At 42.3% G+C, this 72,089-nt stretch overlaps 1 protein-coding gene across 1 annotated transcript; it reads left to right on the forward strand.

Annotated features, from left to right (window-relative positions):
* The first annotated feature begins 20,667 nt into the window (after nt 1–20,667).
* Nucleotides 20,668–48,511, forward strand: FSCN1 (fascin actin-bundling protein 1). The gene is made up of 5 exons (XM_075179963.1): nt 20,668–21,591; nt 28,319–28,475; nt 40,764–40,885; nt 45,421–45,588; nt 46,597–48,511. Exons 1-5 carry the CDS (start codon nt 20,790–20,792, stop codon nt 46,797–46,799), a joined length of 1,452 nt encoding a protein of 483 aa, XP_075036064.1. The 5' UTR covers nt 20,668–20,789; the 3' UTR covers nt 46,800–48,511.
* The last annotated feature ends 23,578 nt before the right edge of the window (nt 48,512–72,089 follow it).

A 72,089-nucleotide genomic window follows, 5' to 3' on the forward strand; every position in this document is an offset into this window, starting at 1 on the left:
ACCCAAATCAGATGCTATGTCCCTATATATCAAGGAGAATTTGAACAGGGGTTTTATCCGGAAATCCTCGTCACCAGCAGGAGCCGGTTTATTTTTTTGTAAAAAAAAAAGGACGGCGGACTGCGTCCTTGTATAGACTATCGTGGTCTCAATGCCATGACTAAGAAGAACAGGTACCCCTTGCCATTGATCTCTGAACTCTTTGATAGGGTCAAGGGAGCTTCTATATTTTCTAAACTTGATTTGAAAGGGGCCTACAACCTAATCCGTATCAAAAAGGTGGATGAATGGAAAACAGCGTTCAATACGCACGATGGGCATTTCGAGTACCTAGTTAAACCATTTGGACTTTGCAACGCCCTGCTGTTTTCCAAAATTTCATTAATGAGATTTTTCAAGACTTCCTTTATCGATTTGTGGTGATTTATCTGGATGATATCCTGATTTTTTCTCCCGATATGGTTACTCATCGCCATCATGTCTCCTTAGTTCTTCAACGCCTTCGCTCACATCATCTATATTGTAATTTGGACAAGTGTGTCTTTGGAAAAACGCATCTTCCTTTTCTTGGTCATGTGGTTTCTGGCTCCGGATTACGTATGGACCTCGAGAAGTTAAAGGCAATTTCTGATTGGCCCCAACCGGTAGATCTCAAAGCAATCCAGCGTTTCGTTGGATTTTCTAATTATTACCGCCACTTTATCAAAGGGTTTTCTTCCGTGATTCATCACCTCCTTGAGCAAGAAGTCCGCCAATGCTAAAACTTGGCCACCGGAGGCCGTGGAAGCCTTCAAGTACCTTAAAGAAGCCTTCATCTCGGCTCCTATTCTTCAGCAACCAGATCCTTCCTTCCCTTTTTTCCTTGAGGTAGATGCATCCTCTACTGGAGTGGGAGCTATCTTGTCTCAGAAAAATTCTACTGGAAAATTTTCTCCCTGTGGCTTCTTTTCTCGCAAATTTTCGGCTACCGAAAAAAACTATGGCATTGGAGATAGAAAACTCCTCGCTATCAAATTGGCCTTGGAAGCTTGGAGACACCATTTGGAAGGAGACAGATTTTCTGTTACTATTTTTACAGATCACAAGAACTTGCTGTATTTACAAACTGCATCTTGCCTCAATCGTCAGGCCAGATGGTCCCTATTTTTCTCCCGCTTCGATATGATCATTACCTTCAGACCAGGGTCCAAGAACAAGAAGGCTGACGCACTCTCTCGTTCCTTCGATTCCATGGATACAGAAGAAGAGGGTTCTAGACCCATCCTAGATCCAGAATGTATTTTGGCTACTACTCCCACTCACTTTATTATTCCTCACGGGAAGACTTTGGTTCCTCCACATCTCCAATAAAAACTCCTTAAATGGGCTCATACCTCCCGTTTATCTGGTCATGCCGGTATAAAGAAAACCTTGGAATTTATCTCCCGTGGTTATTGGTGGCCGTCTATCCACTCAGACGTTCGACAGTTTGTGACGGCATGTTCCACTTGTGCTCAGAACAAGGTCCCTCGTCAAGCTCCATACAGTCTGCTGCAACCTCTACCAATTCCAGATCGACCTTGGAGTCATCTTTCCATGGATTTTATCACAGATTTACCCTCCTCCACAGGTTTCTCAGTAGTATGGGTGGTCACTGATCGCCTTTCCTGGGCCGCTCATTTTGTGGCATTAAAAGGTCTCCCTTCTGCTCCTGTTCTGGCTCAACTCTTCATCAAAGAGATTTTCCGCCTACATGGCTGTCCAGATGTTATCGTTTCTGATCGGGGAACTCAGTTCGTGGCAAGATTTTGGAGGGCTTTTTCTCGTCTCTGTGGAATTAAGTTGAATTTCTCTTCTGCATATCATCCTCAAAGTAATGGTCTCACTGAAAGGACGAATCAAGAATTGGAGAAATTTCTCAGATGTTTCATTTCAGCTAAACATGATGATTGGGTCGATTTATTACCTTGGGCAGAATTCGCTCACAATAATAATTCGCATGATTCTACCTCTTCTCCTTTTTGCTCTTTAGGGATTTCATCCTAAAGTTCCACCCTTCAAGGATCAACCCGCTTCTGGAGTTCCTGCAGTTGATTCCCTTCTATCGGACTTCTCGGCTAGGTGGGATCTTATTAAACGCAAATTGCTTCACACCTCTGCCATCAGTAAAAAAGCATTTGACAAAAGAAGAAGACCATCTCCATTACTTGCTCCTGGTGACAAAGTATGGTTGTCTACGAAGAATCTTTGCTTGCTGGTTCCCTCTAGGAAATTCCCTTCCACGATTTATTGGCCCCTTCAAGATCATAGAGGTCGTTAATCCGGTGGCCTTTAGATTAAAGTTACCTCTTACCTTGAGGATTCCCAATGTGTTCCACATTTCCCTTCTCAAGCCACTTGTTATTAACAAATTTTTCTGTTCAAAAAAACCTCCTGCTGCTATTTCTGCGCTAGATCAAGAATTTGAGGTTAAGGAGATTCTAGATTCTCGGATTTCCAGAGGTTCCTTGCAGTTCCTGGTTGATTGGAAAGGCTACGGTCCTGAAGAGCGTTCTTGGATTCCTGCACGAGATCTTCATGCTCCAAGTTTGTTGAAGAGTTTCCATACCAGGTTCCCTCTAAAGCCTTATAGGTTGTCCGGAGGCCGCCCCTGAAGGGGGGGGGGTACTGTTATGAACTTACCTTGTCCCGGCTCCGCTGCGCTGTCAGCGTTGTCTGGCAGCTGTATCCGCTCTGCTGTTCAGCGCTTCTCCCGATGGCGCCCCCGCACTTCCGGGTTCTCCCTGCATCTAGTCATGTGACTCCTGGGCGGGGAATTCAAATCTCTATATCTACTCTGCTCTGACACGCTGCCTGTGTCAGAGCAATGTGTTTCCTGTTACTGGCTACCTGTTCCTGTGTACCTGACTCCTGTGACCCTGCTCCCTGTGTACTCCCATATTCCTTTTACTCCTGTGTACCAACCTGGCTGTGACCTGACTATTCTTTGGCTTAATCCCTGGCCCCGCGTATTGGACTGACCATCACGTGTACCGACCCGGCTGTGTTATCGACTACTCTCTGGATTTCCCTCTGGCACCGTATACCTGATACCTCCTGTGTACCGACCCGGCTGTGTTTCTACTCCTCTGGACCCATCTCCTGCTATGCACTCAACCGACTCCGTTCATCTAACCGGTTAGTGCTCCAGACCTTCAAACCCTGGAATTCACGGTAAGTGCCTGTATTTGCATCACTTTGTCATATTGCCTGTTTGACTAGCCATCACTTAGAGCCTTCTCGTCAGAAGGCTAACCTGGGGGCCGCGACCTGCGGTTCTTCGGCAGCAAAGTCCACCCTACCTTGCGGTGGTTCTTGGTGAAGACCGGAAGGCCGTTAGACTCCGCGCCCTAGGTAAGCCTGTGCAAATACTGACTAAGGCATCAGAACCGTAACAAAAGGAGATAATAGCATTCAACGTGGTAGGGAGTTCATGAGGTGCTAATGCATCTTTAATGCGGTCTGATAGCCCCTGCCAGAAAGCAGCTACCAACGCTTCTTCATTCCATAAAAGTTCTGAAGATAATATGCGAAAGTCAATTACATATTGAGCCACTGTATGAGTCCCTTGACGAAGACGAAGTATGGCCATTGAGGCAGAGGTGAGATGGCCAGGTTCGTCAAAGATCCGACGAAACATCAAAAGAAAGGCTGCATAATCAGAAAGAAGTGGGTCATTCCTTTCCCAAAGTGGAGACACCCAGGCTAGGGCTTGGCCATTCAACAGAGAAACCACATATGCCACTTTGGACCTATCAGTGGGAAAATTCTGTGATTGAAGTTCAAACTGAATCTAACACTGATTAAGGAAACCACGACACATTTTGGGATTCCCATCAAATTTGGCTGGAGCAGGTAACCTGAGTGTAGATGAAGTCACAGGGGAGGCCTGGTGTTCCGAGACTTGATCCAGGGAAGAAGCTGACACTTCTGGTGGATTAGTTGGCAATAAGTCCAAACGACCAGCAAGTGCCTGGAGACATTGCAATAATTGAAGCTGTGTATTATCCTGTCGTTCCACACGACCAATCAGATGTTGAAGCATATCCCTTGCGGAGGGCTCCACCAGGGGATCAGACATTATGGCCTGATCTTACTGTCACGGCTAGGAATATTTGTGGATCCCCAACCTCTACTTAGATGGTAAAGCAGATGGTGGTGGAGGTGGAACACGCTGGGATAAGTTCAGATGGAGAATCACAATGAAGAAATACACAGACGATTTAGTATATTGTTCAATGGTGCAACAGCAGTAATAAAAGGCATGTACAACTCAGCTGTGCTGAGCAAATGGTAGTTGGAAAATAAAACAATCACATCAGTACTTCAAGTGGTAACCATGAGCAACAGCATGAAAAACAAGCAATAAAGTTCAACGCTGAGATGATGATCCAGAACACTTGTAACCTTGTAACACAGACAGCAATAAAGGTGAATCACTGACACAGCTTGCAAGTCCGATAAGGATAGTAAATAGACTTGGCTGATCCAGATGGAATGTGATTTACTTTAGCGGATGGTGATATATAATGTAACGGTTCTTGTCAGCGGAACAACAGATGTATATATATAGTCCAAGAGCTTGGTGAACTAGAGACATGCAATAGAATGTTGCTAGAAGTACAGCATGACAATAGAAGTCCAACACACAGAGAAACGTAAGTTCATCCCTTTGACAGAAAGCAGCTGATATCGCACAGAACTTAATTAAAGGAACTGGCTCCTAGCTCGGCAATGATTCTTAGAAATAGTCCAGCAATTCACAAACAGCAGAATGATAATAATAGCCATGCCAGACCTAGAATCACAGATTACCAGAACTTGATTGTAGTTCAAAAGAATAATGAACAGCCGAGCAGAGCGGTAATGAATCTAATCAATATGAGCACAGTTTATAACAAGCAACTCACGACAGTTCTATGTGCAGATGAAAGTTCAATGAATAGTTGCAGCTTAGAGATGAGCCATGAAATGATATTCAGCAGGGCCAAATAGAGATCAGCGATGACAGGCAATCTCGGCAACCGAATAACATCCAGGAGACACTCAGGGAGTTAGGTATGCAGCCAGAACCCACGGTAGTGTGAGTAACACGAAGATCAGGCAATGAATCCCTGATCACAAGAGGTTGATATAGTCTTCAGTAACCAATAAGCTTCAGAAGGAGGTTTTCAATTAGTATAACAGAAAACATCTATGAAAAGGTAGAGACTCTGAAACAGGAGACAAGCACCAACATAGTTCCTTAAAGGGCAAGTCACACAGCAGCACCTAGTTATGAGAGCGGTGTGTTTCTACTCTGCGCTGCGGTTATTCCCATAAGCTTCTAGTACCTTAGAGTTAAGTCCTGGGGGCATCCGAGTACCTCTGAACGCATTTAGTTCTACGTAAAAGGTGGCTGCTAAAGGTGAAGACCTCTTTTAGCTGAATTCTAAAAGCTCATCAAATAGCTGCAATCCTAGCAAACGTTGGAGATATTTATGGTCATTTGCAGGTGGTCAAAATGTCCTGTTGCCTCCATGATGTGCTCAAAAAGGAGTGGGTAAACTATTTGGTTCCCACGCTAGAAGGCCGTGCAGTGGAAGTCTATCTCGGAATGGCCCCATAGGACTGTGCAGACTATGATGTGGTAAAAAGGCCTCTCCTTAAGCACTATGTTATTACCCCGGGAACCTACCGGCAGAAGTTTCAGGACTTCACATCAGCAATGAGGAATTTGCCAACCAGTTGCAGCAGTTGGCAATAATATGGATTAATGGATGTGACGCCAATTCCTGGGAAGAATTAGTGGACTTAATTTGTAGAGAGAAGTTTCATAGCCGATGTGCACTGGAGGTGAAGGAGTGGAAATTGGACCGTAGCCCAGCAACCATGGAAAAAGTGGCTCATTTGGCGGATCAGTATGCTGCGTTTCAGTCACATTGGTAGAAGCGCCAGTCTAGCAGCCAGCCTCAAAAGACTGTATGAACAGGGGAACACCCCTCTTCTGTTCATCACCCCTGCAAGCAAGTACCCACAAAGCCAGGTAATTCTAGCCAGCACCCGCTCTGCCCTTTCCCTGGAAGTTATCAGAGACCAGTGGAGCCATGGCTGGAGAGAAAGTGTTATGGCTGCAGAAAAATCGGCCACCTGAGGATGGCCTATCCCACAATCCTCAATAAACTGTAGTGAGCCCCCTTCCTTTGATCCTGCAGCAGTATTGCAGGATCACATTGCCAAAGTAACTGTGGCAGATGGACTGGAAAAGCAAGTGTCTGTTGCAAGTGTGTATCTGGACTGCGGAGATGACCAGGAGTTGTGAGATTGTGTCGTTATGGATGGCCTCCCAACAGATGTGATCTTGGGTAACGATGTTGGGTGTGAAATTATGACCGCATTTCTCAACTCTATTACCTGGAGCCAAGCTGCCAGACTACAAACTTCAAGATCTACAACTGCACAAGCCAACCCAGAGGAAGAGACCACAGCTGCAAGACAACAGCCATCCCCAGCGACAACAGCATCAGCCAGCCTACAGGGAAAGACTCCAGTTGCCAGACCTCCAGGAACCAACTTGCTCTTTGCTTCTGTAAAGACTACGTTCCCTAGTAATGCAGAGGATATTGTCTGTGGACAATCTGATCTTGTGGGGAAGCCCAGTGATGCTCCTGCGGCTAACAGAATTGCAGCTCCAGTGGTGAGTATAGCTGACTACAAAACCCTCCGTTTGACTGACCCCACTAACCAGAAAGTAGACCCCATGGAGAGTGACCTAACATAGACAATAGTGAGGGCTGCAGGAAATAATTCAGGGTAGCTCAGCTGTCTGATATCTCGCTGGAAAGCATGAGGTACCAAGCTGGCTGTCACACACCGGTCCCGTGGACGAGTACCGGCGTTGCTACCTCTGTCTCATAAACGGTGACCACGGTATCTTGGATCCAGTGTTTTAGTCTTCATCTGGCTCCATTCTGTGCATGTGTCAATCATTGTCCTCTCTATAACCTCCCACGCGCTCCTTTTGGTCCTGGTGCTTTTGGAGTGCTATTTAAACCTCCCAGTTCCTGCTCTCTGTATCCTGTTCTTCAAGTTACTTACTCTTATCAGGATTGGGCTCTTCTTGTGTGACTTACCCGTGGTTGCTGTGCATCATTGCTTCAAGATCTGCTGGTGCTTCATTGGAACTCTCGCCTTATCAGGTCTCCACTGCTGCATTCAGTGTCTCATCTACAGCTTCAGTCATTGGACTTCTCCGTTTTACTATTGCAACTCCTAACTTCACTAGGAACCTCCTTCATCTGCTGCATTGAACTACCAGCTAAACATATCAGCTAAGTCTTCATTATTGCTGTTTCTACTGTACTGTGTTGTATTAGTATATCAACTACTGTTACCTGAGTCACTCTTTAAACAGATTAGCTAAGTCTTCATTATTGTGTCTATTGAACTGTCGCTGTATCGGTAATTCATCTGCTGTTGCTCTGAGTTACCATCTAAACAGATCAGCTTGTTCATCACATTTGTTTCTATTGAACTATCGCTGTATCAGTAATTCATCTGCCGTTGCTCTGATTTACCATCTAAACGGATCAGCTTGTTCTTCATCACATCTGTTTCTATTGAACTGTCGCTGTATCAGTGGTTCTGCTGTTGTTGCTCTGAGTTACGGATCTACTGCTTCTTCATCGATACCGTTTCCATTGGATTGCTCTTCTCAACGTATCAACTAACTTCCTCATCGTTATTGTCTTCAGTGAACTTTACCTCTTATTGTCATATTGCTTTCATATCTGGCTCCACCTACATTCCTGCATCACTCGTTCTGGGAACCGCGACCTGCAGTAATAGGTGTGTCTAAGCCCATGCCCTCTCCTAGGGTCATGGTGAAAAACACCTACTGTTAGACTCCGCGCCCCAGTTCGAGCATCCGTCATCTGCAGGTATACAGGACTCACTAAATTCTCCAGAATTCGTGACACTGGCTGTGGCCTTCCAAGGATGAAGTTGGGGAGTGTTACCTGGCGCAAAGGGTTGCTGTAGCTAAATACAATTATGGGAAACTAGCTTGGCAGGACCCCCTGCCCTTTAACCAATCTGGACTTAATCATGAAGACTGCACGTGAATCAGCCCAGAGGGGTTACCACCTTTTTGTATTAAAGCTACTGCCAGGGACAGGGGGGCTCATCCCACTCTGCTTCCTGGTGCCAGACTGTCTGTCACCAGGAAGCAGATAAATCTCCCGCCTAAAACCAGTACCAGGGACCCTGCACAATGGTCTGGCTCTCCCCCCTGGCCGAAAACAGTACCTAGTGGAAAGCAGCCTAGATCCTGGGGAAGCAGTCCCTGCCCTGCTGCTACCTGAAGCTCTTTGAGCTCTAGTATGCAGTTTAGCCTCCTGGAACCCCCAGGAGGCGCAGCACCTTCTGGATCTATTTGATTCCAGGGGGTAAATTTGTCAATCTGCGAATTTGAAAAAGTGTAGGTGTTGCCCACAGCAACCAATCAGATTCAAGTTATCATTTAATTAGTACATTCCACAAAATGACAGCTAGAATATGATTGGTTGCTATAGGCAACACCTCCACTTTTTCCAACCTGCAGCTTGATAAATTTACCCCCCAGGAGGCTATTTTGTAAGTCCCTCCGGTAGCCAATATAAGCTGACTGCTGGGGTGTGAAGGATCCAGGGATGCACCTGCAGCCCCTACTGGACCACTAGGCTCAGGTAAATGAATTTTTATTTCTACAAATAGTTCATACACACATTTTACATATAAACATTTATACATTACACATAATTAACTACCAGCACTGCAGTGCCTAGCCATTAGACATTTCATTCATTCATTTACTTAACTACGTGTTTTTACAGGACATCCACTGCTGCGCGCTGGTTAATTACAGATGCAGCAGTGCACACAAACAGTCAAAATACATTTATTACTTTATACACTAAAACTCTATACATTTGTACGTGGCGCTGGGATTTAACCCTTCATTTGCTGCGGTGCCGGATAATGCTCTCCCGGCACTGCAGCGCACACTTAAAAATACATTTTATTTTGATGAACAATACACTTAAATATTCGCTTATGCACATTGGTGCCTACCACTGGTGCTTTAACCCCTCCGATGCCGGGTATTAACCCTCCCAGCTCCAGAATGCATTAAAAGATGGCCGCCGCACATGTGTGGCAGTTGAACGATGCAGAACCCAGCAACAGAGTGTAGAGGAGGACCAGGCTGGGGATCAGATGGAAATTTCGTGTGCATCTGATGTCAGTTGCCCACGAAATCCCTATCGCTGAAGATCGGGGGGGGGGACAGAACACTGAAGCACCTGACACAGACCTTTTCCTGGCCTGGAATGTTGGATGACGTCTGGGCCTACTCTATGTCCTATGATGTGCGTCAGCAGCCTGGGCACCACAGTACTCGTGCACCCCTCAGGTCCTTGCCAATAGTTGGGGAACCTTTCCAGCGAGTGGCTGTTGATATTGTAGGTTCCTTGCCTGTGCCCACTAGATCAGGGAAGAGATACATTCTCACTGTGGTGGATTACGCCACAAGGTACACTGAGGCTGTAGCTCTGTCCTCCATAACTGCAGGAAAAGGTACTGGACGCGCTGCTAGCAATATTTATCAGAGTAGGGTTCCCTAGTGAGATTCTAACTGATCAAGGGACACAGCCAGTGGTGGGATTCAGCCGGTTTACACCGGTTCGCCAAAACCAATATCTAATTTGAGTCTCGGTTTGGCGAACTGGTGACTAGAGGCTGAGTCCACCATTGCGTTGGTGTGGGGAGCAGGCAGACTCCTTGGAAAAAAAACAACTCACCTCTCCGCGGCGTAGGCACCCCCCTCCTCTCTGCTCCGTCCGCACTGGATGTCGGGCGTGATGCGATGATGTCATTCCGTGAGGAGCGGCGCAGAGAGGATTTGACGGCAGCGGCTAGCAAGCAAGAAGAAGAAGACGACAGAAGACAAAACAAGAAGAGAAGAGAAGAAAAGAAAAGAGAAGAAAGAAGGAAGCCGGTAGATAAGGTAAGTGAAGGAACAGAGCAAGGGGGAGCAAAGGAAGGCAGCATGATAGAATGTGATAGTATTCTTGAGAATGCAGCCACAATCCTAATATGATCTGGGGGCATTTTACTCTGGCCTAATATAATCTGGGGGCATTTTACTGTGGCCTAGTAAATTCTGGGAGCATTTTACTCTGGCCTAATATGATCTGGGGGCATTTTACTCTGGCCTAATATGATCTGGGGGCATTTTACTCTGGCCTAATATGATCTGGGGGCATTTTACTCTGGCCTAATATGATCTGGGGGCATTTTACCATGGTCTAATAGGATCTGGGGGCATTTTACTCTGACCTAATATAATCTGGGGGCATTTTACCGTGGCCTAATAGAATCTGGGGGCATTTTACCGTTGCCTAATATGATCTGGGGGCATTTACATTTACATTCTACAGTGAAAAGATGGTTAAGGATAAATCACACAGCCGATGATGCTCGGATAAAAGTGAAGAAAATTGCAAGTGAGGATGCCAATCAAGAAGCAATATGGAAATATCTTAAATAGCAGATTTTTGTCAGGTAAGGCATTCTTTAATATTTTTTCTTTAATATTTTAAAAGTCTTTCTTATAACAATGTAGTTGTGGGTATTTCTTTTATTGTTCCTATTTGAATATTAAATGCATGAAATATTAGAATACCTTTCGGTATATATTTTTGTATACTTTAAACGGTCATTAGGGCAGAGAACTGGTTGTTAATTTATTTGAATCCCACCACTGGACACAGCTCATAAGTGAACTAGTCCAGTGTCTCTGGGCAAAGTGCGGAGAAAACAGAAGGTACTTGGTCTAATGCTCACGGGTCAGAATAAGCTCCAGGCTGCCTGGGCTGGATGATGCTTGGCTTAAAAAAGCCTGAGTGATATCACCTACGTGGTGTCATTTGATTGCGATGGTAGGCAGTAGCGGACCTACCACGTGAATATGTTGAAGGCATACCACAAGCATTTGGAGTTGGTAGCAGTGGTTTGCTGCTTACTGACTGAGGAACCAGGAAGTGATCCACTACCTGACCTCCTTGCAGATGCCAGAGGTGAAGGTGGTGTAGAGAATGTAGGCTGGTATGAGCAGTTGAGTGTCCGCAAGAAGGAGCAGCTTGAGGCAGTGTTGCAGCCCTTTGCGACTTGGTTTAGTAGGAAGCCCAACCGGACTTCCTTGGTGATGCACCATGTGGACACTGGTAAGCATAGACAATTAGGCAACCTGCTTATCGAGTCTCACCTGAAACCAAAGAGTCTGTGACAGGATAGACCTCCTATGCCACCCTATTTGTTGTTGCTGTGGACCGGCTGGGCTTGCCATGCCAACGTCTCCTTTCTCCTAAATGTGCCCTCTAACCGCCAAACAGAGGCTTATGCTGCTGCCACCACTAGGCTCCTTAGAACCGCGTCCTTCTGGGCAACTGTCGCTGCTAGTGTACCACCTTGCTGGTACACGTGGCCTCTTTCCTTCAGATCAGGGTTGCTGTGGATGGCTCCCCCAGCCTAATACACTGGCCAGAGCTGCAGGGTAGCGGGCAGAGTGTTGGTACTAGATGCTGGGTTTCAACCTCAGAACAGCCAAATAACGGATTAGATTGGGTGTAATCTGTAGGTCACAGGAATTACAGCAGGTAATTAGGTGTCAAAGCAGGTTCCTTAAGCAGTGATGTTTATCAGCTCAAGAAGTCCTAAAAAGGACAGTAACACACTCACTAGTTTGAGGTATTAGTGATATCCAGAAATTACAGATGGAATAACATATTTCAGTGTAAAACAGGGTTCTTTAAATACAATTATGGGACACTAGCTTGGCAGGACCTTCTGCCCTTTAACCAATCTGGACGTAATCATGCAGCCTGCACATTTTTATCTCTCCCTTGGTACTCCTCTGCTCTCCGTCTATTGGCCTTTCTTGTCTCTTTGTTCCCCGTTCACGCCTCTCTGTCTCATTTAACACGGCTTGCCTTGCCTAGCCTCTTTGCCACACCTCTCCCCACCGTCATTGTCATTGTTGGCTATTACTTTATTTAACTCACTTATCTCATTTCCTCTTGTCTACCTTCTGACTCCCCCTGTCCATTGTCATTGTTGGCTATTACTTTATTTAACTCACTTATCTCAATTCCTCTTGTCTACCTTCTGACTCCCCCTGTCCTCCTCTCCCGCCCCTCTGCTTCAGACGATTCTTCAGTCCCCCCTACTTCTTCCACTCCTCCCCCACCCCTCCCTCACCTCACCATGCCTCCCTGTTCACTTGCCATACCCATACTCTCACCTCGCCCAACTTCATGCTCCTGTCCCCGCACTCCCCCGCGCACTGCTAACCTTGCCAACCTTATCCCCATCTCCCCTCTCCCCTCCCTCCCTTTCTCCTGTGCCCTCTGGAATGCTAGATCCGTCCGCAACAAACTCACCTCTATCCATGACCTCTTCTTATCTAACTCTCTTAGCCTTCTTGCCATTACCGAAACCTGGCTCACCGATTCCAACACTGCCTCCCCTGCCGCTCTCTCCTATGGCGGCCTCTCCTTCACCCACTCCGCCAGACCTGGAGACCGCCCAGGCGGTGGAATGGGCATTCTCCTATCCTCCACCTGTACTTTCAGACTCATTCCTCCTGAACCCTCCCTCTCCTTCTCCTCTTTTGAAGTCCACTCTATCCGTCTCTTCTACCCCATCCATCTCTGCATCTCTGTCATATACCGTCCCCCTGGGCCCTTCTCCCTTTTCCTTGACAACTTTGCTGCCTGGCTCCCACACCACCTCTCCTCTGACATCCCCTCCATTATCCTTGGCGACTTCAATATCCCTATTGACAACCCCACGACCCTGCTTCCGTCAAACTCCTTGCCCTTTCTTCCTCCCTTGGCCTCTCCCAATGGACCTCCTCTTCCACCCAATGCCTTGGTCACTCCCTTGACCTTATCTTCTACCACCGTTGCAGTCTGTCCGACTTCTCTATCTCCCCCTTTCCACTCTCGGACCACCATCTCCTCTCATTCTCTCTCTCCTCTACTCCTGCACCCCTCCCCCCACCCAAATCTACCCGGTCCAGGCGCGATCTCGACACCCTTGATCCTGCTATTCTATCCTCTTCTCTCGAAACTCTCCTCTCTCCCCTTTCCACCCTGTCCTGCCCTAATCAGACGGCCTCCCTCTATAACCAAACCCTCTCCTCCGCCCTTGATGCGGTTGCCCCTGCCCAGCCCATCCACCTTCGCTGCTCCAATCCCCAACCCTGGCACTCCAAACTTACCCGTTTCCTCCAAAAATGCTCTCGTACTGCCGAACGCCACTGGAGAAAATCTCGCTCCCTGGCTGATTTCCTCCACTTCAAGTTTATCCTCTCCTCCTACAGCTCTGCCCTCTCGCTCGCTAAGCAATCCTTCTTTAAATCCCTCATCTCCTCCCAGTCCTACAACCCCCGCCCCCTCTTCGCTACCTTTAACACTCTCCTGTCTCCCCCACCTCCCCCCCTCCCTTTCTCCTTATCTGCCACTGACTTCACCTCCTTTTTCTCCTCTAAAATCGCGGCCATCAGACTTGAAATCTCCTCCTCCACCCACTCTTCCGCCACCCCCCTCTCGCCCTTCCTCCCCCCTCCACTCTCCCCCCCTCTCCCCCAGCCACCAACTCCTTCTCTCCTTCCGCCCCACCTCGGGTGAGGAAGTCCACTCTCTCATTTCTTCTTCCCCCCCTTCTACCTGCCCCCAGGACCCCATCCCTTCTCACCTTCTTCGCTCCCTTTCCGCCTCCACCTGCTCCCACATCGCTCACCTCTTTAATCTGTCCCTCTCCACCGGCATCTTCCCCTCCGCCTTTAAACATGCTCTCGTCTCACCCATTCTCAAGAAACCCAATCTTGACCCCACCTCACTCTCTAATTACCGCCCCATTTCCCTTCTCCCATTTGCCTCCAAAATACTCGAGAGACTTGTCTGCAACCGTCTCTCCACCTACCTCTCTGAACACTCCCTCCTTGACCCTCTCCAATCAGGCTTCCGCCCCCTCCATTCCACTGAAACTGCCCTGGCTCAAGTTACGAACGATCTCCTCTCGGCTAAAGTCATGGGCCACTACTCCCTCCTGATTCTCCTCGACCTCTCAGCGGCCATTGACACCGTTGACCACCCCCTCCTGCTTCACACCCTTCAGTCCATTGGCCTCTCCGGTACCGTCCTCTCCTGGTTCACCTCTTACCTTGCCGACCGTTCCTTCTCTGTTTCCACCTCTGATTCTCTCTCCCCTTCTTCCTCCCTTCCAGTCGGGGTCCCTCAGGGCTCTGTCCTTGGACCATTACTATTCTCACTATACACCTCTTCTCTGGGTGCACTCATCAGCTCCTTCGGCCTCAAGTACCACCTTTATGCTGATGACACTCAACTCTACCTTTCCTCTCCTGATCTCTCTCCCTCCCTTCTTTCCAGGGTATCCGCATGCCTCTCTGCCATCTCCTCCTGGATGTCCTCTAGATTTCTTAAACTCAATCTTGCTAAAACTGAACTCATTGTCTTTCCTCCCTCTCGTACCTCCTTCCCCGCTGACCTCTCCATCACTGTTGACAACTCATCTATCTCCCCTGTTCCCCAACTCCGCTGCCTAGGTGTCATCCTCGACTCCTCTCTCTCCTTTGCCCCTCACATTCACTCTCTCGCCAAATCCTGCCATTTCCAGCTTCGCAACATTGCCCGCATTCGGCCCTTCCTCTCCCAGGATGCCACCAAATCTCTCGTCCACTCTCTGATTATCTCCCGCTTTGACTACTGCAACCTTCTCCTTATCGGCCTCACCCTCTCTCATCTCGCTCCACTTAGATCTGTACTTAACGCCGCTGCTAGGCTTATTTTCCTCTCTCGCCGTTCCACCTCTGTATCCCCACTCTACCAAGCGCTTCACTGGCCCCCTTCCCCTACAGAATCCTTTTCAAGCACCTCACTCTGACTTACAAGGCCCTCGCCAACTCCACTGCTCCCTACATCTCTGTCACGATCTGCCTACAGCTTATGCATTACATGCTGCTTTGCATGGCAGCTCCTGCCTTTTTGTCCTTATTATTATTATATTTGTATTGGCAGTACCTCCATTCACCAGAGGTGCTGCTATTGTGCCTTATTGTGTGCATTAGGGGTTAACCTTCATGTTCACCAATTATCCCATGCACCTGGGTGTGGTTTTCCCTTTATATACCTGTCACTCCCAGCACACATGGCTGGTTATTGTTGTCCTATTCTCATGTCATATCCTGTGTTACCTGAGGATTCTTCATCCTGCCTTGCTCCTCTGGTTCATGCTGCCTGGAGTCTGTTCACACCAGTGCTTTCCTGCATTAGCTGTATACCTGCCTGTTTCTGGACATTTATATTGTTTCCTGCATCAGCCTGCACCTGGTAATTACCACTACTCCTGACTACCTGTTGTTATACTTGTCTGCAAATAAACACAGAGTGTTTTCACCATACTCCTAGCTGTACTTCTGTTTGTAACCGTGACAATCTCTAACCTTATCTCTATTCACACTCCCTCCCGCTCACTGCAATCGTCCAACGATCGTCGCCTCTCTTCCCCTTTGATTACCTCCTCTCACGCACGTATCCAAGACTTCTCCCGCGCCGCTCCCCTCCATTGGAACAAGCTCCCCCGCTCCATCAGAACTTCCCCTAATCTGTCCTCTTTCAAACGAACATTAAAAACCCACCTTTTCCTTAATGCCTTCCAGTCTCATGCCTAAACTCCCACCGGTCGGCTACCTCTCTTTCTCATCCCTTCTTCCCTTCTCCCCCTTCCTCGACTCCGTCTCCGTTTCTCCCGTCTCTCCATCTCATCCATGTGTCTGTCTGTCTTCCCCTCCCTTTAGATTGTCCGCTCCTTTGAGCAGCGCTCTCCTACCTTCTGTTTCCATCACTTTTAACTGCGCTCTCCAGCTACTCAGCTCACCTCCTCTCAGTCCCTCTGCCCTCTGTCTCCTCTCCCCTCCCCTCAGTGACTCTCAACCTGTCATCCGTGCCCACCCTCTTGGGCCATAGTTACCTGCCTATACTCACTTTTCCCCTCCCTCCCTCTCTTTCATGCTGTGCCTGAGCCCCCAGCGTTATAGTGCTTACTGTTACTTGTACTGTGCTGTTTCACCTTGTACTGTACCATTGTTTGTCCTTGTACGGTGCTACGGATACTTTGTGGCGCCCTATAAATAAAAAATAATAATAATAATAATAAATGAAACAGCCCAGAGGGGTTACCACCTTTTTACGTTAAAGCTACTCCCAGGGCCAGGGGGGCTCAGCCCACTCTGCTTCCTGGTGCCAGACTGTCTGAGGCGGGAGATTTATCTTTTAAATCTCCTGCCTAAAACCAGTACCAGGGACCTTGCACAATGGTCTGGCTCTCCCCCCTGGCCATAAACAGTACCTAGTGGAAAGCAGCCAGGTCCTGGGGAAGCAGTCCCTGCCCTGCTGCTACCTGAAGCTCTTTGAGCTCTATTATGCAGTTTAGCCTCCTGGAAGCTCCAGGAGGTGCAGCACCTTTTGGATCTATTTGATTCCAGGGGTAAATTTATCAAGCTGCGGATTTGAAAAAGTTTAGGTGTTGCCCATAGCAACCAATCAGATTCAAGTTATCATTTAATTAGTACATTCTACAAAATGACAGCTAGAATATGATTGGTTGCTATAGGCAACACCTCCACTTTTTCAAACCTGCAGCTTGATACATTTACCCACAGGAGGCAAGTTTGTAAGTCCCTCTGGCAGCCACTGAAAGCTGACTGCTGGAGTGTGAAGGATCCAGGGATGCCCCTGCAGCCCCTACTGGACCACTAGGGTCAGGTAAGTGAATTTTTATTTCTACAAATAGGTCATACACACATTTTACATATAAACATTTATACATTACACATTACACTGCAGCGCCTAGCCATTACACATTTCATTCATTCATTCATTTACTTAACTACGTGTTTTTACAGGACATCCACTGCTGCGCGCCGGTTTATTACAGACGCAGCAGTGCACACAAACAGTCAAATTACATTTATTACTTTATACATTAAAACTCTATACATTTGTACACGGCGCTGGGGTTTAACCCTCCATTTGCTGCGGTGCCGGGTATTGCACTTAAATATTCGCTTATGCACATTGGTGCCTACCACTGGTGCTTTAACTCCAGTGCCAGGTATTAACCCTACCGGCACCAGAGTGCATTTAAAGATGTCCGCCACACATGTGCGACAGTCAAACGATGCAGGACCCAGCAACAGAGTGTAGAAGAGGGGCAGGAAATGCTCGAGCTATGTGTGATCAAGCCATCACGCCGGTCCCAAGAAAGACAAGAGAACATCGTTTTGTGTGGACTACCGCCGGTTGAACTAGGTGACTGTGTCTGATACCTATCCCCTGCCCCGCATTGACGCTTTGTTAGACGAGTTAGCTGGAGCAAAGTATATTTCAACATTTGACTTGAGGAAGGGGTATTGGCAGATAACGCTGACCCCAGAGGCTCAAGAATGGTCGGCGTTCATCACACCATTTGGCCTGTTCGAGTTTAAGTCCATGCCATTTGGGGTGAAGAACGCACTAGCCACCTTCCAGCATGTGGTTGGTTACCTGCTGGAAGGGTGTAAAGGCTTTGCTCAGGCTTACTTGGATGACATTGCCATTTTTACTAAGTCCTGGGAGGACCATCATGAAACATGTAGAGCAGGTGTTGGAGAAGATTAAGTGGGCAAGTCTGATCATCAAGGCAGACAAGTTTAAAAGGAAATGTCAAAGGTACAGTATCTGGGGCATTATGTGGGGGGTGGTAGGGTTAAACCAGAACCAGCTAAGGTAGAGATTATCCGTGACTGGCCCCGGCCCACAACGCAATGACAAGTACTAGTCTTCTTGGGGACGCAAGGTACTACAGACACTTTGTCCCAAACTTTAGAACTGCAGTGAAGCCCCTGACAGATCTTACCAAGAAGAAACTCCCCAAAGTAGTTTACTGGACACCCACTTGTGAGCTGGCATTTTAGTTGTTAAAGGAAGCCCTGGTGCAAACTGCAGTACTGTTTTCGCCCAATTATGACAAGGACTTTATTGTTCAAACTGACGCGTCACAGTATGGGTTGGGAGCAATGCCACAATTGAAAAGGAATGTTTTTCAATTGTGCGGGCAGTGAAGAAACTTATTTGTACGACATTTTACCGTGGTGACTGACCATAATCCTTTAAAGTGGCTACAACATCCTCAGGTGAGAGTGGCAGACTTTTGCGGTGGAGCTTGGCACTTCAAGTTTATAACTTTCATATCATTCACAAGCAAGGAAAGGCCCACAGCAATGCGGCAGGTCTGTCTCGATAGGAAGAGCCAGATACCTCCAGTAACCTCAAGAGACTGCGGGATCAGAGGCCAAGTTGTGGGAACATGACTCGCTGGTTGCCCGCATGGAGAAGGGGTGGGAGGAGTGTGAGTGGATCATGTAGAAATAAGTTATTGTACACATTTATTTACATTAGGAACACAGTGCGCCGATTTATATAATTGCAAATGTACTGATTTTTGATACTGTGTTATATTTCTAATGTACAGATTCCTGATGCAATAGGCATGTGTGTGAAGGAATGTATTTGACAAGGACCCCATGTTAATCTCATGTCATTAGACCTTTTCACCTCAGTAGCCAATAGCTCTTTTCAGCCTGAAAGCACAGGAAGGGGGTAGTTACCTGTATCCTGTCTTGTTAAAAAGATAGCATTATTCATACAGTTTGTCTAACAGCAAGTTTTGGGAAATCACAGATTTATATGAATTTTGTAAGTTAACTTGTATTAACTCCATGTCTAGAGAAATATCACATCCTGATGTTAAATCATCTGATGTAATATCAGACGTTTCAGTGCCTGGTCGGGTCAGGGGACTGGCCTACGCCCTGACAACACGTGTATCAGAAACTTTATATAAGGAGCATATATAATGTACCATTTCCATCTGTAACTTCTGCATGATCACCAGTACCTCAAACTGGTGTGGAAAAGTACTTGTTGGGACTTTTGAGCAATAAACCATCACTGCTTGATGATTCTGCCTGAGACTCTTACCTGTTGTATCCTGTGACCAACAGATAAGAGCTTACATTTTAATTTGTTCCCCAGTTGTCCTGTGTTGAACCAAACGTCTCTGTGTCAACGCTCTGCCCACTACCCAGCAGTACTGATCCATAGTAAGCGGTCCGGATGTACCAGCCAGCGAATAGCAAAGAGGCATTGCAGCAGCTATACCACATTTGCCAACTTTTCAAACTTCTCCTCTGGTTGCCTCTGGGAGATCCCGGAGGAGAGGTCATAGAGGTCGTGTGACTGAGGGTAGGAGGGGGCGTGGTGACGCCATGCATCACCATAGCCCTTCATCGCAGTCCAGGAGGGTGCCTACTCTTCCGGGACTCCCGGAGTACCCATTCAAAATTTGGGAGGCTCCTGGAAGAGTAATCAAATGTGGCCTATACCAGCTACACCAGAAGCAAGTGGTTCTGGTGCAGCAAAGGAGCACAGTGGTGGCAGACGAATTCTACTACAACTATTGTGCAGTTCACATTCGTATTCGGCGAGTGTCTGGTGACACCAGTAGGAGCGGTCAGTAACAGTCAGTTAATGATGGTGGGAAGGAAACCAAGATAAACTGTGCAGGAAGAACATCCCTCCATTTCTCCTCCCACCCTACAGACCGGGTGGCGAAGTAAGCCCATACAGTCACAATGGCCATCCCAGAATTTATGAAGGGTTTGTGGCAGGATAAATCAAAGTCTTCTCCAACCACAACACACTTAACGTTTCTTTATGCAGTCCTCAGATTAATATGGGGAGTACGAAGTTCTGCAATTCATTAAGCTTTGAAAGTTCTGCTTTGCGCAGCATATAACGCCATCTCGGGATGGCGTTAGCTGTGTTTTTCCATGGGATCCAGCTGAAGCCTCTCTGGCTTTGCTGGATCCCTCACTCCTGAAAGTGATATACTGTACATTGCTTGGCTGCCAGTAAATAGTAAAAAGAGTTTGTGCTAGAGGGGGACTTTGCTAGGGCTCCCAGAATAGCCCCATCATGGTGAATTACAGTGGTGCTTCATTATACATCACTGCGCCTTGTAACAATGCATAATGATTATCATCACAGTTTTAATACTTATGGCTAGATTTACTAAACTGCAGGTTTGAAAAAGTGAAAATGTTGCCTATAGCAGCCAATTAGATTCTAGTTATCATTTCTTTAGTACATTCTACAAAATGACAGCTAGAATCTGATTGGTTGCTATAGGCAACATCTCCACTTTTTCAAACCTGCAGTTTAGTAAATATACCCCATATACCCTCTAGTGTGGTCTATCTAAAAATCTACGTAGTGAAATAATAAAAAAAAAAAAGTGAATGGGAGAATAAAGGGGATTAAAAAATGTTTAGGTATAATTAGAAAGAACAGTAGTGGTTTGATCTTCTCTTTCTATGCCAATGACAGTATTCATTGAGAAAACTTAAATCTCTGCAGACTTCTCCCTGTTCATTCCCATTGTATTGTAGTCTCCTCCCCTCCGCATTTGTCTCTGTCTTCTCCACCCCATGCCGTCCTTCCCCCAGATTTTAGGTTTCCGCCTCTGCTAGTGAGGTAATCGAGTCGTTAAATGCACCAAAAGCTCGTTGTGCAACAGTAGAAAGGCTTCATCATCATCAGTATTTTCTAACGGTTCATCTCTTTAGCATCATGAGTGGCTCCGGACCCCTGCAACTTGGTCTTATCAACTGCAACAATAAGTATCTGACTGCAGAGGCATTTGGATTCAAGATAAATGCATCAGCTTCTAGCTTGAAGAAGAAACAAGTGTGGTCACTGGAACCAGTGGAAGAAGAGGCAGTGCTGCTACGGAGCCACTTAGGCCGTTACCTTTCTGCGGATAAAGATGGACGCGTATTCGGGGAAATAGAGGTCCCTGACTCAGAGTGCCGTTTTTTGGTTAGTGCACAGGGGGACGGACGCTGGGTGCTACAGTCCGAGGCATATGGACGGTACCTTGGAGGCTCTGAAGACCGAATCAGTTGTTTCTCGCCATCTGTGTCTCCTGCTGAGAAATGGGGTGTTCATTTGGCCATGCACCCCCAAGTTACCATATACAGTGTTACCAGAAAAAGATATGCTCGCCTGGGTGTCAGTGGGGATGAGTTGTCAGTGGAGCGTGATGTGCCATGGGGTCTTGATTCTCTCATCACTCTCCTCTTCCAGGAGAATCGTTATAGCATCCAGACCCCTGACCATCGCCTTTTAGCAATGGACGGAAGTCTGCGAAGCGAGCCAGGACCGGACACCAAATTCACACTGGACATTTCCGCCGGCAAAGTTGCCTTCAGGGCAAGTGATGGTCGCTACCTAACCCCCTCCGGCCCAAGTGGGACTCTGAAAGCCGGTAAGAACAGCAAGGTCGGCAGGGATGAGCTGTTTGTATTGGAAAGAAGCTGCCCACAGGTCGTGCTTACTGCTGGAAATGGACGTAATGTTTCTACACGGCAAGGTGAGTCGATTGCTAATATATTTATTTAGTCCAATGCAAATGCTATTTACATGCAGTGTGTGGTGCTACCTAGAGGAGACAAAAATATGTATAACGTTTTTCTTTTAATCAATTTGATCTGTGTTTAATACCACATTATTACAACTTTAAATTATAATTAGTGGTACCTGCTGCGCTGTAATTGGTATTGTAGATGGAGAAGACAGTTCCCATTACTTCTATGCATGGTATTTTTCAGTCATATGGGGGAAGGGGGTAACGTACGCCCCCACCCCACTCTCTTTATGATTGCAGATAGTTAGTTTCCACATGGACAAATGTCTTGTGGATTTCTCTTTCAGAATGGATAAATGTGAGTTCAGGAATTGATTACACCCTATGTGTATTTGTGTATTTTTGTTTTATTCTAACGCATTTTAATACAACTGTTTATGTGGCTTTCTGCTAAGGAACAGCCCATTATGTGGATTTTAGTCTACAGAATTTGATCTAATTTATAGTACGTAATTTGATAACAACATTGTTTTGATTTGCTAAATTTTGTCCAAACACATGCTCATTTTACAGATTCTGTAAATTAATTATTGTCCTTCATTTCAAATAAAGGTACCACACTATTTTGATTGTAGTGATTAGTGCATTATATTTTTCAGTAATATATTCATCTATTGAGAAAACTATGCGTAATATGTATGCCAAAATCAACTTAATGCCATACTTTCATCAAAATACTGGCATCTTAATATGCTCTATATGGAGAATGGAGTCTTTGTCTGCTCCTGTCCACACCCATACTGAGCCTATGAAAAGAGCTGGCCAAAACCCTGCCTCCTAAGCAGATGTTAATGAGCGAAAGCATTTTTGTGGGTTCAGTAACATAGCTAGAATAGTGACTATATAGCCCATGAAGAAATGCTTAGTATGCACAATTAAATACCAAAAATATCAGTTTGTGACAGATTGTATTTTGTTATTATTTGTTGTAAATTGTGATGGTACCTAAAGTTCACACTGCTTTGTGTGCACATATGGAAAAATAATTAGAATAAAATAAAAGTACGTTATTAATGTAGTAATGTTAGAGTTGTGTGTAAGTCTACAAGACTGGTATGCAGCAATTAAAACTTACCTGGTGATATATTTTGCTTAATAGACACACTCTGAGCAATACACAACTTTTATTTTAGTTTTCAGCACTGTAAAAGAAATAAGATACCAATTACACTTGCAGCATGGTCTTACATTATAATAACAGCAAAAATATGTAAAAATTTGTACTTGTATAATTTGTAGTGTTCCTTTAAGTACTCCTGCACATGTGGTTTTAGATTGTAAATCACACACTCTGTGAAGAGACTATGCCTCTTCTGTTAGAAATCAATAATTCTAACATCCTGCTGAGTCACCACCATCTGCTCGCATGCATGGAGTATTTCCTTTATATGGGCCCATTGCTTAGCTTCCTGACAAATATTATAGTTTTATTCTATTATGCTTTGTTCATCACAATAGGATATCCTATTGTCTTGATGTTCCCCTAATGCCTGTAAACAAGTAATGCTTCTTACTGAATGTCAGGAATAGCTAGCTTGATTTATTGTTTATATTTTCCCATGTTGGTACAATCTGATCTGCAAATGAGGCTCCATTGATTGTTATAAATAAAAGATAATGATAATATAATTATTAATAAGGTGCCACAATTGACCAGCCTGTCTATCAGTCCCAGGCTGTACTGGGGGTTCTGGGCAACTGGAGAACCCCTCCCTACTGCGCTCTTGACAACATGAACGTAGATTAAAAAATAAAATAGTGGACATTGCTTCTTATGTGAAATTGATTAGCAAGCATTACACACTGATATTGTATCAAACAGACCATTAATGTTGCACAATCTATTTTTGGCCAATATAAATGGGAGAAGAAAGAGGTAGCACATTAGATTTGCTTATTAAGAGGAGATTTTAAAAAGTCAACTTTAGGGTTTAGTGGTTCTTTTACCAAGGATAAACACCTTTATCATTCAACTCAGGTTACTGCAATGGGGAATTTGGAAGTAGTATTTTTTTTTTTTTTGTGCTCGGTTAAATAGGTCATATTGGTGTATCGGCACAATATCCAGGATGATTAATTAAAAATTAAAAAAAAAATGTCAATTAGGTTTCATGGTTGTTGTTTTCAGTCTTGTGCCTATGTATTTCCTTGTGTAAGAAGGATTAAAGTAAAACTATAACTTTATTAGAACATGTTTTTCCTCCTAGTTTGATCTGCTATGTTTAACAGAGACAGGATGGGGTATTCTACAAGGCACTGTATCATTAGACGAGTATTGAAGAAAACAATGAGGCTTCATTGTGTAAAACAGCTGAGGTTTTTGACAAATAGTTTTGTGTTTTTATTAACGGAAATCTGATGAAAGTGCCTTTGCACTGAAACACTTTAATAAATTCAAACCGACTGTGCACTGTCCAATACTTATATCTGGAAAGTAAACAGGTTGATAACCTGTTTTTGTTTTGTTTTTTTGTTTGTAAAGTCATTATTTTAGCAACTTGTTTTAATGTTATGTTTTTATTGTAATAGTCGAACTAGATCTGGAGGTTTAGTGCACAACTCAACCGCAGGTTGAACTGAGCATATTGCAGGTGCAAAACCAGCTCCTTTTGTGTATTTCTCAGTAAACCTAAAACGTGTTACCTTTATAATATATTGGAGCTGTACTGGAGGATGGCATACCAGCCCTGTTTTAATTGTGTCTTTTTTTTTTTTTTTTGGTGCATTCAGTTTAGCATGTCACAAGAGAAACTGCTCTATAAGCAAACTGTGCAAGTGGATGGCTACAGTGTCCTTCAGTAATATTATTTATTGGAAGTGGGCTGGGCATATGAAATAATCTGCCCACAACTGCATCACACATTGCTGGCTGTGATATCTGGCAAAGGATTAAAATATAGTATATAAACAAAAGCATTATAAGTTATTTATAGCAGGCAATAAAGGTTTTTCGTTTTTTTGTTGTTGTTTTTTTTAAGAAAATACACATGCCCACTGTGATATAACAACATGCTTCTGTTGCCAGCTGGCAGGCATTTGTTTTCCTGAGTTCCAGAACATCTGCACACTTCCTACTTGGGAGGATTCTTTTGTCTGCAAAGCTTGTGTATCCTGATTGAATGTGGAAGCCATGTAATTTCCTGTTTTTCACATCTAAGTGAACTCCCTTCTTGACAGTATTGTAAAGCCATAGTCCGCTTTAAAAATGAGTTGTTCTAATATAAATCACTCCTTACTTGTATGATTGTTTTTGTTCATTTGAATTGTAAGTCATTCTGCCGTAAATTATTTACAATTTGCTCAATGTCATGTGGCTGGATCACGTAGAAATAACTTATTGTAGAAATTTATTTCAATTAGTAGTGCAGGTGCCAATTTATATAGATTTCTACGATAAGTTATTTAGAAGGGATCCAGCCACAAACGTGTTTCACCATTATATAACCTAAGCTACCACTATTTTTTATTAATCCTTTATTTGTGTATACCTGTAACTACAGGGATCTTTTAGCATGTGTGTGTAAAGATAGAAATAATGTGGTATCTGTCTTTCCTCTCTGTGACCATGTGTCTATATGTTGAATTAGGAAGTATGAGTGAGCACAAGAATGTGTTGGACAAGAGAGAAGGTGAGAGAACGGTTTCAATATGCAGCTAAAGTTTTAACTCCAACTCTTGCATTGGAAGCACCTGCAATAGTTGCATAGAATGTCCAGATAGCAGGACAGATGATGGGTAGCAGCAGCTAGCACACTGAGATGGCAGAAGGCAGGATCTGGTGTTCTCGGCTAGTGGAGAATAGCTTTGTGTCTCACAGCTTGGGATACCATCCCGTGCGGCTCTCTAAACTGACGTTGGATATGGCGAGCTGATGGCTGGATCCCTGCCCACACTTTCTCCAAGTTGCACCCTCTCAGAAAGTTTGCATCCTAGCTTTATACTCCTATTGTAGCAGTCTTTGCCATAGTGAACTATATAGTGCCTTCGTGTCTGGGCTGGCCTGGTCCTATGTTTAACATTACACCATAAAGCACTGAGAAATCACTTACCACTGTCCACATATGAGTTCATGGAAATATGTAGTAAAAATTGAACATTTTCTGAAAACCAAACTAAAACATAATAATAATATAATGCTGAACTATGCACATTTATAAATCTCTAGATATTAAAACAAATACAGCTTTTATATCATTAATAAGTCCAGATCAGTATACTGATTTATATAATTATTGTTTCTTATTGGGTTATTTTCATTGTACTTTTTCAAAAGCAGCCACCTGGTTGAGTAGCCTAATGAACACATTAACCTGGGATTTTATAATTGGTGAAAATTCAGTGTTGTCGTCAATTACAGGCATGCTACACTTGTTCCAGTATATCAGGGAAGATATAGTTAAACTGATTCAGGGTTGTTAAATAAGACAAACATTCCAAATATTTATTTAACATATCTCTTCAGACAACAGGCATCACTGTGAACATAATCAAACCCCACACAATCTGAAAAGTTCATTAAGTCCCAGTGATTAAGCAATGAACCAATATTACCTTCGGCACCCACCTGGCTAAAGTTTAAGGAACCCTTATATACAATTTATGCAACCATAAACATTGATTTAAACAGCTTTCAACTGGATAATTAACTTTTAGAAATATACCACATATCATATACAATGGTGCCATATAACAATATGTATATAATCCTGGGACCCTATATATTAAATCTGCACAAAGTTGTTATGCTATTGCACAATGCACCTATATTTTGTGGTTATACGGAGGATAAAGGGGATGTTTGTAAATGTCCAAGTCACCTTGCTTTCTTTACACAAGAATTGGTGTTATTGTTGTAGGAGTAATTTTTGTAGACATTGTAGGGTTGCGACCGAATGGGTTTACTTCGCCACTCGGTTTGTTGGGGGGAAGAAAGATCAAGGGACGTTCTTCCTGCACAGTTTATCTAAGTTTCTTTCTCACCGTCGGTAGCCGAGTGTTACTGATTACTCCTGGTGTCGAGCAGTTGTTCTATAACTATCTTTCTGCCACTACTACGCTCCTTTACTGCACCTAGAACTTCTTGCTTCAGGGGTAGGTGGTATGGCAGCTACGGTGCCTCTTTGCTGAGGGTTTGGCTGGTTCCTCCTGACCACTTACTTTGGATCAGGGCTGCTGGGTAGCGGGCACAGTGGTGATACAGAGACACTGGGTTCAACACAGGACAGCCGGGGAACGGATTAGAGTGTAAGCTCTTATCTGTTAGTCACAGGTTACCTAACCCCCTGCTCAAGGTGTCAGGCAGAATCTTCAAGCAGTGATGTCTGTTTGCTCAAGAGGGCCTTACAATTGCTCACTAGTTGGAGGTACTGTGATCATCCAGAAGTACAGATGGGATAATACATTACTTGGTCAGAGTTCTTTATATATTTCTGACACACATGTTGACAGGGGATAAACCAGCTCCCTTTCCTACCTGACACCACAAAGTCTGAGATATTACATTCAAAATTTAGCATCCGGGTGGAATGTTCTCTAAACTTGGATTAAGTGCAATTTAAACTTCACAACATCAATATCTATTTCCTAAATTACTTGCTGTTAGGTTTCTATAAGACACAGGATGAAAGTCTACCGACAAATGAAAAGGTCTAATTAGTATGGGATTTTGTTTCTTCCTTTATTACAAAAGCACATAACTCCAACATATGCCTACTGCGTCATAAATCAATACATTTCTAATACAAAAATCAGTACATTTGCAATGATTTACATCGGCACACTGCGCCACTAATTGAAATACTTTTATACAATAAGTTATTTAGGTTAAAACAGTATATTTCAGAATATGGCATAGGTAGACATGTGCTAGAGTTGTCCTGGAAGTCTGAAAGTGTTCTCTTTTGTGCAGGGGCAGAGAGATAAAATGGGCTTATATAGTCCAGGAGCCATTTTACCAGTCTGCCCTGAAACAAGGTGGGAGTGTTGACATTTACCACTCCCCCACAACTGCACGACTTTGGCGGAAGTACCCCAAGATATGAACTGGCTTCCAGTCAGTTCATACCCTGCCCTGTGCATGCACCAATCTGGCAAAGGTCATAGGTAGCACTTCTATTGTCTCAAGTAAGGATTTTCTCTAGTGCAGCTTTTATGTATACCCAGTCTCTTAGTTCAGTGGAGTGGCATGCTGGTCTGGCTACTTAGACTTCACGTAGCCTTCCAATACTTCAAAATCGGTTTAACAATCAATTGCAGATCAAAAGCAGACAGCGATGCAGGGGTTAATAATGGCAGTTTCTTAGGTCTGCACATAAGTATGCATTGTTGCCTTACTTTAGTTTTCCTATTTTGTGTTGATGAAGGCAATAGGTAAGGTATTGCGTCATTTTTGTTCAATTTCAGCACATAATTTGGCTTTTTGTTCACGAGAATCCATTTTTACCTTTCCACTCTACCTGAACCTTGTGGGTAGTATGTACAATAACCTTTTACATTAGAGCTTTGCATACCCCCTTAGTTACCTGTTCTGTGTGGGTGTGCTTGCGTGCCTCTGTCAGAATGTATAAATAAAGGAATATTAATCCTGGGGATACACTATTTCAATTTCTTAAATACAGATGTAAAATATACTTTTCTGGATAGATACAAAAATAACAAATATATTAATTTTTAGGAATGGACCTCTCTGCCAATCAGGATGAGGAGAGTGATCAAGAGACATTCCAGCTGGAAATCAACAAGGACACTAAAAAGTGTGCATTTCGTACTCATACTGGCAAGTACTGGACCCTCTCTAGCAATGGTGGAATACAAGCAACTGCTTCAACACTGTGAGTATACATTTTGATTAAAGCCTTTCTAAATTTTATTTATGGTGGAATGCTTTTAAGAGCTAATTATATTCGATACAATGTTTGACTGGAAACTTGTCATATAGGTGAAATATGCAAAGGCCAATTTTAAAGGTTTTCATCTGCATTAGTTTTGCTAGGAATTATTTTTTACCATTCTTCCCAAGAGAACTTTTTTTTTTTTCTCTAAAATTTAGTTTTTTTATTTGGTAGGAAATAAAGGGGACTCGCATTATATACTATCTGGGGGTGTCCCTTTTCCTTCTGTATTTGGAAATTCCTCCTCCGTTGCATAGGAATACTTAAAGTAACCCTGAATAACGCAACACCATCAAACCTCTCCCCTTCATTTTATCCCGGGAACACTCAAACTGAAAAAGTACATGGTGTTCTAGTCCACATTTTGATCAGGTGCAGACTGGTTAAGGTGAAATCAACACCTTGTTTTGTCACAGAACTCTGTTCCTAAAGTAAATGCGTCTGTAGCCAGTTTATCAGCCAAAACTACTATTCCACTGTAAGATAGTAGTCCATTGAGGGATCTAATGATTTGCAAGATTGAGAAATGTTTCAGAAAACTCAAATTCTTCAGGGACTGAAATCAAGTGGGCAATAGCTATGGCATCAGTCTAAAGAGCACTCGTTATATGTATAGATAACTTGTGCAAAGATACACAGAAGAAAACCAGTAGAGTTTACTTGCATAGATTTATGGATATGATGAATAAAAGGATTACATTTATTTTCAATACATCTTTAGATTCGTTCACATTTCCTCCAGGAGCGTGACTTCAGCTGTAGTGGTGAGAAGAGCCGTCTGATTGTTATTATTAATAATATTATTATCCTTTTATTTATAAGGCGCCACAAGATTTCTGCAGCGGTGTACACAATACAAATGGAAGACCATACAGCGAAAACAGTACAGAACAATAAACGAGTACTACCAAAACTCCAGCAGCTCCAGACATGGCAATTATAGTGAAGTTGTAGCAGAAGAATATTTATAGAGACAGGAGGGAAGAGAGTGCTGCTCGTAAGAGCTTACATCCTAAAAGGAGGGAAAACAGCTGGCACAAAGAGGAGTCAGTAGAGGGGATCAAGCACAGTATAAGAGAGTAAAGGGGCCGGAAAGTGGGAGGTGATGACAACGAGCATGGAGAGTGGGTTAGGTGAATGGCTGGTAGGCTTTGAGGAAGAGGTGAGTTTTAAATGCCCGTTTGTCCCCTAATTTGTGCTCTTTCAATCGGATGGAGTGTGGGAGGTCATTCCAGTGGAGGCGGGGGCAGCTCAAGAGAAGTCTTGGATTCTGGAATGGGATGAGGTGTTCAGAGTGGAGGAGTGGTAGCTGTCATTGGCCACAGGTAACAGAAGTAAGTGTGTCCCTTCTGTTATGTCCTTACAGGCTAGGAAATGTCTGACCATACTTATTTTTGAAGGCTCTTTTCTGTTTTGGAGATCATTTACCACATGATCCTAAAAGAAGTTCTTCCTAGTCAATATCTTGTCAACACTTTAAGGAAGTCAGGCAGTATCGCCCTGTTAAGCAGTATTCTAAACAGTTTGTAGTATTGCTTCCAAACAACCTTTGCAGCTTTTTTTTTGTAAAGTCCCAAGAATCCATCCTTCAAAACGCAGTTTGCAAATGTTGATGGAAAAAGAGTGTGATTTCTTTAGTCCTCATCAATGATTTAGGCTGCCATTTGCAATTTGTCTGCCCTTCAGTCTGTCTGCATATCCAAGTACATTTCCCACGGTACTGATAGTCCTTGGGGAGCTGTAGTCTGGCTGTTCTTGAGCAGTTAAGGTCTGGCCCTACCTGGATGATATTCTGGTGATAGGGAAGAGAAAGTGTATTGCACAGCCAAGAATAACCAAGGTGATTATTTTTATTTTTTTCTGCAAGGGCATAGGGAGATTGTAAATATGAGTATAATTACACCTTCACAAGACCTATAACTACACACTGATATAGCAAGAGACAAAGTGTCAATGTCAAAGTAAAGACTGTGCAAGATACAACATTTCACATATCGGATTCAGACACTGTGGCAACCTGCACTATGGGACTGTCTCAGATTCCTGGGGATGTTCTTTTTCATGGTAGACATCCTGTCACAGGTAAGATGGCACATGAGGGAAATTCAATTGGATTTGCTCAGTCAGTGAGGTCACAATCATGAGTAGATTGAGGTATGTCAGGGGAGACCAGTAGAGGAGATAGCAGTTCTCCCTTGTGGTCTATGGGAACATGGTTTGCAGTAGCGTGGGGGGATGCTTCTAGAGCAACTCTTACCTCTACCACTCCTGATTATACCTCCTACATCGGGGACTAGTTGTTTGTCTGAATCGCGGTAACCTCTCTTTGATCAGGTGGAGATTGAGTGGGTTGTTGCTCAAGTGTAAAGGAGTGTGTGTAAAATAATTAGCAGAAAATGTCCTCCTTTGGTGCAAGCAAATGTTGTTTTTAGCCAGTCTCCAGGTACTGGGATTTTATTTTTTTTGTCGCGTCCCTTTCGAACCTCTAAAGGATATTCCCCTTAAGTGACTATTCTGTCCACCAGGAGAGTAGAGCTACATACTTTACTTGTAGTAGTTTTTTTCAAGGAACCATTCTTAAACATTTATTTTGATATAGTATTTGTGATCGGATGGGCTTACGTCGCCACCTGGTCTGTTGGGGGAAGAAGGATGAAGGCATGTTTTAACTGTACAGTTTATCGAGGTCTTTCTCACAATCAGTAACCGACTGTTACTAACCACTCCTACTGGTGTCCCCTTGCAACCAGACATTTGCCGACTGCAAATGCCAACTGCACAATAGTGTTTGAAGGAGCCTTGTGTTGGCAACCGAATTCTCCAAAGGCGCCTAGAACCGCTTCTTGGTAGCTGGTATAGCTGCTGCAGCATCTCTTTAATGTAGCTTGACTGGTACCTCCTGACTGCTTACTATGGATCAGAACTGCTGCGTAGCAGGCAGAGCATTGACACAAACGTTGGGTTCAACACGGGGAAGGGATTATAGTATAAGCTCTTATCTGTTGTTCGCATTATACAACAAGCAATAGGCATCGGGCAGAATCTTCAAGCAATGATGTTTATTTGCTCAAGGGGTCTTTACAAGGACCAGTACACACTAGTTGGAGGTACTAGTGATCATCCAGAAGTACATATGGTATAATACAGTTAAAATACTGTTATTTTAACTGTATTGTTTCTGACACGTATGTTGACAGGGTGTAACCCAGAGCCCCCTGGGGGGTGGAGCGGGGGGCGTCCAGGAAGGTCAAGCTCCATCTAAATATACATTTGCAAGGTAGATCGCAAATTCATTACACAGGCTAATAAGGGTAATGGACGAGAGGTGCTTGAGATCCTGAGGGCGCATTTAGCTAGGGTAAGGCAACCTCTTGGACTTGTAGAGTGCAGGCTTCAGTGAATAGGATCTGTATGGTAGCAGGGTGGTTATCACTGTGGTATTGCTTGGGTATATCTAATTCTTTAGTTCTACCAGGGAGTCCGAGGAGGAACTATACAAATTGTATTTACTGTTAATTTTGTTCCCTCAAAGGACTCTGTGGCAGCCCCAATATTACCCACTCGTGTTGTCTGTTTATATTTTTCAAGGACATCTTGAAAAGTTTGACACCTAGTAAGAGGAGGAATCTGTATACTCTCTGGAGGTTTTTTCTTTTCCTGTCTCTGCTTAGCTGATCAAGGAGTTAAAGCATTTTTTAGGGTTATCATGCAGCTATTTGAAGAAACAAAATTAACAGTAAATGTATTTTGCCTATATCCATTAGTGTAAACTACAAAAAACATACAACAAATGTACTTTTCTGTAAATTTTCAAATGGGTACTTTTTACACATGCTTGCATGTTCTGGAATTTCTGACACTCCTATATTGGCACGAGACCTACTGGACTACAGGGAGAAAAGACCATTCTTTTGGAAAAGCACTTAAAAGCACTTGCCTGCCTGCATGGACGCAGAGACATGACGCTGAATCGATACATCAAGCTTCACCAAACTCTGTGAATACTTATTGTTCAAGGACATGACGCAATTCATATCATGCTTTACCTTGTCCACTTGATGCAGAATAGTATCATCAAGTCATGCCCACCTCCCATATGTGAGGTGTGAAAAGTAGGCAAGCTTGCTTTTACATAATCTAGGGAATCTCTGAAAATGTTTGTCTAGATCTCCCAAGGATTGGGACACTGTGGTGGTTTTTTGTTTTGTTTTTTAAGCAAAGTCTTGGTACTTTTTACTACGACTGTCTGATTTAGCTGCCCAAAGCGTAAATTCGGGTCTCCCAACCTGGATGAAATCCTTAGTGACGTCACTGGGATATCAAGTGACAATGTTTGCATTATGTTACATGGTGCTATGGATATAGCTGCACTTTAGATGAACCCTGTGTCTGACTGCTTAATAGTCACCTCACAAACAGAAAACGATTAAAAAAAATACAAATATTTGAAAAAATTGTGAAGCCAGTTGGAAATTAAAAGGTGGTGCTGTGGCATCGCACAAGTATGGGAATCAAGTGTCCTGGCGCTGTTTCCAGCTGAAAAATGCTGAACACAACTATTCTGTACCGACAGATAACCACTGGAGTGCCTATGCAGCACAAAATTGAAATGCTTCTCCATAAGCAGGAGTGGAAGGCAGTTCAGTTAAGACAACTGTAAAGGACAGTCGGGCAGTTGTCAACAGCTGAGTGTCTTGAGATTTCTACAATAATTCGTTTGGAGATATAAAAAATCAATAAACACAAGCGGAAAATCTTTCGGCGCTATTAAAGACTATAGTTATGAGGTGCCAATGCTGGGAGTCTGCAATCCCAAAGAAAAGGAATAAATAACCAAAAAATGCAGTCTCACTCAGGAATACTAGTGCATTGCAGAGGGTTAAAAAGAATGCATATTTATTTAAAATATAGTAATCACATACACAAAAAGATACTATGCTCAGGTGGTAAAAGAACCACTAATTTAGATAAACCACGATTAAATGTTCAGTAGGTGCACCTACATATTAAACTATCAATGCGCATATAGATTCCAACAACTGGCAAAGATTCAAAAGATCATGTTGAAAATTATTCTGATATATACAGATGGTATTGTAATATGGTCAAACCGCATAAATTTCTGTAGTGAAAAAATATATGTATCATAGGGAGTCTTGGATCAGTCTGATATATGAACCGGGAGAGACAACATAAAAGTACATGAAGAGATCGCTGGTTCGTGTGTAGAAAAACGGTAACAATTTCTTACCAGATTACTGGAAAAACATTGTAGTCTCTGAAATGTACCTCCATGGAGATTCTTCAGCGCTCCGATCCAAAAGTGCAACCGCAAATACGATCCCCAGAAACAGATAGATATATTTATCTCTTGTAAGTTGCAACAAAGTTGTTTATTTTAAGATATACGAACTATTAAATTATATGATATCAATGATCCTTATATTATAGGAGATTTGAATTATTTTGAATATACATTTGTTATTCTTGTGGAATAAATATTTATTGTATACCAATTAGGGTTTGATCTACTTGTGCACTGCCGATATAGGGTTAATTTATTAACATGTGCTAAGTGTTTTTAATTAAGTTGAACCATATATAAGATAGCCAAGATCTATGTGCATCAGATCTCTGATGAAGTTGCCTGGAGGTGATGAAACGCGTTCGATTGGATTTTTAAACCACTATTTGATACTTATACCACTTTATTTCAACCACTTACTGCTGTCTATACATTCCTGTCACTTTTGGTCAATACTGGATCATTCATGCGCAGCTGCATCAGCCCACTGATACCCGATACTGTGCTATAGGAACATTGACATACTGTTGTGCGCACTTAGCGGGTGAGAACCTGGGAATTAAGATTACCAATACCTGTTTCTTGGGATCATATTTGCGGTTGCACTTTTGGATCGGAGTGCTGAAGAATCTCCGTGGAGGTACATTTCAGAAACTGTGATGGTTTTTCCAGTAATCTGGTAAGAAATTGTTACCGTTTTTCTACACACAAACCAGCGATCTCCTCATGTACTTTCATGTTGTCTCTCTCGGTTCATATATCAGACTGATCCAAGACTCCCTGTGATACATATATTTTTTCACTATACAGAAATTTATGCGGTTTGACCATATTACAATACCATCTGTATATATCAGAATCATTTTCAACATGATCTTTTGAATCTTTGCCAGTTGTTGGAATCTATATGCGCATTGATAGTTTAATATGTAGGTGCACCTACTGAACATTACCATCTATATATATTAAGGATGAGCGGGTTCGGATTCCGCTAATCCGAGCCCACCCGAACAGTGCGGATCCGACGGGATCCGAGCACTGTTCGGGTACTTCCGGCCGCCAAATCAATCCAAAACGAGGCTATGACATCCAAGTCTCGCGTCGGATCTCGCAAGATTCTGATGTCATAAATACTCACCTTGCGGCCGCCATCTTCATTTCGCCTGACATCAGGGAAGAGGGAGGGTGTATAGTGTAGTGGTGCTCTTTTCTTGTGTCCAGTGCTCTGTCCTTGCTGAGTCCAGTGGTGCATCAGTCCAGTGCTCTGGCCTTGCTGAGTCCAGTGGTGCATCAGTCCAGTGCTCTGTCCTTGCTGAGTCCAGTGGTGCATCAGTCCAGTGCTCTGTCCTTGCTGAGTCCAGTGGTGCATCAGTCCAGTGCTCTGTCCTTGCTGAGTCCAGTGGTGCATCAGTCCAGTGCTTAGTTCTGCTAAGTGCATAGTTATTTTAAAACTATTAAAAAATCTTAGAAAAAAAAAATTTATACAAAAATCATTTTAAAAAATATAAAAAAAAATTAAAAAAAGTAAAATAAAATATTCTTGCAGTCCAGAAACATTAATATACTGCAATCTATTAAAATTTGTTCACTGTTCCAGCAGTATTTAAAAAATAGTACTGTAATACAACGTATGCTGCATATAATGGAGTATCAAAATTTGGAGGATAAAGTAGGGAAAGATCAAGACCCACTTCCTTCTAATGCTGAACCTGCTGCCACTATTCATAACATAGATGATGAAATGCCATTAACGTCGTCTGACAAGGCCGATGCCCAATCTCCTAGTAGAGGGCATGTAAAATCCAAAAAGCCAAAGTTCACTACAATTAGTAAAAAAAGAAAATTCAAATCATCAGAGGAGAAACGTAAACTTGCCAATATGCCATTTACGACATGGAGTGGCAAGGAACGGCTTAGGCCCTGACCCGTGTTCATGACTAGTGGTTCAGCTTCACCCAAGGATCTAAGCCCTCCTCCTCCCCACCCCTCTAAAAAAATTTGAGACTTAAGCTGTCATCAACAACACAGCAAACAACTCTGCCTTCTAAAGAGATGGCATCACAAATCCCCAAGGCGAGACCAAGGGTGTTGGTGGTTGCGAAGCCTGACCTTCCCATCACTGTACGGGAAGAGGTGGCTCCTTCCACCATTTGCAGCACGTCCTCTGCATATGCGATCACCCACAGTCCAGTTACAGATTTGGCTAATGAAGTTGTGAATGTTGTACAGCGGGAGGAGGATATTGATGTAGCTGGCGCTGAGGAGGAACTTGACGAGGAGGATGCTGATGTGGTTATCATAAATGAGCCACCAGGGGGGGAAACAGTTGTTGTCCATGGGATGAAAAAGCCCATCGTCATGACTGGTCAGAAGACCAAAAAATACACCTCTTCTGTCTGGAGTTATTTTTATCCCAATCCGGACAACAAATGTATGGCCATATGTAGCTTATGTAAAGCTCAAATAAGCAGGGGTAAGGATCTTGGCCACCTAGGGACATCCTCCCTTATACGTCACCTGAAGAACCTTCATAATTCAGTGTTTAGTTCAGGACCTGTGGCTAGGACCGTCAGCAGTCCAGGGACACCTAAATCCCTTGGTCCTGTTGGATACACACCACCAACACCCTCTTCATCAACTTCCTTCACAATCTCCATCAGATTCAGTCCTGCAGGCCATGTCACCAGCCAGACTGAGTCCTCTTCAATACAGGATTCATCTGAGGAATCCTACAGCGGTACGCCTACTGCTGCTGCTGGTAGTCGGTCATCTTCCCAGAGGGGAAGTCGCAAGAACGCTACATCTTTCACCAAACAGTTGACCGTCCAACAGTTGTTTGCCATGACCACAAAGTATGACAGTAGTCGCCCTATTGCAAAGCAGATAACTGCGGCTGTAACAGCTATGTTGGTGTTAGACGTGCGTCCGGTGTCCACCATCAGTGGAGTGGGATTTAGAGGGTTGATGGAGGTATTGTGTCCCCGGTACCAAATCCCGTAGAGATTCCACTTCACTAGGCAGGCGATACCCGGGATGTACAGAGAAGTACGAAAAAGTGTCCTCAGTGCTCTGAAAAATGCGGTTGTACCCACTGTCCACCTAACCACCGACATGTGGACAAGTGGTTCAGGGCAAACGAAGGACTACATGACTGTGACAGCCCACTGGGTAGATGCATCCCCTTCCGCAACAGCAGCTGCATCAGTAGCAGCATCTCCACAACGGCTGTTTGTTCCAAGGCAGGCAACGTTGTGTATCACCGGTTTTAATAAGAGGCACAACGCTGACAACCTCTTAGAGAAACTGAGGGAAATAATCTCTCAGTGGCTTACCCCACTTAGACTCTCCTGGGGATTTGTGGTGTCAGACAACGCCAGTAACATTGTGCGGGCATTACATATGGGCAATTTCCAGCACGTCCCATGTTTTGCCCACATCGTTAATTTGGTGGTGCAGCATTACCTGAAAAGTGACGGGTGTGCAGGAGATGCTTGCGGTGGCCCGCAAAATTGCTGGACACTTTCGGCATTCTGCCAGTGCCTACCGCAGACTCGAGCAACATCAAAAAAGGCTGAACCTGCCCTGCCATCACCTCAAACAAGAGGTTGTAATGCGCTGGAACTCCACCCTCTATATGCTGCAGAGGATGGAGGAGCAGCAAAAGGCCATTCAAGCCTACACAGCCACCTACGACATAGGAAAAGGAGTGGGGATGCGCCTTAGTCAAGCGCATTGGAGACTGATTTCCGTGTTGTGCAAGGTTCTCCAGCCGTTTGAACTTGCCACACGAGAAGTCAGTTCCGACACTGCCAGCTTGAGTCAGGTCATTCCCCTGATCAGGCTGTTGCAGAAGCAGCTGGAGAAAGTGAGGGAGGAGCTGTTAAAGCATTGCAATTCCACCAAGCATGTAGCTCTTGTGGATGAAGCCCTTCGTACGCTTTGCCAGGATCCGAGGGTGGTCACTCTTTTAAAGTCAGAGGAATACATTCTGGCCACCGTGCTGGATCCTCGGTTCAAAGTGTATGTTGTGTCTCTGTTTCCGGCGGACACAAGTCTACAGAGGTGCAAAGACCTGCTGGTCAGGAGATTGTCCTCTGAAGAGGACCGTGACATGCCAACAGCTCCTCCATTTACTTCAACACCTGTGGCTGCGAGGAAAAAGCTCAGTTTTCCTAAAAGACCCACTGGCGGGGATGCTGAGAACACCTGGTCCGGACTAAAGGACCTGCCAACCATTGCAGACATGTCTACTGTCGCTACATTGGATGCTGTCACAATTGAAAAAATGGTGGTGGATTACTTTGCTGACACCATCCAAGTAGACATGTCACAGTCCATATTCTTACTGGCAGGAAAAAAAGCCAGTTTGGAAGCCCCTGTACAAATTGGCTCTATTTTACCTGAGTTGTCCCCCCTCCAGTGTGTACTCGGAAAGAGTTTTTAGTGCAGCGGGGAACCTGGTCAGTGAGCGGCGAAGGAGGTTGCTTCCGCAAAACGTTGAAAAAATGATGTTCATAAAAATGAATAATCAATTCCTCAATCAAGAACAGCACTGCCCTCCAGAGACTACAGAGGGACCTGTGGTTGTGGAGTCCAGCGGGGACGAATTGATAATGTGTGAGGATGAGGAAGTACACACTGTAGGGGGCGAGGAATCAGAGGATGAGGACGACATCTTGCCTCAGTAGAGCCAGTTTAGTTTGTACAGGGATAGATGAACAGCTTTTTTGGTGTGGGGGCCCAAACAAACCATTCATTTCAACCACAGTTTTGTAGGCCCTGTCGCTGAAATGATTGGTTTGTTAAAGTGCGCATGTCCTATTTCAACAACATCAGGGTGGGTGGGAGGGCCCAGGACAATTACAGCTTGCACCTGTTTTTTGGCCATTATGTGCTCTTTGGGGCCTAGTTTTTCAAACTGCCATCCTGTCTGCCACTGCAGTCCCACTCCTAGATGGGCCACATGTTTGTGCCGCCCACTTGTGTCGCTTAGCTTAGACATCCAGCTACCTCGGTGCAACCTTTTGGACTAAAAACAATATTGTGAGGTGTTCAGAATAGACTGGAAATTAGTGTAAATGAATGTTATTGAGGTTAATAATAGTGTAGGAGTGAAAAAAAACAAAATAATTGATTTTAGCACTCTTTATGCTTTTTTTTTAAAAAAAAATCAGAACTCAAAACCCGAAATCGGAACCAAAAACTTTCGTGGGGTGTTTTGGCAAAACAAATCAGAACCCAAAACCTCAAGCTAATCAGAACCCAAAACACCAAAAGTGGCCGGTGCACACCCTTAATATATATCGGGATTATTTTCAACATGAACTTTTAAATCTTTGCCAGCTGTTGGAATCTATATGCGCATTGTTAGTTTAATATGTAGGTGCACCTGCTGAACATTTTAATTGTGGTTTATCTAAATTAGTGGTTCTTTAACCACCTGAGCATAGTATCTTTTTGTGTATGTGATTATTATATTTTAAATATGCATTCTTTTTAATCCTCTGCAGTGCACTAGTATTTCTGAGTGAGTGGGGTGACCACTGCATTTTTTGGTTAATAATTAGTTTGTGTTTCATATCTCCACCCTCTACTGTCTCTTCTCATTTCACCCATACCACATCACCTATAGCTACGTAGAAAAGAAAGCCACCAATATTGTTTTAATATGGATGGCTGGAAGTTGTCACACTTTCCTTGCCACTAGCTACAATTATTGTTCTGCTACCTTATGTATCAGTTGCTCCCCACATCAACTTGTAAGCTTTTTATAGGGCCATGCTTACCCTTTGTTTCAGGTCATTCATTGTTGTTTACTTGTATCACGATCCCCTTCATAAAACTCTTGTGTGGTTTTTTTTTTGTGGTTTAAAATCTTTAGGTCTTTACTGCTGAAGAATGAAGTGACTTCCATGACTGGAAAATGCAGAAAGTTAGGGGAAACAAGTGTGCCATAGCAGTAATGGCAATGCAATCGTCTATTCATTCTGCTGAATTCACATCTTCCTGTACTAGGTACAGGGGATGCAATTTTAAACTTTACACATACTTCCCTACTTTTTCAATTTGTGTTCGGGAGGTCCAGGGGCGGTGGGGGTGGGGCTCGGGGGAATTGTCACTAAGCCCCACCCCCTAAGTGGGCACCACCATTTTGTCCTATACCAGCAGGGGGTGGGGCCATGACACGTAAATCTCGTCACTAAGCCCCACCCCCTACATTTAATTTACCAAACCGTCTCGGATCCGGGAGTGCTGTAGGATTCCCAGAGATTTGGGAGTCTCCTGGACATTCTGGGACAGTAGGCAACTATGATTTTACGTAATGCCTAGAGTCTCTTCTTTTACTACCAATAATAAAGAAAAACAGTAGATAATATGTTTGAGCCTTTTTGAGCACATATTCTACCTTGCTATACATTTATATAATTGTATCTCCTTGCTTTGCCATGTCACCCAATCTTCCCAATTTCAGCGGGGCAGTCCCAAATTGGCACGGAGGCAGGAACTTCTTCAATGTCTAGATTATTTGTTAACAATTTTGTGACTTGAGATTTCGACAATTTTAAATATTTCATTAATTGGTGATGACTGTCATATATGTCAAGTCTCTAGTCCTCTTTCCCTGCTACTTTCCTGATCGTAATTATTGATTTGGCCAATGTCCAATAGGGAAGCACAGCAAATAAAAGCTAGTTGAAAAATCATCGCAATATAGGTGTGTATATATAAAAATATATATATATATATATATATATATATATTTATATATAATTTTTTTTGTTAAATGTTATCTTATACTACTCAACCATTGAGGGTATAGGTGCCTGGTCGCTCAGACCCCCCGCCCCCCTTGCTACCTCATTTACACATATTGGTTCATTATATTTGGGCTTTTGTTGATAAATCCAATCTTGCTGTAACAGGAATGACCGTTGTTACTTTGATATTGATTGGTGTGACCGACGGATAACCCTAAAGGCAGCAAATGGAAAGTTTGTGACGGCCAAGAAGAATGGACAACTGGCAGCATCTGTGGATTCTCCTGGTGAGTCTAATTGTTTTAAACGGAAATAATGCACTTGTTTCTAGCATATTGTGGCAAATAAACTCATTAAAATAGTATAGTTGACCTACGGCACTGGCAGTGTGATAGAGGTGTGAGTGCGTGCCTGTGTGTGTGTGTGTATGTATATATCTATCTCTATCCCTCAACAGAGTCCTATTATAATTATAGATGAGCAGGCTCGGATTTCGCTAATCCGAGCCCACCCGAACAGTGCGGATCCGACGGGATCCGAGCACTGTTCGGGTATTTCCGGCAGCTAAATTAATCCAAAACGAGGCTATGACATCCAAGTCTCGCGTCGGATCTCGCAAGACTCGGATGTCATAAATTCCCCGCTTGCGGCCGCCATCTTCATTCTGGCTGAGATCAGGGAAGAGGGAGGTTGTAGTGTAGAGGTGCTCCTTTGTCCTGCTTAATCCAGTGGTTAGTTAGTTTCTCCTGTGCTCTGTCCTGTTGATCAGTCCAGTGGTGCTTTTGTCCTGTGCTCTGTGCTGCTGAGTCCATAGTTATTTTAAAATTATTAAAAAATCATAAATATTTTTTAAAAAAATAAAATAAAAATATAGAAAACCAATTAATTTTTTTAAAAAATGAATAAAAACAAATATAAAAAAATTATTTAAAAAGTATAAAATAAATTCTAGTGCAATATATTCTTGCAGTCCAGAAATATTAATACCAGAGATTTAACTATAATGGAGTACAAAATTTGGAGGATAAAGTAGGGAAAGATCAAGACCCTAATGCTGAAGCTGCTGCCACTAGTCATGACATAGACGATGAAATGCCATCAACGTCGTCTGCCAAGGCCGATGCCCAATCTCCTAGTAGAGGGCATGTAAAATCCAAAAACCCAAAGTTCACTACAATTAGCAAAAAAAGGAAAATAAAAACATCTAAGGAGAAACTAAACTTGCCAATATGCCATTTACGACACGGAGTGGCAAGGAATGGCTTAGGCCCTGGCCCGTGTTCATGACTAGTGGTTCAGCTTCACCCAAGGATCTAAGCCCTCCCCCCCCCCCCCCCCCCTCCAAAAAAATTAAGAGAGTTAAGCTGTCATCAACAACACAGCAAACAACTCTGCCTTCTAAACAGATGACATCACAAATCCCCAAGGCGAGACCAAGGGTGTTGGTGGTTGCGAAGCCTGACCTTCCCATCACTGTACGGGAAGAGGTGGCTCCTTCCACCATTTGCAGCACGTCCTCTGCATATGCGATCACCCACAGTCCAGTTACAGATTTGGCTAATGAAGTTGTGAATGTTGTACAGCGGGAGGAGGATATTGATGTAGCTGGCGCTGAGGAGGAACTTGACGAGGAGGATGCTGATGTGGTTATCATAAATGAGCCACCAGGGGGGGAAACGGTTGTTGTCCATGGGATGAAAAAGCCCATCGTCATGCCTGGGCAGAAGACCAAAATGCATGTCACGGGCACTAGGAGTCTTTGGTAAGAACATCATCTGGTGATATCCTGGGCAGAGTAATATAGCTGGTACTATGGTCCTCTGGTAGCAGGGTGACAACGGAACAGGAGAATCAGCAGATGGTGAGAGAATGCTCAAGAAAAATCTATGACTAGCAGCAACTGGTAATGACTTAGATGTATGTACACGAGGAACCAGATGGACAAGTAAACGTGAGGAGAGTCCGTGGTCTGCGTATAGCAAGTTGTATCACTGTCTATAGTGAAGGAATGATTCCAGGTGCAAGTAGGTAACGGGGAAGTCAGTGGTCTGCGTTCAGCAAGTTGTACCACTGCCATATATATGTGAGGAGGGGCACGAGGAGATGAATGGAATGCAGAGGATACACGGGGCACACGGAACTTGATCCCACGATGATAACCACAATACAATAATAACTGACAAGCGCTGCTTGAAGTATACAAAGTCACTATAGAGATCCAGGTAATAGGAAACGCAGTCAATAGTAACAATAGCTTCAGTAGATGGAAGACTCCGGAGATGAACACAACACAGTCCAGACGGATATGCAATATAATAGCAAAGTCAATGGAAAGTATGCATACCGCGGTTCAGGAGAGCAGGCTGTCAAGAAGACGTGCAGGGATACCAGAACGGCTGAACGCCGGCAGGAGGAGAGACCACTGGAGGATGGAAGCGGTAATCGGGTTGGTGCAGCGCACGGAAGGTAACCGGTAATCAACGGAGCAATACTCAGGAAGCAGTAGTAAGAAAAACTGTCTGGTATCCGGCAGTAGTAGCAGAGGGAAGGCACGCTGAACACAGGAGAGTAGAGACAGTCTGGAATCCGTAGATAGGAATCAGCTGAGTGCAGACACGATGAACACAGGAGAGTTGAAGTGGTCTGGAAACCACAATCGTAGTAGACAGGAATCAGCTGGAGCTGAATACACGAGGAAACACAGGAACACCTTCAGAGGCTCATGGGGAATGAGACTCCAAGATCAGGCAACCAGGTAATGATCACAGGTGGTTTAAATAGGGAGGGTTGCCTGATCATCCAATCAATTAAAAGCAACAGGTACTGAAGGTTTCATAAGGGGTGCACATGCGCAGACCCTCAGGATGGCGGACGGCCACAGTTCCTGAACACAGGAGAAATGACACTCACAGTCCGGTGAGTGACAATGCACCTCTTCGGTCTGGAGTTATTTCTATCCCAATCCGGACAACAAATGTATGGCCATATGTACCTTATGTAAAGCTCAAATAAGCAGGGGTAAGGATCTTGGCCACCTTGGGACAACCTCCCTTATACGTCACCTGAAATACCTTCATAATTCAGTGTTTAGTTCAGGACCTGTGGCTAGGACCGTCAACAGTCCAGGGACACCTAAATCCCTTGGTCTTGTTGTATCCACACCAGCAACACCCTCCTCGTCAATTTCCTCCACGATCTCGATCAGAGATAGTCCTGCAGTCCAGAAATATTAGTACCAGAGATTACCTCGGTGCAACCTTTTGGACTAAAAACAATATTGTGAGGTGTTCAGAATAGACTGGAAATTAGTGGAAATGAATGTTATTGAGGTTAATTATAGTGTAGGAGTGAAAAAAAACCAAAAATATGGATTTTAGCACTTTTTTTTATGCTTTTTTTTAAAACAAATCAGAACCCAAAACCTCAAGCTAATCACAACTCAAAACACCAAAAGTGGCTGGTGCACACCCCTAATTATAATAGAATAAACCTTTGTTTCTCCTATTATAACAGGCACTATGTGAGGACTACAGCCAGCAATGTGTGTTTGACCACCAGTCTGACCAGTCCTGGCAAGTGTGGGCAATGACCTCCAACATTTTTCAATATTATTGCAAAGTATTACAACTGCCCCCACCCAGGTTTGTTTTTGCATGATCCACTCAGCTACCTCTTAATGCCACCCAACTGGCAAAATTTTCTAGGGAGAAAACTAATATACCTACCCATAAATGCAAAGTGAATGAACAGAAGAAAATTCTAAATCAAATCAATATTTGGTGTGACCACCCTTTGCCTTCAAAACAGCATAAATGTTTCTATGTATACGTGCACACAGTTTGTTAAGGAACTCAGCAGGGAGGTTGTTCCAAACATCTTGGAGAACAAACCACAGATCTTTTGTGGATCTAGGCTTGCACAAATCCTTCTGTCTCCATGTAATCTCAGACGGACTCAATGATGTCTAGACCCTCCTCCTGTGCATTTAGGATAAAAGATGTCTTGGTCACTCACAAATGAAAATGAATAATTATCATGGATTTATTTTTTCTTCCTTTTCTTACAAAAACACATTTTCTCCAACATATGCCTACTGCATCAGAAATCAATACATTTCTAATACAACAATCAGTACATTTGCAATGACATGTATATTAAGAAAATTAGGTTGAAAATTGGCACATTGATTGGTAATATGTTACAGGATATCTTCTAATTTTGGTTGAAATTATATAATCATGTTATATTAGAATTAATCATACCTGTCTATTCTCCCAGAATTCCCGGGAGGCTCCCGAATTTTGGGGAGTCCTCCCGGAAGAGTAGCCAAAACTCCCGAAATTTGGTGAAATTCATGGCAGTGAATGGAGGGGGCGAGGCTTAATATTGAGTCGAAGAAAACACACAGGCAGCAAGCTTGAGAAGTAGGGTTTCAGTTTAAGGCAGCGAGAGGACATCCAAAATGAAATTGAAGGTTTACTGAGCATCTCCTGAGTAATCTTATGATGACAACGAACAAAAAAGTTCGTAAACCAGCGCAGCATATCTCCTACAGATTTGAAAGCTTTTATTTTTAAAGAAGGAATTTAGTTTTTGTGAATCTAAACATTGCAATCTAATTGATGTACTTTGTCTTTCCACAAAGAAGCAAGGGGCATTCTGCTTTGCTTAAGCTTTAGTTTTGTTTCCTCCTCCTTCCTGTAAACTTAATACATTTATATAAATAAATTGTGGGTAGAACAAAGAACATCATATTTTCCATTACAATGTGTGTTTCTGCTTTTTTTGTTTCTTGTACTAAAGTGTTATACTTTTTATGTAGTGGAAACAGAGCATTTCTTGATGAAACTCATCAACCGTCCACTGATCGTCCTAAGGGGAGAACATGGATTCATAGGGTGTCGTAAAATGACTGGGACCCTTGATTCTAACCGCTCAATTTATGATGTCTTTCAACTGGAATTTAATGATGGTGCATACAACCTAAAAGGTAAGTTTGTGTAATTCAGAGATGTGAGGTAGATGTTTTATACCTTAATACGGCGGTTCCCAAAGTGTGCGCTGCGGCTCCCAGGGGTGCCGCGGCGCTGTCACTGGGGTGCCGCGGGCCAGCCCTAGAAAAAAGAAAGCAAACAGAAACTTACCAATCCGCACGGCGCTAGGACCCTGCAGCCTCCTCTCTCGCGCAGCTGTCACTGAATATCGACGTCAGTGACAGCTGCGCGAGAGAGGAGGCTGCAGGGTCCTAGCGCCGCGCGGATTGGTAAGTTTCTGTTTGCTTTCTTTTCTATAGCTGGCGCCTGGCGAGGGGCAGTGTGCCTGGATGCAGAGGGGGCAGTGTGCCTGGATGCAGAGGGGGCAGTGTGCCTGGATGCAGAGGGGGCAGTGTGCCTGGATGCAGAGGGGGCAGTGTGCCTGGATGCAGAGGGGGCAGTGTGCCTGGATGCAGAGGGGGCAGAGTGTCTGGATGCAGAGGGGCATTTTTGCATACAACTAAATAAGTATTTCTGTCGTGACCTAAATACTTATTACAATTTTTTGACCCAACTACTTCTAAAACAGGACTGCTCAGTAATTATTTTGGAGGGGTGCCTTGAAAAAATTTGGAGACTCTAAGGGTGCCGCGAACTGCAAAAGTTTGGGAACCACTGCCTTAATATATTACTAATAAGCCTTCTGCATAGGCTGTGCAGATGTATTTATCAGCAATACTGTCACCCTGTGTTCAGCATTCTAATAGTTTTGAATTTACCTGGCCTTCTCTATCTTAATAGATGTTGGTTGGTGTTTCATTATTTCTCTTCTATTTTTAATGTTGTCATAGGCAATATATGAAATTTCATGTTGCCGCCTCAGATGTAATACTTTGTTGAAACAGGCAGTTATGTCATTTGTCACTAAATTTAGAATAACCAAATCAGTTTTGCAACCAGTAATCGTTTAATTTTCCCGTTTGTTCTTTTTTCCTGGTCTATCTCTAATTGTATTTTCTCTGTAGATTCGACTGGTAAATACTGGACCGTGGGCAGTGATACATCTGTTACCAGCAGTAGCCCTTCCCGTGTAGATTTCTTCTTTGAGTTCTGTGATCAGAACAAGGTAGCAATAAAGGTGAATTCCCTTTACTTGAAGGGTGATCATGCTGGTGTTCTGAAAGCCAATGCAGAGTCTATTGACTCCTCTACCCTATGGGAGTACTAAGCACCTGTCTGTGGCCTCCACCTTCAGTTAGATCTGGTCTTGTATTTTAAAAAAAAAAAAAAAAAAAGTCTCTGCTTTAGCAGGGCATTAAACATACAACAAATGATTTGGTTATTGAAGGGTTTACTGTGCTTGCTAATTTCTTTATCAGCATTATTTTTAAATTTACATAGGTCAACAGGATGCTATGTGTTCTGTAAAATGTCACTACTTGTAAATTTTGAATGCTATACATGACACAACTGGGTAAAAGCATCATTATTCATAGCATGTCTAAATCAGAACAAACAAATTCAAATATATTTGCTTCAAAGAAAACTATTCCAATGACAAATTGATAAGATCAAATAAACTACCTCATTCACAATAGGGTCCCAAGTATGACTTGATCCGTAATATTGTTATACATAACCAAAGTCTCCTGCGAAGATGGTGCCTAAGTACATGAGGTCTTGTATTTAATTTTAGCAATACCAGTCAACACTTGTTAAGGTTATGTAGGATTTGAAGTCTTTGGCTTCAGACATAAGCATAGCCATTGATCGTAAGACACTTTACTACTTTATTTTATTGTGACATGCTCTATAAAATGTTGCTGTACAACTCTATGTTCCAAATAACTGGATAATTTTGACATTGGTGAGATTTTAAATTAGCCCAAATACTTTATCAGTGTGGCTATAAGTTTTTGGATGCAGCCAATGTGAGCTATTATTATTTCAGGCCTGTAAAATCTCATTATTAAGGCTATAATTTAGTTTAGCAAAACTTTACTTGTGAATTGCACACTTATTTCCAATGTCAACATTTATAAAACTGCATAAATTACATCATCTCATGACAGGTGCAAATCTTGTATTTCAGATTACTGTGATCTTGTTATGACTTCTCATACGTTTCGTACTCTTTTTCTCTTTCCAATGATGTTTCTTTAAACTGTTAGCCTCAATGTATTTTTCTGATGAGCAAGCTACTTACTGCGTTATGTACCTAATTTAAATCAGCGTTTTGTTTAAGACCACACCTTGTGAACTAAATAGGTGCTTGGATAGAGTCTTGCTTTTTCATGTATATCAGTCATTTATATTACAGGAAAGCAGAACACTATTTTAAATGTAATACTTGTGGGGTTTTTTTGTGTAATGCATTACTGCACATTTTGAGCCTTTTCCAAGGTTGTGATTTGGAGATATATATATATATATATATATATATATATTTCTACTGGAACATTACAGAACAAGTTTGTTTTTTTTGTTTTTGGGGGGGTTTATTTGAAACAGACTAAAATTACCTAAACAGTATTGTTTTGTTGTTTTTTTTTCTTAACGTGTATTATGATTATCTAGAAATATTTGCATTCAGTGTTTCCTAATTTTCTGACCTAGAATTTGATATTTCTAATAGTCAGACTTCTACTGTTACCATTTTTGTTTATAGTGTCAAGTGATGGTTCAAAATGTAGTGTGTGCCAAAATATTACTATGGTATGTGTTGGGCTTTCTAACCTGCTCATTGCAGATCAACCACTTCTCCAGTCTTGTATGAACTTTTTTTTGTTAAATATATGGTTTAAATGAAACTCCCAATGTTCCATAGCTTTGCTACTTGTAACTTTGTTCTGTATTTTCCATCTGGATTATCTACAAACTTGCTGGATAACTGACTCTTTAAATAAATAAAAAAATAATAAACTGGAGAAACAGTGTAAATTGCTTTTTACTTGTGTTTATATTATGTAAATGTATGCATTCAATTTGACTATAGAAACAAGCATTGTGTTGTAAGGAAGTTATTTAAGTTGAAGGGGGGAAACAAATATTGACGTTTATATGCATTCCCAGGTCCAGGACAATATTTTGTGCATTTCTTCCCAAAATTTTACTGTTATACAGAAGATTAGTTCTCACCAATATTTTATAAAGTATTTATATCTATATATTTTTCTTTATTTCTAAAGGTAAAATCCTCCTTGCTTTACATGGATCACAATAATTATCTAGGCCAGGGTAAATGCACCTCCTGTAGGTGATGGGGGACATTGCTTGAAGCCCCTGGTGTGGCCTGAGCTGGGTGTGGTTGAAAATTCACTATGTGATTGAGCCACCTTTTGCAGAATAAGGCACTTTACACTAAAGCAGTTTTGATTTTAAGCAGCACCACATTTTCTTTGCCTTTTGGCAGAGTGCAAGGAGAGTTTTTTATATTTCTGGCCGAAAGAATGGGCCTTTTTTATAGTTTTTATCTTACAGTTTGTACTACACATTCACTTTGAATTTAAAAAAAAATGTACAAATGTTTATGCTGGAAGACCATTCAATATGGCTGTACATTGTTTTTCATGTGTATCTGGAGAACATGGTCTATTTGCTCTTTCATGAATTGTACCACAGATTTTGCCATCTATCTTCTAGAATAGGGATCAGGGAACTTTTTTACCTTTTACCCCAAAATATATTTAGATACGCCGACCTTACCCCCTTGATTTGAAAGGAAGGAAATCATATATTATTATTGGAATTCAAAATTTTATTGAATCTATTAAAAATTTCTTTGAAAGCTTCAACTTCAAAACTTCTGTTTTTTTAGAAATGATGTTGCTTCATTTTTGATGCGAGAGCATCAATATTGGGGCATTTTGATGTCAGAGCAATTTGGATACAGTCTTCAGCGTCCAATCAATTTCTCTGCTTTGTTTTTATGTTTGTTACAGTGGAAAATCCTTGTTCACAAAGGTAGGTTGTTGCAAAAGGCAGCAACTTTTTGACTGCCTCCTCATGTGCAATTTTGAATGCCTTTGCAGCTGTTGACATCCAAAAATATGACAGATCTGCTTTGTTTTCAAGTGCAATACGTGATTATTGCATTGAAGCTCAAGAAGTGCCTCTGCCAACCCATGAGGCTTTTCTGGTACAACAGCAATATCACATTTAAAGGGGTCTACAATCCAACTGACAGCATGTGAATCGGCAGCATTACCCCCAGGAATTTCATTCTTACCCCATTTGGGGTAATTTAACCCTGTTCTCTGACCACTGTTCTAGAATGTCCATGTTCTACACAGATTAAAAAGCATTGAAAAAATAAACATTGACCTAATATTACAGTGGATTTAATAAAACTGTTTTACATTTTCCTTTTGTTTATGATATTGCAACTCTTATGGCGACTCCAATTAAGTACATTCCTCCTTGGGAATAATATAATCACACCACTCCACTATAGATACAATGGTTGAAGTGGGAGTATATAAGGTGGTATGCCATACAGACATTTCACCATCATATCTCCTCTGAGCTGTACATGTTCAGCTTTTGAATTATTTGCAGATGAGTTGTTATGCTACCCATGCACCATTTTGGTAGACCTTCTCTGAAGTATTTTTTGAAATAGGGCGTAGCAGTTCTCTGTAAAGTGGTCATATAAACGACTTCCTGTACAATAAATTATTCTACAGGCTTTCACTAGTCGACTACATTGCTTATCTTCATATCTTCTGCAACAATACCTCCAAGGTTCTTTTCATCTGTGGACATCACATCCTTCATTCTGGCTTCAGATTTTTGTGTTCTACATGCATTATTTTTTTAAGTTTTAATCATACTTGCCAATTCCGGGAGATTGCCACATTTCGGGTGAGTCTCACGGACTTCCGGGAGAGAGTGGCAATCTCCCGCATCTGCCGAAGTGGGCAGAATTAGGGCCCACTTCGGGGCCGTCTGGGATGGGGCTACATGTCGCGATTGCGGGAGAATCGCGGCATTTGGCCCCATCCCCGCTGTAAAACGACGCGTTTGCGTCATTATGTCACCAAGGCAGGTCCAAAATGACGCGATTTTTGGAGCCCCCACCTCCCACTCGGCAGCTTCCGGGAGGCATAGACAAAAAGTTGACAAGTAATGTATAGCATTTAAGATTCTACACTTTAGTCAATTTCTCTAAATTCTGTAGATCACTGTGTTTGATTTGTTCATTCTGGTACAATTGTTTGTATCTGCAAAAAGAAAAAAAAGGCTTACCCAGAGGCTGAACTACTGCAATTACAAGGGGAACAACCGCTACACTTCTTAGAGATGAGCGGTGGGCCAGTAACCGTCAGTCACGTGCAGTGATGGTTGTTCTGGCACTGCCTGCAATTACTATAATTTCAGGACATGCAATAAATTCGAAACAGAAATTCACTGCATGGTGAATGCATGCAGAAGAGCAAAGTGGGGGGCTGTTTGAGGATGGACTGCATCGCTTCTTCTAGCTCTACATTTTGCTGTAGGGTCCAGTGCTGACTGCCACACATGGTCATACCCTTACTTGTAGACCAGAGGGTAAATGTATTAACTTCTGATTTGTTTCAAGTCACCACTATTCGGCGAGTTTGCAGTAAAATTTTAAAGTGGCAATGACTTTAAAGGCATTGCCGTTTTAAATTAATACATTTACCCCCTGGAGTAATTTTACGAATTAACTTGTTTTCAAAAAGGAGCCGTGGGTCCTATTTTGTTTAATGTGTTATGTTTGTTTTCATAAATTAACCAGATTACGTGTACATTTAGAGATCCAGAACATAATGGCATCTAAAAAGATAAAGAAATATGGGAATGAATCATGGGCGTTATTTCACCACATTAAAAAAAAAAAAAAAAGCCAGTAGTGCAGGTTACAGTAAAACCACTCTACCACTTATAAATGGCCTCAACTAACAAATAAAGGTCCAAAAGCTGATATAATGTTATGTTCCTTAATGAAAGAATTTAAGACTGAGGTAATCTTTCGACTTCTATGAAAGGTCTTGATGAGTGCGCAACCCACCCAGAAACTAAAGTTACTGCATCTTTAGTAAAGCTGATTGGGGGAGGTGTGAGCTAGGGCTTGCACATCTGCAGATTAAAGTAGTAGATATCCACTCTCGGCTCCCTAACTACATGCTAGAACTATTTGAATCCTCCAAACCATCAGCCTATGGTGTAGGTTTGAAGATAGACAGAATCCGCACACTCCAGGCCATGTTATATAGGTGCTGATTTTACCAATGCAGTAGCAGCAGAAATCCAGCTCTGAATTAACACAGAAATATCAGAAATTGTAATTCTATTCAGGTTTATTGCAGACAACTTTAGTAAGTAGAAAGATGTTTGCACCCGTCGCAAGAGCATTAAGTTAACACTCTAATATACGAATGGGGATTTCCTGTGGAATTATTGCTACTAAGAAACAAGATAAGGCAGTGAAGACAAGACCAGATTCAAGTGTGGATGTAACCCAAACATATGTATCTGAACGCGATTGCACAAGATTCTGTTATGACTTGAGAGGCGGAACAAGAAATGAGTAGACTCATGTAGGCCATGTACAGTAAGGGCACGTTAACGCACCAAATTCAAATCCTGTATTTATGGTAAATACGCTTGTTTTTAGTCGTAATTTTTACACCTGCTGAGGAGCTAGCTGACAATTCATAAGTTACAACATTAGTTACTGAGACTCAAGGATAGGCTGTTAATGATAACCTCACTTAAAGGATCAAGGGTGGGGATTTTACCTCTAACATTTCTTGGTGCCGAAAAAAACCCGGGAGGCCAAGTGATTGGATCGAAGAACAGGGACGGTTCTGACTGGGAATATCAACAACGTCTATAACCGCGGTAAGTAACATATTGATTAGCGATTTTCGCCAATTGTTACTTGACGTGTCCTGAGATTCCTGTCAGTTAGTTTTTTCCCTTCAAATCCAAGCGCCTCTCTATAACCCTGCCTCCTTGTCTCAGTATAAGAGTAAAAGTGACTAAGATTATCTGTATTTACTGTTGTCATATTATTGATGAATTGATAAGGAAAAACAATTTGACTATTGAATAACAATTGTATGGTCAATTATTGTACAAAGAAAATATTATATAAATGACTGAAACCTTTAATATTTTAGAGGATGCCTTTATAAATAAGGAAAATACATACGGTTGTAATTGTTGTGTAGGAAGTTTAAAATGGTTTGTACATGGTAGAACTGTCGCTTTATTTTATTTTGTAACAAAATCAGTGAAAGAACCTTTTGGATTTAAAAAAAACTGATCGTCATAGGAGGGTTTGGGGAAAAAACAAAACTACTATTTCAGGCATTTTGACAACTGGATATCACGGGTCAGTAAACCTCAGAGAAGAAAAAAGTCTCCATCAAATAATTAACGAACCAGAGCCAGACAGATTCTTTTGTTCCTATTCAATTCACTACACAGAGTTAGTGGACCACCTGACTCACGCAGGTAACGCAGAACTAATATAATGTTCTGTGACAGTTATATGGATTTATAACTAACAGAAATTAGAGGATAAAAATTGTTGTGACCCATTCTTCAATAATTAATACATAACAGAAGTGTTGATTGCCTATAACAAACTCTTTTTAAAGGAATAGGGAAAGTATTAATAAGTTGAGAAAGGATAGAATGGGAGCCTCTAACGGCAAGGGTGGACGCACCCCTGTCAAAATAGTCAAGGGAAAGGTTGGTCCACATGCAGTGAAGGGAATAGGAAAGATACTTAAAAGAGGAGGATTTCCCCCAGAAGGAGAATTTAATTCTACAAAATGGAAAGACTTTAGAAAATGTAACTTTGACTGGTTAAAAAGGAAAAATAAAGGAGATTTAGTTCATATTTGGGTAATGGCTAGTGAGAAGTGGGAAGAGGAGCTTAGAAGGAAAAAACAAGATGAAGAGGCAAACCAAATGACTGTCTGTCTAGCCACATCCTCAATCACTAATTATTATAGACCCCCTCCATATCAAGAGGCAGTTACTGTTGACCAGCCAAATGACCCGCTAGTTGTGCCTCCGTTAACCAGATATCCAATCATAATGACATGTCCAAAATGCACAAGTCAAAAGGACCAAGAAGGAAAATGCCCCGCATGCCCTATAAACCCCCCACGTATGTTAACCAGACTAGAAGATTATAACCCAAAAGGATTAAAGGAAGAAACAAGGGCAGAAACCCGGAGAAAAGGCAACCCTATAGATATAACAGCGGGGATACAGACCATGTTTTATGCACAAGATAATACAGACACCCTTCAAATGTATCCAGTACGTACATTCGCCTATGCCAATCCCCGCAGAGGGCAATTGGTGGATGCGAACGACCCAGGGGTATTTCATCCACAATTCCTCACAAGAGAACAACACACACCCTTTTCAGTTATGGAAGTCAATGCAATCTTGAAAGACTGTCCAGACCCCTACAAATCCCCTGGCCAGTTCGGGACTTATATGCAAACTATGTGTACCTTACATGCTGCTGCTTGGCTAGATATGTCACAAATCTGTAAAAACAAACTTACACTGGGAGACCTGAGAGCCATTGAGAACATGGGAATACATGCTGTAACTGAGTATCATGGGGAAATTGTTGCAGTAAACGATAATGAAAAGAAGACCGAAAACAGTGGAGTCCAATTCGTTAATCGGCTACGCAGATGGTGTCATGAAAGAAATGAAAGACACCCTGAAGATGTGCGTCTGCAGGGAGACAGACCCTTTAGAGACTACTACTATAAGATAGTCACCCAGATACGTAACGAAGGGATGGACCCTGAAGCTGCGGTTGGACTACGAATGGTCAAGAAAACAGCACTAGAGGGCATGCGACCACTGATAAAACAAAAACTAATGATGAGTACTCCAGCCTACAAAACCACACCTGTGGATCAGTTGTTGGAAATAGTGGAAGCCCTTGAAGATCAAGAAAAGGAAAGAAAAGCAGTCAAACCTAAACAAGTGTATGTGGTGACTGAAACAAAGAAAAAGTATACACCACGAGAAGAAGCAAGGAAATTTGTAAGTCCAATCTCTGGACAGTGTTTTTGGTGCCAGAAAACTGGTCAAATGAAGAGAGACTGTCGACAATATAAAAAGTGGCAAGAGAAGAAAAATGGGGACCCATCTACCCCCAAGATACACAGCTACTGCAGTACGTAGATGACCTACTGATTGCCACCACTTCCAAACAGAAGTGTGAAGAAGAAACTATATCACTTCTCAAGTTTCTAGCAGAAGAAGATTGTAGGGTATCCCAAAGTAAACTACAATATGTCAAGGAAAAGGTCATCTTTTTGGGACATTGCATTTCACAAGGAACAAGACATCTTACAATGGAAAGAATAAGGGCAAAACTAGAAGCCCCTTTCCCAAAGACTTTGAAAGAAAAAAGGGCATTTCTGGGCCTGACATCATACGTGAGGGATTGGATATTGGGGGCATCAGCCCTAATGCAACCCTTGTATGATGCTACCAAGAAAACGGCAGGTAATACCCCAGAAGAACTACAAGCACAACAGGAAGCAGTGGACAAGATTAAGGAAGCTGTGTGTTCAGCACCAGCACTAGGACTACCGGATTATGACAAATCCTTCACGCTGTTTTGCCATGAGAAAAAGGGACATGCCATGGGGGTACTTACACATGAACACAGTAAAAAACAAAGACCAGTTGCATAATACTCCACAACATTAGATGGAGTCATGAAGAGTTCTCCATCCTGTATAAGGTCAGTAGCGGCTGCGGCAACATTGAAGGATAAATGCGCTGATGTAGTACTGGATCATGCATTGACAATCCAGGTACCCCATGCAGTAACTGAAATACTGCAGCAAGCATCTACAAGGCACCTCAGCACTGCCAGACTCACTAAGTATGAGGTAGCCTTATTATCTGCAAGCAACGTCACCATCAAGAGATGCACAGTACTGAACCCTGCCACTCTATTGCCAACCGAAGATGAAGATGAACCGGACGGTTCAAAAGGAGGGAAGGAAGGAAGCAAAAAAGGGGAACAACATGAAGCACCTCACGATTGTATATCAATGATGGAACAAGAAATAAAACCAGACTGGGAGATAGAAGAGAACCCAATAGCTAATCCAGATTTTTTATTTTTCACGGGTGGATCTAGCTATTATGAGAACGGGACCAAACATGCAGGCTATGCAGTGGTTTCCCCAACGGAAGTCATGGAAGCAGAACCTCTCCCAGCAGGAACTTCAGCGCAAGCAGCAGAACTAATGGCACTCATAAGAGCCCTAGAAATGGCTGAAGGACAGACAGTGAACATTTACACAGACTCCCGCTATGCATGGGGAGTGGCACATGACTATGCATCCATCTGGAAGCAAAGAAACTTCCTCACAGCAACGGGAAAACCCATAAAAAATGGAGAACTGATACAAAGACTGACAAGGGCACTACGCCTACCAAAACAGATGGCAGTGATAAAGACAAAAGCTCACACAAAAGAAGATACTGAAGAAGTGAGAGGAAATGCATTTGCAGACAAACAAGCCAAGAAAGCAGCAGTAAGGGAAAAAAGGACTGGAATTTATGTCCAAAAAGAGAAAACAGAAATTGATGTGGAAATCCTCATAAAATTGCAAAAACAAGCAGAATCAGAACACAAGCTTTGGAAAAAGGAGGGAGCACAAGAATCTTGCATAGGTCTATGGAAGAAGGATGGCAAGTGGTGTTTACCAAAAGCACTGTATTCACCAATGCTTCAAGTAGCCCATGGACCAGATCACACGGGAAAAGAACAAATGAAAGTTAGTTCAAGAATTCTGGATAGCACCAGGATTCTGTGGCAGCCAAAGCATTCACAGACCAATGCTGGATATGCGCAGAAAATAATCCAGGAAGACGAACCAGGACCAACATGGGACATGTGCCCAACGCATATTTCCCTTTCCCTTTCCAAAGACTGCAAATAGACTATATCCACATGCCAAAGTGTGGCACTTACGAGTATGTGTTAACTTGTACGGACATATTCAGTCGGTGGCCAGTATCCAAGGCTAACGCACTCACCACAGCAAAGAAAATAATGGCAGAAATAGTCTGCAGATATGGAGTACCGGAAGTCATAGAATCAGACAGGGGTAGCCACTTTACAGGAGAAGTAATGTAACATATCATGCAAGATTTAGGCATTTCACAAGCCTTCCATGTACCTTACCGACCGCAAGCTAGTGGCAGGATAGAAAGGCTAAATGGCACTCTAGTTGAAAATTCAGAAGGCAATGCAAGAGACAGGGAAAACCTGGGTGGAGTGTTTAGCCCTAGCCCTGTTCGCTGTAAGAACCACACCTGGGAAAGAGACAGGGTATTCACCATATGAAATATTATTTGGAGAGAAACCCAAGACAGGTTGCTATTTCCCACAAGAATTGCAGCACAAACACGCCAGTATGACAGGATATGTTAGATTGCTTGCCGAACATTTAACTAAAATACATTCTCAAGTTTTGTCTTCTGATAATAGGATTACAGATGTTGAACCACACAGTCTAATGATCGGCGATTGGGTGTACCTAAAGAGACACGTGAGAAGTACCCTGGAACCCAGATACGACGGGCCATTCCAGGTGTTACTGACTACTCCCACTTCGGTCAAGGTGTCCGGGAGAGACTCTTGGATACACGCCTCACACTGCAAAAAGACCAAGATAACCATCCAAAGAGGAGAACCATAGATAATGGGAAGTAAAGTTTTGATAATCATTTCCTTCCTTATATTTAGGTCTCTAACACTGTGTGCCCAAAGTAACAAATGTAGAGGAAAGATAGGGATCGAGGAATGCATATGTGAGCGCTGCATCCATAACGGATCCCAATGCACCCATAGTTGCAAAGATCATTACAATAGGCTTGGACACCACGGTTCCCCACTTGTAAGGGAGAATAGGTTGTCTCGATGGGAGACTAAGCACCCTTGTGATGGACTTCCCCCGATACTCAAGTGTATTTGTGAGTACTGTGGAGACCCCCCAGAAGAAAGATGTAAAGAGTGGTGTAGGTCACCCCACGAAAGAAATAATGTAATGATGGGATTACATAGCATGGTCTCTCAAGTGGTTAATGTTACAAATTGTTGGATATGTTCCCCTAACCCAGAGTCAGGGATGGGGGGGGAGGCCAATGGACATTTTTTCCCATAACCCTAATAGAACTTGTGGTAAGCATAAAACTAAACCTGGGCATAAAGGTCAATTCCCTGAAACAGCTGTCTCTCCAGGAAGAGAGAAAATTTATAACAAATCCTCCAGAAATAGATGCCCAGTTGAGCGGCAGAAATATAGAATTCTGTTTTATGATCACAAATCACACCATTCTGAGGAGAATAACCATGACCAGAGGTAACATTACAACTGTCTTCAAGCCACAATACAGGGATTTGGGATATCTGCCATGCAGAAAAGCCCCAATAATCATAGGAAAAGTGGACCATTTCAATATCCCACCAAGAGTCCCCTTACCCTATGACATAGAAAAAGACACTTGTCTCCGTCACGATATAGGAGCCTTGGTAACAACTGACATCCCAAGCTGGTTAAACACTGCTTACCTTAATTGCAACATAGGATGGTCTTGGACTATTTGATAGCACAAACAGGGGGTTACTGTATGACCCTTTACACCCAGACCGGTAGAATGTGCTGCACATTCATAACTAATGAGGAAGACAATGTTGAGGAAGTAGTCGCAAATCACACTGCAGAAGTACAGGCCATTATGACTGTTTGCTATAGAGCACAAAGAACTGCCGTGGTTCTATGGGGGAATAGATTGGTCATGGCTGAATCCCCTGAACTGGTTTAAGGGAAATGCTGGTCGGATAATGGGAATATTAGTATGCATCGCAAAAATTGTAGGATTGATTCTATTATGCTATATACTCACCAAAGTTTTTATGTGTTGTTTTACATGTACCACTAAGAGAGTTAAGAAACATCTGACAAATGGAGTAAATAAAGCTAATGAATATGAAAGAAATTATCCAGAACACAAATATGATGACATCGGAGCGTTGGAAGACAGGGATGAAGAAATCTACTTGGAAAGAGAAAAATATGTTTAGAAATGTCAGACCGGTGCACTATTCACTTTGTTATGCGGGACGGTTATTACCCTCCGGCTGGTCTGTAACAGGACCTATGGGGACAGGACGCATTTAATCAGGGCATCGCCTGGTCTGATTAACATAGTGAACTAGTGTTTTAGTATATTTGTCTTTTTTTAAGAATAAAAGTAGGGACTGTGAAAAGTGGATTGACATATTGATTGGTGATTCTATATAGCCAAATATACTCCATTTTGTATGCTCAATTTTAAAAGATACATTTTATGCTTAGAATATATTCTGTAAAATATGTAACAGCTTTTTGCAATTTTAATGCCTGACATTTACAAAAATGTCCTGATGTTGATAACAGAGGAAGTATGTTTTTACAGATAGGACCTGCGGTTAAGCCATTTCTTAGAATTTAGCAGGGTAGATGGAGGCGTCTCTATCTACCCATATAGCTTGCGGTTAGCGGGGGCTGATGTCTGGGGCTGATGTTTGTGACAATTTACGCATTATAGGCAGTGCAATAATATAACAGCTAGAATATAAATGTAATTGTACTTTGTGGAATAAACTCAGAACTCACTTTGACAACACCGAACTTGAGTGTTCTCTTTCTGATTTCCTCAGCTAGCTGACAATTCATAAGTTACAACATTAGTTACTGAGACTCAAGGATAGGCTGTTAATGATATCCTCACTTAAAGGATCAAGGGTGGGGATTTTACCTCTAACAGTACTGAGACCATAGAAGGTATACTGAATGATATTGAAATTACACTTTTGCCACATTTACCATCAACATAGTTGTTTAAAAAGAGTTGTTTCAGAATATTCTAAAATAAACTATTGTTTAACTCAAAAGAAGGATTACAAGCTATAAAAATTTGATACACGAGGGTATGTGCCACATATTGCATTTTGGCCCAGCCAAATTGCATTATGAAAATGTGCCTATTGTGTAGAGCTATATGGAGCAAAATAAAGTCGAAAAAGGACTAATAGTCTTACTTTGCTCTGCATAGCACTTTCCCTCATCTCAAGAGTTGCTTGTGATGTTTGATTAAATAGTTATGTTCCTACCTCAGTCCAATGGTTTGCTAAAATGAGCAGCTGACCCATCAGCAGTTTTATGTTACTCTGAGATTGAACAAAAGCAGCTTTTAACTCATGATGTTAAAGTTTGTGTAATGTGTGTAGCATTACTAGTTCTGAAGGGATGTTCTGCGTATTAAAATGAAAGGCTAGATCCACACTGGAGAATTTTACGACCAACATGTTATCTAAAATGATTGTACCTACGACTGAAGGTCCGACTGGTCGAGTGATTCATGCATACACACTACACACGATTTACCTTCAGATCTGTGCTCTTCATCTGGTTCTCTCGTCATTTAGACAATGACAGCTCAGTATTTATTCACTCATTCACTCCAGTCACACTGATTTAAACCATAGAAAGATCAGTCGCATTAGTGAGATTTAGGGAATGTAGACTCCTAAAATTATTCTTGTTGTTTTTTTTATCAGGTAATCTGAATTTTTTTTTACATACTACTTTGTTTTAGACATCCAATGGAGGTGTAACCAGCCAACCACAATTAGCATCTATTACTAGAAGCAGTTTTATAAATCAATATTGATTTAGAAGTAAAGGTTGTTTTTTAACATTACTTGCTTTGGCTTCGAACACACAGTAAATGTAGATTCGTGGGACTGAATTGTGCACCAATAAGGATCCAGCATTCTTTTTTTCCTAGCAATTGACAGATTAAAACCACCTTGTTATAGCAATCCACATGTCTAATGAATTTCGTAAGCTTCTGTGACTCTAAAACGGAATATTCAGTCTCAAAACAAATTATTCTATCTACAGCACTCTCTACATTTGTTTACCGGGACATGCTCATTGCCGGCATCGGCTGAAAAGCGCATGCCTCCGTAAACTATATGGAGATTGTGAGTGCATACAGTCATTGCAAAAGTTTTGAGAATGACAATTATTGGTTTTCACAAAATTTGCTGCTTCAGTGACCTTTTCATCAGATGTTGCTATGGTATACTGAAGTAAAATAACAAGCATTTCATAAGTGTCAAGTTTTTGCAAGAGTCAATATTTGCAGTGTTGACCCTTCTTTTTGAAGACCTATGCAGTTTGCCCTGGAATGCTGTCAATCAAATTCTTGGCCACATACTGACTGATGGCCGCCCATTCTTGCCTAATCAATGCTTGGAGTTTGTCAGATTTTGTGGGATTTTTTTGTCCACACCTGCCTCTTGAGGATCGACTACACGTTTTCAATGGGAATAAGGTCTGGTGAGTTTCCTGGCCATGGACCCAAAATGTCAATGTTTTGATCCCCAAGCCACTTAGTTATCACTTTTGTCTTATGGCAAGCTGCTACATCATGCTGGAAAAGGCATTATTCGTCACCAAACTGTTCTTGGATGTTTGGGAGAAGTTGCTCTTGGAGGATGTTTTGGTACCATTCTTTATTCATGGCTGTGTTCTAAGGCGAAATTGTGAGTGAGCCCACTCCCTTGACTGAGAAGCAACCCCATGAATGGTCTCAGGATGCTTTACTGTTGGCATGACACAGAAATCATGGTAGCGCTCACCTTTCCTTCTCCGGACAAGCGTATTTCCAGATGCCTCAAACAATCTGAAAGGGGATTCATCAGAGAAAATGACTACCAATCCCTGTACCTTTTGTAGAATGTCAGTCTGACCCTGATGTTTTTCTGGAGAGAAGTGGCTTCTTTGCTGGCCTTCTTGACACCAGGCCATCCTCCAAAAGTCTTTGCCTCACTGTGCGTGCAGATGCACTCACAACTGCCTGCTGCTATTCCTGAGCAAGCTCTGCACTGGTGGTGCCCCAATCCTGCAGCTGAGTCAACTTTAGGAGACTTTGGTGTCATCAGCCATTAGCAATTCTGAAGATGTAAATGTATTTGGGATGGGAGTCTTGGATTTGTACCATAGTGAGGATATTGGTTATACCTCTGTGTTGAACAACTAACCGTTCTGTCTTCAAAAGATTATTGTGCCCAGCTGACAATCACCCAGGCAAATATCCAATGAAATGTAACAAGTAGGTTTATTTAACAAAAGGCTAGCACCAAACAGCAATAAGAACATTTAACAATAACCCACAACAATACACTACTATGCTGGCACAGCAGACATACAGATTGCAACATGCACTTTGCTCACCAGCCTCTTGGCCACAGTCAGGTATCTGTCAGCAGGCAGTCCTTTCAGGGACAGGTTGTCACTTCCTGTCAACCAGTAGAGACCATCATCCCAATGACAGTCTGACTCCACTATCACTAGGTAGTGAATTCTACATTGCTGCCCTGGAAGCTGTCTTTTATAGGCAGAGGTGGTCCCCTGTGGAGTGTCTGATTGGTCCTTTTCTGTGTTTACCTCCCCTCAGAATGGAGCGTGTTTAGGCAGTGAGTGACTGATATGTCCATTTCTGATTGGGACTTTTTCAAGCTGACAATTTAGCTAGGCAAACTCCTGCTGTGATGTTTCCATGCTGTCTGCTTGGGCTCAGAAGCAGACAATGGGACAGGGATGAGTCACTTATGATTAATTAGATGTATGGATTAGCTTTTGGTGTGGTTGTTCACCAGAGTATAGCTCTCTGACTGCAGGCATAAATGTTGGATAACCAGTAAACACATATGCTATATATTCAGTAAATTATATAATAATAATTTATTATATATGATATATTTATTTATAATATTATAAATAAAAATTCTCCATCAGCAGCAGCAGATTTACAGAAAAACATCAGTTACATAAATACAGTAAAATAACACATTTTTCCTATTAAAAACTACATGTTACATTGGCATATGCAAGGAATTGTTCTGACTAGCCCTGGCAACAGCAAAAAATCTCTAAGGGATTATCTAATCATATGAGATGTAGGAGGACATTGTTCTGGCTGGAGGCACAACAATAAATATCCTCATTGACTGTGTCTGAGAGCTAACCAACATTGGATCTCATGCAGAGATGCAATTAGTAAGTTCTGATGATTAATTTTGTGTGGCTGTACAATTTATTGGGAGGAGACGTTGCAAGTTTAAATACAGTACGATCATTGTTTCCATGATCATTTCAAAGTATAGCAATCAGAACTTAAAGTTTGAATCCATTTGCCCAGTAAAACATGGTATTATACTTTAAGCAGTAAAAGAACCTTGAATACAGTAATGCAAGCACAGTGGCACAGAAAACAGTTAAGGTTTCAACATGGCCACACTCGTTTACTATGATGGATAGCTGGTACCTTGTCATTTTCTTACCCACAACTGTTAGACAGCTGTGGCAACATCACCACCGCGACTCACTGTCCCTCCTCCTGGTGTCCCGGCCGTCGTTATGACGACCGGGACGTCACTTATGGAAATTCGGGCCGGCCGTTGCCAGGGCAACGGCCGGACACCGAAAATAGTCTATATGCGCTCCGGCAAGCTGAATAGCCAGGCGTGTGTGCAGTAGATCCCACAGCCTGTGGGCTGATTAAGTAGCTCTCTTATTTGTATTAGCCTGCACCTGAATGGGGGCTGGTGGCAGGTTCCTATTGGCTGCTTTAAGTATTTAAGGCAGGGAGGGCTTAGCCTCCCTGCCGGTTATAGCGTTTCTGACCCAGTCTTGCTGACCTGCTTCTGTTTGCTGTACCCTGTACTTTGGATACTCTGTTGGATTTCCTTTGTACGATCCCTGCTTGGATTTTGGACGTTGCCCGTTTACTCGTGACCCTGACCCTTTTGGCCTGTACCTTGGACCCTGCTACCTTGCCTGTGACCCCGATCTCTGGCGTGTTTACTGACTACCCTGCTTGCCTGTGACGCTTGACCTTGGCTATCGTTTTGACTATCCGCTGCTTTCTACCAGTCTCCTGGCCTGCTGCTGTGGTCCTGTATTACCAACCCACACTACATCTGGAGCTAAGTCCTGGGGGCATCTGAGTACTGGTGAGCGATTCAAGCGCTAAGTGACAGGCGGCTGCTATAGGTGAAAATCTCCATCATCTAGTTCTGTGGGTTGGTGATCAGGCCAGCAGCCTAACAACAACTGTGTAAATATGGAACAATACCTAGGGAAATACAAAATATTTCATGTAACTATTTCAAGAGGTATAGACAACCTGATTGTTAGCATGTTCTCTTGAGCATCTTGTTGCTATTTTGTTACTGAACATATTATATTGTTTGTGTCTATAGCAAAGAACCATAAAAAACAGTCAGGTGGGTGCTTTCACTTGTTGAAATGTAATTAAATCAGCAGGGGTAATGCTGAGAATGAACAAAGTGTCCTAGTGATAATTAAGTTAACTGCCCTATCAGCTTTTATGATACAAGAACTGGGACATCCCTGGCTATGCTTCTAAACTTAGACGTAGGCTAGGTACACACTGAAGAATTTTCTGACCGACGTGTTATCTACAACGACTTTATCTTCGTTCGAAGGTCCGATCGCTCCGCTGGTTAATGCGTGACACTAGTCACATTTTATATGATTAACAAAAGATCAACCGTCCAGGCAGCGACTTTTCACAGCCATATTGTCGTGAGCAAAGATTAGAATTTGTACACACTGAAACAACTTATGAGGTCCATATAACGATATCCCCAAGAAATTTAAATAAGGCGCAGGTGTTCAATAGTAACCACCCCAAACCACATAAAAAAGTGTACAGAGTACATTCGTTCGCAACCGCACATAAACAATTTTTTTTACTAATATGGATACTTTTGAAGAACAAGCAACTGCTCTTTTTCTGCTCTCTGTGGCAAGACTGCAAGTACAGACCCAAAGGGAAAGAAGGAAAAATAATAGATCTTGTTGGACCAAAGAGTGGTTCAAGAGGAAAGACTCATTCTCTCATTTGTCCCTGCTGCAGTATGCCGTTATAATAACCAAAATGGCACCAGTTTTACAGAACTTATGGAGTTAAAGGGCACCTTTGCAGAAATGCAACAAGAGGGACCACAACATAAAGTTATTACAAGCAGTGTAGAAGGTGAGCAAATTGGGACTTTACTTGGTGTTGGAAAATAACTTAACTTTATTACAAATATAGAAGTTAAATGCTAACCATTTTTGTTCTTTTATTCGTAGATACCATTGTCATAACGGAGGAAAGTTCTGAGGAAGAAAATAATGTTAGTAGTCCCTTGTAGAATGTGGTAGAGAAGAAGGGAAAGCCTGACAAATATTTTAAAGAATTAAGGACAAACATCAGTGATATAGAAAAAAAACTAGAAAATAACTTAATGGAGATGTTTCAGTTTATTTCAGAAGGCTATACCACAAAGCACTAGCCAGTTTAACCATTAAAAAGTCCAATGTTATAAATACTTTTTTATTTTTTAACTGTTAATTTTTGCAGCAGAATTCAGAAATAACTCTTGGATTTACAATGTGTGTTTATTCTGTGTATTTTACAAATATATGCATTAACAAGTAAATAAAGGTTTGATTATAAAACACGTTGAATGTACATGTAAAAGGTTACTGAACACAGGTCCAAGATGCATTACCATTTACACAGGTGTACTAATATGCAACCATACATCTATAAAATACACATCTATAGGAAACACAAAAACGTGTTCTATACAATTGTATATAATTATGCAGGCAGACAAATGTAATACACATATTTTGCCTTTTTATTAATGTATATTGAGTGTACAATAAAGTGACACATAGCTATAATTAAGGAGGCAGATATGAGCAATACACATATAAATGAATTACGCAGAATGAATCGTCAACATAGCACCCTAAGTTCCACACAAATCATAAATACAGTATTATCTTGTAAAGCATGAGGGGCAAGTATGGGTGCAGTTTACCCCATAAGCATAAAGGTGATCCATGCCACCTCCATAAAGTATAGTCACCTCTAGTCCTTCATAGATATCGTATGAGTCCCACCGTCAATAATGGCAACCCAATGACCAAAGGTACATGTCTCCAGTCCTACTGGAGACATGTACTATGTCTCAAGTAGGACTGGAGACATGAGAAATGAGGTGGAAGCTGGTTGGGGAAATTAACCTCTGGTATTGTCACAACCATGTACTCTAAAAGGTGCTTTGTCTGTGAAGTCATGTGTGACTATTGTGATTAAACTTGGCCCTCTAAAAGGTGAACAATTCTAAGGAGAAATAATACCTGTTTGCAAGAAAGACTGGCACTAAAACTTTTAAAAAAAACCCAAAAGTTTATTATACCAAGTTGATAGAGATTATATATGTAACATACAACATTCATATGCTTTTTCATATGAACATAATATAGTATAAGTGTAAAGTTAGATGGGACTGAAATGTTATTTCAGAAATATGCATTACTTAAGGATAATTCCAAAGCCATATAGGGACACTGTACAAATATTTATGTGGTCACAAATATGTGTAAATATAAACATTAAGGGCACAGTGGTTAGCATTGCTCGCTCACAGTTCTGGGGTCATGGGTTACATTCTGACCAGGGTCCTATCTGTGTAGAGTTTGTATATTATTAATATTTGCATGGGCTTCCTCTGGATGCTCTAGTTTCCTCCCATACTCCAAACACATACGGATAGTATAACGATTCTGATGAAAGAAATAGCGTGTGTGTATGTGTGTACTTGTATTCCTATACTTGTGGGAACATTGACCTATTTACACACCAACACTGCCTTTGCCTTGACAAAGGCAATACAAGTGAAAAACATGTCAGCGTTTTGCTGTTTGTCCTACAGTACACTTAATATGGATGAATGAATATGTCACAGTAGTAGATAGGGATTAGAATCTGCCAAACAATATAGGAAGGCTAGTTACATAGACTTGTCTGATTGCAGTTTATCCATTAAGTTGAGTATTGTACCACATTTAACTATGAAGGACAGTTCCCTAATAGAAATATTGGAGGATAATTAATTTATTAAGAAATGGAAATGGCTTCATATAAGGGTAACCAGAAAAAATCCCTCAGAACTGATAACAAATTAACATATTGTAACAGCAATCTCCCATAAACACAGGATTATATGTGACACAGCTCAAACAGTGCATGAAAGATGGACATGTATATCTCTATTTAGAATTGAAGAAACAGATCTGTAAACAATACAATATACAATAATAGAGCTCTTTATTAAATATTTATAATTATTTAAGAAGAGAAAGGGCAGACAACAGAGACATTGTAGTTCATTCTACAATTGTATATTCACCGGATATAATTTTGAACACAAATAGAGCACCCAAATATATTTGTTTTTACATTAACTGATTTTTTAATATTTAGCTGGTAATCAGGAGTCATGCATTTTAATTGAGATTAATAATAAAGTTTGGATATTTTATTTACTTTTAAACATCCCAGATGTAACATACCCATTTCTTTATTTTCTTTTTATATTTTGGATTGTATTATTGGTATGGAAGGAGGAGCACCTCCCAGTAAATATTTTACCAGTTTGCGGCACCACATATGCAGGGTGCTTATCTAACATTCTGATCTTAACGTATATCCTGTAGCATAGTGTGGCACACATGTGGCAATCCTCAAACACTAAGCATATTGCTAGAGGAAATACAGGATAAAAACAACTTATATCAATAGGAAGAATAACTATGCCATAATCACGACTATTTTGATTATTTGTAAAACATACTCAATATTTTATATACATTGTGTCTGAGAATGTATGGGATGTGGTAGAGGTTGGGATCATCGGCACCTGTATTATGAGATGGGCAAGAAAAAGTAGATTACAGGCTTAAAACCAAATACAATGTTTATTGCCATAAATTGGCACATGGGAGCAAGATTTTTATCTCCGTACTCCTGTCTGATTTTTTTTCCTTTTTGAACAGGTGTGTCACGCACCCTGTCTTTTGGCTGCTTACTAGTAGAGATGAAATACTGCCCCTCACACAAATGCCTTCACAGTCAAACACCTGAACTTTTTTTTGGGGGGTGTGCTGCTCACTGAAACTGCAGCCTGCTTTTTCTCCACTAATTGTTATGAGCCAGAGCGATCCACGGCTCGCTTCCACCATCTGTGTCATGGCAATAGCGGGAACGTCATTTCTTCCTGCTCTGTCCCGACCGTCACCAAAGCAATGGCCAGGATGCTTTCATAATCTATTTCGGCGACTGTGGGCAGCCAGATGCATGTGCATTAGTTGTAAATTAATCACCTCCTGGGCCTAATTACTATTTACTGGAGCAATGGCTCCTGATTGGTCAGTATTAATATTTAAGGCATGAAGGGCTTAGCCTCCCTGCCGGTTATAGCGTCTGTGTGCTGCACAATTGCTGACCAGCTCTGTCCTGTTCTATGCTGTGGATACTCTGCATTTGACCTAATTCCTGTTGTGACCTTTGGCTTTGACTTTGGCCCTGCTTGAATGCTGATTGCAACTGACCTCTGCCTGTTTGCTGAATTACCCGTTTACTACCTGTCTTGACCTCTGGCCTGCTTCCTGGTTATCCAACTCGCTACAGACCGCCGACCATTGGACTGTCTTTAGTACCTGCACTCTGTATTCCAGTTATCCTCCATCCTGCGCGACAGTTCTTTTGATAAGCATTTACTAACCGAGAGTCAAGTCCTTGGGGCATCCAAGTACCAACAAGCTCAGTTCTATGGGAAAGGCGACTGCTATTGGGGAAGACCTATATTAGCCTGGTTCTAAAGGCTTATCTAATAGCCGTTAGTCTAAAACTAAATATCTCAGATACCACTAATCCTGCCCCTCACACAGTTACATTCAGATTGAAACACCTGGGATTTTAAAAGCAAGGCATATTTTCTTTTTTTTAGGGGGGGGGGGGGTTGTTGTTCACTGTCAACCAGCACCCTGTTTCTCGCACAACTGCTTTCAGATTGAAACACTGATTTTAAAAGCAACTAGTTTACTAATATACTATTACTGCCAGTAGACTCATTGTTTACTCTTCCCTCTCTCACACCCAATTGATAAGTACACATTTCCAGCAGACTGATCTGTAAATAAAATGTTAAGATTTGTGCAGTAAAATGACAGTTATTTCAATATACATTGCCCCTTTCACCCTGTCAAACCCCCTAAATCTGACTTATTAGCACAGATTTGCAGCAACGTCCTACCCATGTTATCAATTCTAAAATGGCACCTGAGAAACTGGATCACTCATCTTTATATACTATATACTAGTGCACAGGAAGAAGCTGTGGAGCATTGTCTGCATTGTAAGGTAACAGTCCCTCCTTTCCCTATCTCACTGGACATTCACGTGGTGTTGTGTGGTGTAGCTTCAACTTCAAGTAGCTTTACTCCTGTTGGCAATCATGGATCAGTTTACAGATCAGGAGCATCCTATTACTAGTACTGTCAGTAGTATATAGTGCCAGCAAATTCTGTATCATTTTACAAATGAAAAATAAATAAAACAAAACTGGGTAATACAGACAAACAGAAGGTAAGAAGGTCCTCTCGCAAGCTTACAATCTCCCGGTTATGTTATTTGCAGTGAGTTCATTCAAGTAGTTTACCAAAAAGTGGAAAATAATGTATACTAACAAGCAGTCCAGCTTGCAGCAGAATGAAGCAGAATGAATAGACACGTCAGGCAATCTTTACCATTAACACCTTCAACATCAACCTCATTATCAGTACGTAGTATCATCCAATTTTCAAATGCAAACGGACTCCTCTAATGAAATCCATGATTGCCAAGAGGCATCCTTGAGCACTATGACAGCTGCTACTGGGGGACCAAGAAGAGTAAGCATAGCTAAATAACAATTGTGTGTAAAGCAAGCGTTTTCAAGAAGAATCAAGTATGACAGCCAGCATTCTGTTTCTTAGTGGCTCATTAAAGCCATATCAGCTATGTTAGCATTGGATGTGCATCCAATTTTCGGCATCAATGCATCAGGTTATAGCAGATAAGATCATGTGTCCACGCTACCAAATTCCATCTCGATTCCACTTCTCTTGAACAGTTCCTCAGCTGTACCAGGAGGTTAAACAAAAAGTAATTCAGTCTCTAGAAAATGCCATTGTACAGACTATCCACTTAACTACAGATATGTGGAAAAGCGGTACTGGTCAAACAAAAGACTACATGACCATGACAGCCCACTGGGTAGGTGTATCATCTGCAGGAGCACATATAGCATTATCATCCTCCTCAACCCTTCAGCATAGTAGTGCTAGCACACAATGGCAAGTCATTCACCGGCAAGCTACTCTCCATTTCACTGGCTTCACTAAGATGTATACCGTTGTCATTATGTTGGGAAAAACTCAGGAATGTCATAACAAAATAGCTCACCCACTAAGATCCTCCCCGAGATTCCTCATTGCCAACCACAGAGCTAACATTGTGTGTGTGTATTATGGCTGGGTGAATTTCAACATGTACCATGCTTGCACACAAAACTTAGTTGTTAAGAATTTTTTAAAAAAAATTAGAGGTTGGTGCAGGAGATGCTTTCTTTGACCTGTAAAATTTCTGAGGATTTTCAGCATACAGCGACCCGCATGTATACCACTGCAGTTTAAATTTTTTTCCTGCCAAACCATTTCAGTTGTGGGATGGGCAGATCCGTAACTTGAAATTTTAGCGCCTGGGGCAAGTAAGAAAACCCTTAAGCCCTCAATTTAACCAAATGAACCTAAAATATTCATAAACTGCACCCCCCTTCAGCGTTGTGCCCTGGGTGGTCGCTCCTCTTGCACAGCCCTAGTTACAGGCCTGGGAGTGGGTCTACCCTGTGACATTTTATCTTCTAAAATGACCATCCTTTCAGCCAGTGCTCTGCCTTTATGGGTTTTTTTTTTGTTTTTTTAAAGTAATTTTTATTAGGGTTTTTTCAAAACAAAACAATGAGTTTGAAACATACCAAAAGAATGTATAAACATACTGCATACATATGAAATTCAATAAAGTTTACACAGAATAGTAAGAAAGACTTAGATTAATTATCTAAAATCCGGTATGTTGTACATGGAAAAGAAAAATGTTGTTTGTTTTCATTTTTCAAAGGGAGGGGGGAGACGAACAAAAGAGGAAGGAAAGGCTTTAGGGATGGGGAGGGGAACAGGAGAATATTTTACTCATCGTTTTATGCATCAGACTATAGGGAAGGGAGGCCTTAACCCGTGTGGCTATATAGAGATCAACTTAATTTGGGATTTTACAAAACTTATATGCGTAGTGATCCTACATAAGCCTGACGGGGGTACCTATCAAAACAATGGAGATTTGTCAAACGGTTGTCAAGGGAGGTTCAGCATCATAGTAATTCGTCCAGGAAGACCAAGCGTTCTTGAAATTCACTGGTTTCTCTTTGAGAAGAGCTGTGATGCTTTCCATCCTATAAACTGACCAAATTTTATTGATAGTGGCTGAGAGTGAGGGGGGAGAGGCGTTTTTCCACAGAGCGGCAATTAAACATTTAGAAACATTTAATATATGATTGAGAAGTTTTTGCGTGGAGCGACTAGTAGCCCGGGAGCCGTCTAGGAAGAAGCGAGTATGGGGGGGCTCGGGCATTTTAACCAGTGTAATATCCTTGATGAGGTTATGAATTTGTTGCCAATAAGATCGTAATTTAGGACAACACCACCAAATGTGCAACAGGGTACCCCGCAAACCGCATCCTCTCCAACATCTGTGTCACGGGCACTAGGAGTCTTTACCCAGGGATCACCAGGTGATAGGCTTACCAGAGCAGTATAGGTGGTAATATGGTACTCTGGTAGCAGGGTGATCACGGAACAGGAAATAGCAGATGATGAGATGCTCAGGAAAGTCTATGACTAGCAGCACTGGCAATATGGAAGTAGTAATACACGAGGAACTGTATGGACAAAGGACACGTGAAGGTAGTCAGTGGTCTGCGGTAGCAAGTTGTACCACTGCTATAGTGAGGAGGAATGTCCAACAGAAACGAGGAGGTGATGAGAGTCAGCGGTCTGCGGATAGCAAGTTGTACCGCTGTCTGAGTGAAGGAATGGAATCCAAGTGGAGGTATCCGGGGAGTCAGTGGTCTGCGTTAGCAAGTTGTACCACTGCTATGTGAGAGGATACTGGAACAGGTGAAACTGTAAACAGGAGTCAGTGGTCTGCCACTAGCAAGTTGTACCACTGAATATATATGTGAGGAGGTGCACGGGGAGAGACTGCAACACAATATATACACGGGCACCTTGACTTTGATCCACAGTAATATGCACAATATAAATGTATAAATGACTGAACAGCACTGCCAATATAGAAAGTCTCTTGAAGTAATCCAGCATGAGATAACACAGTCAATGATGGCAATAGACTCAGCGGATAGTACACTCCAGAGGAGAACCAACACAGTCAATGATGGCAATAG

The sequence above is a fragment of the Mixophyes fleayi genome, chromosome 7, assembly GCF_038048845.1.
Source record: "Mixophyes fleayi isolate aMixFle1 chromosome 7, aMixFle1.hap1, whole genome shotgun sequence".
NCBI classification, from domain to species: domain Eukaryota; kingdom Metazoa; phylum Chordata; class Amphibia; order Anura; family Limnodynastidae; genus Mixophyes; species Mixophyes fleayi.

Coding starts and splice junctions, on each gene's coding strand:
- FSCN1 (XM_075179963.1), top strand. CDS start 20,790: ATGAGTGGCTCCGGACCCCTGCAACTTGGTCTTATCAACTGCAACAAT. Junction 28,476..40,763: donor CAAGCAACTGCTTCAACACT/GTGAGTATACAT, acceptor TTGCTGTAACAG/GAATGACCGTTGTTACTTTG. Junction 45,589..46,596: donor TGGTGCATACAACCTAAAAG/GTAAGTTTGTGT, acceptor TTTTCTCTGTAG/ATTCGACTGGTAAATACTGG.